The sequence below is a fragment of the Miscanthus floridulus genome, chromosome 13 (assembly GCF_019320115.1).
Source record: "Miscanthus floridulus cultivar M001 chromosome 13, ASM1932011v1, whole genome shotgun sequence".
Lineage (NCBI taxonomy): Eukaryota > Viridiplantae > Streptophyta > Magnoliopsida > Poales > Poaceae > Miscanthus > Miscanthus floridulus.
In genome coordinates this window covers 65829178-65899438 of record NC_089592.1, presented here as the reverse complement: position 1 = coordinate 65899438, position 70261 = coordinate 65829178, and the positions used below count along the sequence as shown (strand labels likewise).

General features: G+C 45.5%; 3 protein-coding genes and 1 long non-coding RNA gene across 4 annotated transcripts; 2 read left to right on the top strand and 2 right to left on the bottom strand.

Moving 5' to 3' along the window:
- Positions 1 to 3354: 3354 nt before the first annotated feature.
- On the bottom strand, positions 3355 to 3807 carry LOC136499939 (uncharacterized). Its single transcript, XM_066495421.1, has one exon. It carries the CDS (start codon positions 3805 to 3807, stop codon positions 3355 to 3357), a length of 453 nt encoding a protein of 150 aa, XP_066351518.1.
- An 18771-nt stretch (positions 3808 to 22578) lies between these two features.
- On the bottom strand, positions 22579 to 23765 carry LOC136501208 (uncharacterized). Its single transcript, XM_066496707.1, has 2 exons — positions 23274 to 23765; positions 22579 to 23200 (listed from the first exon to the last, which is right to left on the bottom strand). Exons 1-2 carry the CDS (start codon positions 23639 to 23641, stop codon positions 23002 to 23004), a joined length of 567 nt encoding a protein of 188 aa, XP_066352804.1. The 5' UTR covers positions 23642 to 23765; the 3' UTR covers positions 22579 to 23001.
- A 348-nt stretch (positions 23766 to 24113) lies between these two features.
- LOC136499245 (F-box/kelch-repeat protein At1g55270-like) lies at positions 24114 to 26908 on the top strand. Its single transcript, XM_066494957.1, has 2 exons — positions 24114 to 24137; positions 26042 to 26908. Exon 2 carries the CDS (start codon positions 26075 to 26077, stop codon positions 26906 to 26908), a length of 834 nt encoding a protein of 277 aa, XP_066351054.1. The 5' UTR covers positions 24114 to 24137; positions 26042 to 26074.
- Positions 26909 to 29082: 2174 nt separating this feature from the next.
- On the top strand, positions 29083 to 30971 carry LOC136502318 (uncharacterized). The gene is made up of 5 exons (XR_010770486.1): positions 29083 to 29819; positions 29929 to 30035; positions 30247 to 30347; positions 30705 to 30762; positions 30845 to 30971. It is a non-coding gene; the product is annotated as an uncharacterized lncRNA (long non-coding RNA).
- The last annotated feature ends 39290 nt before the right edge of the window (positions 30972 to 70261 follow it).

The following is a 70261-nucleotide window of genomic DNA, read 5'->3' as shown; positions in this document are numbered from 1 at the left end:
GGTGGCTCATTGGCCTCTCCTCGACAGAGATTCTGTGGGTTTGGCTCAAGGTTAGAATCGAATGAGAAAGGTCAAGATGTCCCTATCCGCTTCTGAGCTGGGTCAGGCAAGGCCGCTAGGGCTCATCACGGTTTTTCTCCCCTATCTCTGTTTAACACGAGGCGGCCTTGAGCCCTTTGCGGGCCAGCCTTCGAACCTCGGCCATTTGCTGCTCATATCTAATGAGGCGACTATTGTTTTGTGACACGACATGAAGCGTTGAGATGCAGCGATTGCATATGCAATTTTTGGATGATGGGATTAATGTACGATTTAATTGAAACAAAAGTGGGGGTCGGTAATGTTACCTCGGTGGCATGAGCTATGAGAAGCTCTTATCGGACATGTCTGTGTGGGGTTCGAGTCCGACGTTTGGGAGGGGGGCGACGTGACCTGCACGAGCATCGCAATTTTTTGTTTCTGTCTCTCGATGGCGATCCGAGCCGTTCGATCATTTTTAGGCGACCTAACAGCTTCTCCTTAAAGGAGATTCTGCAAGAGGACCCCTTTGAACCCTTCTCGAGAAGGCAGATGCTAAAGATTGGGGCGCAGGGAACTATGAATTTGATAATGTTGGTGAACAAAAACACTATAGCTGTCAGGGCATAGGGTCTAGCGGCTCGTCCAATTTTACTCAAAGTTTTACAATCGCACCCCGTGTCTTTGGTTTTTAAACGTAAGGAGGGGTCAAGCGATGAGGATGTCTAAACAAGTAGACACTCTCGGTAGCCCCCAAACGATGTCTGTGCCCCTACCGTTGCTGGGGTTGGAAGCTCGGTAATGAAATTAACTCGCAAAGTAAGTAAATAGAGGTGCTTATCTTTCAGTGATCGTTCGTTCGTTGACTTACCTAGGCCATCTGATCGACCCAGGAGTCCCGTTGGACCCCTAGACGGGGGTTCCGTCGTCGGGTCATTCCATGGTCCTACTGGGGAAGCGGGGAGTCGCCTACATGCAGTTGCGCCCCGATTCTTGCGCCCGGTGCGCATTAGTGGTGGGCCATGCCTAGGCAAATCCTATTTGACCAGAGCACGTCCTGTCGGTCCAGGCGCGTCCCCTCGGATTCCCGTCAGTACCGATTTCCCATCTGAATTGAATAGGGGAAGGAAGATAGTTTTCCGTCCCAACCTTTTGCCTTTCCTCAGCTGTCACTCCTCTTCCTTAAATAGGGATGGGGAGGGGAGCTCTGGTCCCATTCCTTCACCTGTTCCTGAGCCACTACCTCTCTCCTTTCTCCTTCTCACTGAGCGCATTCATATGTTGTGGCGATTCCTAAGTGAGAGAGGGTAATGTGAGGGAGAGGAGAACTCACAGATCCATTCATGAATCTAGAGTGCGATGTCAAGCTAGAGGTCATCCAATATAGATGAGATGGTGTTGGCCGCCTTCACTGAGAAGGGGCCGCCTCCGCCGAAGGAGGAGGTGCACTGGAGGGTGCTGAGCGTTGTCGATTTTGCCATCGTTTGTGGCGGCCTTTCTTCGGCAGGAAATGCCCCCTAGACGCCCCGACATAGGTGTTGTTGTCAGGGTTACGGCCGATCACGATGGCGTTGCCCCTAGACGCCCTGGTGAGGGCACCACAGTCGCCGACATGGTGCTCAACGTTGTAGATGATGGCGCCATCGAGGATCCTACAGAGCGGTAGGACGTCGCCGATGGAGAGCATGGCATGCGGCCATAGTAGCGCTCATAGTAGAACTGGTCAAAAACTATAATCAAATAAGTTGTGGGGGAGCCCCTGAGTGAACAGTCTTTTGTAGTTATGAATACATTAGTCCTTTTTGTGATGAAATCACTTTGTAAGCGATGAATTTGTGTAAAAAATGAACAAGTTTTCAAGTTTTGTTACGGCAAATAGCTTTTTAGCTTTTCTCTCTCTTTTTGTAAAAGAGGTTTGGTGCCTTCCGACCCTTCCCATAGTTAAGGTCACAAAAAACTCAGATTGCGGGTGAGCCAATTCTGATCACGCTGGTGAGCGAGGAGGCAAAAAAACTTGGATTGCTGGTGAGCATGGGTTTCCCATAATCCTACCAGTTATACTTAGATTTTGTTCCCAAAATCCTAGCCCTCAGGACTTGCCATGAGAAAAGAAGGAAAACTCATAGAATGTTTGCAAAGATAACACAGAGAGTGTTTGCAAGATAAACATACTTATATCAGCCCTCGAGTGAGGTCTGACCCCTCGTAATTTGCAGGGGTCTGATGTCACTAAAGATCGGGGATTTCTGAAGACAACAACTGATAAGAAAAGGTACATGTTTATTTAAGGGTAAAAATGACATAGTTGCTCAATGTTCCAGGCATTGGTGAAGACCTCACCGTCAATGGTTTTCAACTTGTAGGTGCCTGGTCGGAGTACTTCTGCGATGACGTACGGTCCCTCCCAGGGTGGGGAGAGCTTGTGGTGGTCCTTGTTGCTCTGCATGAGGCGGAAAGCCAGGTACCCGACATTGAAGGCTCGGTCCCACACCCGTCGGCTGTGGTACTGTCGCAACACCTGTTGGTACTTGGCCGAACAGAGGAGGGCGATGCCGTGGGCTTCGTCTAGCTAGTCCATGGCATCTTCGTGGGATGCCTTGGCTCCCTGTTTGTCGTATGCTCGGATTCTTGGTGCTCCATAGTCGAGGTCCGTCGGGAGGACAACCTCGGAACCATAGAACATGAAGAAAGGCATGTAGCAGGGAGCTCGGTGGCCCAGTGTGCACTGAACTTATTCAACCGGTTGAAGATCCTAGGCTTGAGGCCCTATAGGAGCATGTCGTTTGCGTGCTCAACCTGCCCGTTCATTCGGGGGTGTGCGACGGCGGCCCAATTGACCCAGATGTGTTGTTCATCATAGAATCAAATGAATTTCTTACCGATGAACTATGTGTCGTTGTTTGTGATGATGGAGTTTGGTACTCCAAAGCGATGGATGATGTCGATGAAGAACAACATAGCTTGCTCAGAATTGATCACAGAGATCGGATGAGCTTTGATCCATTTTGTGAACTTGTCTATGGTGACAAGCAAGTGGGTGTAGCCCCCAGGTGCCTTCTTGAGGGGCCCAACCAGATTGAGCCCCTAGACCACAAAGGGCCATGTGATGGGGATCATCTAGAGTGCCTAGGTCGGGAGGTGAGTTTGACGAGTGTAGTATTGGCACCCTTCGTAGGCACGTACGATTTACTCGGCATCGGCTACTGTAGTGGGCCAGTAGAAGCCCTATTGGAATGTGTTCCCTACTAGGGTTCTAGGTGCAGCGTGGTGACCATAGACCCCACCGTGGATATCGCTCAGTAGAAGCTTCCCCTGTTCGACAGGGATATAGAGCTGTTAGATCCTAGTGTGGCTTTGTTTGTACAGTTCACCTTCTACAAGAATGAAGGACTTGGCGTGACGTGCGAACCATTGAGCTTCTATCTTGTCTGTTGGTAGCATGTCACAGAGGAGGTAGTCGAGGTAGAGTATTCTCCAGTCATCCCAAGGGTCGGGATCTGTCGTTGGATCCTCTTCAAGCTCCATGACCTCAGGGTCGGATAGAGCCATCGGTTGGTCAGCCCCCAGGGCTAGATCAGATGGGCCATCGTTGGTCCATGCTGGCCCTTCGTAGTGCACTGAGGGTTTGTGTTGGTCACTGGAGAAGACACCCGTTGGCACCGGCTCTCGACCAGATGCCGCTTTCGCAAGCATGACGGCCGTCTCATTGAGGCGCATTGGAATGTGATTGAGTTCAAGGCCATTGAACTTGTCTTCCAGCCGTCGAACTTCTTGGCAGTACGCAGCCATCTTGGCATCATGGCAGCTTGACTCCTTCATGACTTGGTTGATGACTAGATGAGAGTTGCCCCAAATGTCGAGGTGTTAGATGCCCAACTCGATGGCGATGTGTAGGTTGTTTATGAGTGCTTCATACTAGGCCACATTATTTGATGAGGGAAAACGGAGACAAACCATGTACCTCATGCAGACCCCGAGGGGTGATACGAAGACCAGCCCTGCACTGGCACCCTTCTTCATCAGTGATCTATCGAAGTACATCATCCAGTACTCTTGATCAATGACCATCGGTGGTGTTTGGACCTTGATCCATTCCGTGATGAAGTCAGCCAACACCTAGGACTTGATCGCCGTTCGGGAGGCATACGTAATGCCTTGATCCATCAACTCGAGTGCCCACTTCATGGTTCTTCCCATGGCATCCTAGCTCTAGACAACCTCGCTGAGGGGGTACGATGTAATGACCATCATGGGGTGTGATTCGAAGTAGTGACGTAGCTTCCTCTTGGTGATGAGGACGGTGTATAGGAGCTTCTGGATTTGGGAGTAGCAGGTCTTAGAGTCAAATAGTACCTTGTTGATGAAGTACATAGTGCGCTGCACCTTGAGGGCATGCCCCTCTTCCTCCCGCTCTACTACCAGGGTGGCGCTGACCACTTGTGTGGTGGCCACTATGTATAGCAGGAGAGATTCTCCATCGCTTGGAGGAACTAGGATCAGGGGCCTTGTCAGAAGTAGTTTTACCATGTCAAGTGCCTCCTAGGCCTCGGACATCCACTCAAAGTGGTCGGCTTTCTTCAAGAGTCGATAAAGGGGGAGACCTCATTCATCAAGGATTGAGATGAATCGGCTGAGGGCGGCAAGGCACCCTATGATTCGCTGAACCCCTTTATGTTCTGAATCGGGCCCATCCTTGTGATGGCTAAAATCTTCTCCGGGTTAGCTTCGATGCCATGCTCGGAGATGATGAAGCCGAGTAGCATGCCCCTCAAGACCCCGAAAACGCACTTCTTGGGATTGAGTTTGATGCCATTCACCAGAGTTTCACAAAGGTTTGCTCAAGATCGACGACGAGGTGGTCAGCCCATTTGGACTTAACTATGATGTCATCGACGTAGGCCTCAACAGTTCGCCCGATGAGGTCCCCGAAGCATTTGAGCATACAACACTGGTACATAGCCCCAGCGTTCTTCAGACCAAATGGCATTGAGACATAGTAGAATGATCTGAACCAGGTGATGAAAGATGTCGCGAGCTGGTCGGACTCTTTCATCGTGATTTGATGGTACCTGGAGTACTCATCAAGGAAGCAGAGGGTTTTGCACCCCGAGGTAGAGTCGACTATTTGGTCTATGCGTGGCAAGGGGAATGGATCCTTTGGGCATGCCTTGTTAAGACTTGTATAGTCAACACACATCCTCCATTTCTCGCTCTTCTTTCATACAAGAACGGGATTAGCTAACCACTCTGGGTGGTATACTTCCCTAATGAATCCGACCGGTGAGAGTTTGGCTATTTCTTCGTCGATGGTCCTGTGTTTCTCCTTGTCGAAGTGATGTAGGCATTGCTTCACTGGCTTGGAGCCTAGATGGATCTTCAAGGTATGCTTGGTGACCTCCCTCAGAATGTAATGGAAATGGGGATCCTGATCTTCCGCCAAGTAGTGGTAACTATCGTTGTGGCAGAGAATGACACATGATACAGCTTCAGATTGAAAGATCAAACCCTACAATCTTAGCACCACAACTCCTCTGGTTATTAACCGAGATACAAATCTGGTTGACCTCGCTAAGAAGGCTAATCCCTGCCTACGCAACGAAGAACACAAGCAAGAACAAGAAAGAAAGCAACCAAATTACTAATAAACAACAAAACTATTCTTCACAGATTAATCTAAGCAAAAACCTAAAACCTAATAATGGCGGTGGTGTATGATTATAAAGGTCTTAGGGTCATCGCCTACCCTAGATGCACCCCGTAATGGGCCCAAACATGATACACGGTCCAACGGACCAGAAGATGGTGTCGCAGCACCCTGACAGATTTTGGACACTAACTTATTTCAATGATTACTGTTGATTCTGAAAGGGTTTTGACATGAGACCACTTGGATTGTCTTTCTTATCAAATTAGCTTTTCAACCATGTGTGGATCATCAAAAACAGAGTTCAGATGCATCCTGAGTGACCAGTTTAAGGCAGACTGGTCCTGAAGGCTGAGGCAGACTCGAAATCATGTTGGACCAGGCCTCTGGTTTCTGTTGAACGTCCTTGCTGGTCATCAATGCCTCCACCTCTTCCTCTAAGTCCCTCATTACCCTCTCCAATGTTCATAAGCAAGATAACATCATTATGTAGTAGTCTATTCTCAAAAGCAATGTTTTCCTAAACGGTAAACGGTAGACAGTCGGCGAGGTCTCGTGTAGCGTTTAGACCGTGTACACGGTGTGTACATGGTTTTACACGGATTACTCATTTTTACTTTATTTGTAAAAATAACTATAATAACCTGTGTATATATTCCTATAACATAGATAATATAGAATTACACAACAATGGTTAGTCCAATAATATAGAATTAAGAACCTAAGTGCTAGACCTAATAGCCTAAGTGCCTAATAAAATACTCCCTCCATCCCAAAATAAGTGCACATCTCGCTTATCGAGGAGTCAAACTCTTTTAAGTTTGACTAAGTATGTAGAAAGTAATATTAATATTTGTATATTCAAATAATTTTATTATGAAAGTATATTCCACAACTAATCTAATGGTACTTATTACACATCATAAACATTGGTAATATTTTGAAAATAATTTATTTTCAAAATATTACCCAGTGTTCGCCTACACGGCCGTGTAGACCGATTACACGGCCGTTTTTTACTGTTTACACGGCGATCCCGTGTAACCTACCATTTATGGCCTAAACTGCACGTTCGGCTACCGAGTAGCGATTACACGCCGAGTAATCGGTCTACACGGCCGTGTAGGCGAATGAGTTCACCTTTAAATTGAGTTGACACATTCGAGCCTGGGTCATTGGACCTTGCATGACGGTTGAGGATCAGCGGGTATATCCGAAGGAGTGATGTCCTCATCATCCTCCCCCTCTTGAAACTAAGTTGTTCTCGACTCAAGCTCATCTTCTTCTCCCAAATAAGGCTTCAAATCTACAATGTTAAAGGTGGAACTAACCCCAAACTCGGGTGGCAACTCAAGTTTGTAGGCATTATCATTTATTTTCTCAATTATCTTATAAGGACCAGCTGCTCTTGGTATTAATTTAGACTTATGCAGCTCAGAAAATCTATCTTTTCTCAAATGTAACCAAACTAAATCACCCGGTTCAAGTTTAATTTCTTTTCTACCTTTACTACCAGCAATTCTATACTTTTCATTCATTCTTTCAATATTTGCTTTAGTTGTTTCATGCAACTTATGAATAAAATTAGCACGCTCTCTAGCATCACTATGTGTTCTCTTAGCGGTAGGTAAAGGCAAAAGATCAATAGGAGCATGAGAGTTAAAACCATATACTACCTGAAAAGGACTTACCTTGGTGGTGGAATGTTCTACCCTGTTATGTGCAAACTCCACATGCGGCAAACACTCTTTCCACATCTTCAAATTGCGCTTCAAAATTGCTCTCAACATGGTGGACAATGTTTGATTCACTACCTCAGTTTGCCCATTAGTTTGGGGATGACATGTTGTAGAAAACAGCAGCTTGGTCCCCAATTTTTTCCATAAAGTGCGCCAAAAATGACTCAAAATTTTTGCATCGCGATCTAAAATAATAGTAGAAGGCATACCATGCAAGCGAACAATTTCTTGAAAGAAAAGGTCAGCAATATGAACAACATGTCGCTCTTATAACAAGAAATAAAATGTGCTATCTTAGAAAAATGATCAACCACCACAAAAATGCTATCCCTCCCCCTCTTAGTCCTTGGCAAACCCAACATAAAATCCATAGATATATCAGCCCAAGGAGTAGAAGGAACATGAAGAGGCATATACAAACCATGTGGGTTCAACCGCGACTTAGCTTTTTGACATGTGGTGCACCGAGCCACATACCGTTCTACATCTCACCTCATCCTAGGCCAAAAGAAATGTGTGGACAACACCTCCTCCGTCTTCTTGGCTCCAAAATGTCCCATCAATCCGCCTCCATATGCCTCCTGCAACAACAAAACATGAACAGAGCCAACTAGAATGCATAGGCGGTTAGCTCTAAACAAAAACCCATCATTGATCATAAACTTATTCCATGTACGTCTTTTTCTACAATTTAGCAACACGTCCTTAAAATCAGGATCAAGCGCATATTGTTCTTTTACTGATTCAAGCCCAAAAATCCGACAATCAAGTTGGGACAACAATGTATATCGTCTAGACAAAGCATCATCAATCATATTATCCTTCCATTTCTTATGTTTGATAATATAAGGAAAAGATTCAATAAATTCAACCCATTTAGCATGCCTATGATTTAGATTATGTTGAGAGCAAAGATACTTAAGTGATTCATGATCAGAATGAATAACAAATTCTTTATGCCACAAATAATGATGCCACGTCTCTAAAGAATGGACAAGTGCATACAATTCCTTATCATATGTGAAATAATTCAGAACATGACCATGCAATTTTTCACTAAAGTAAGCAATGGGCTTACCATCTTGCATCAAAACACCCCCCCAATGCGAACTCCACTAGCATCACATTCTAGCTCAAAAGTCTTACCAAAATTTGGAAGTTGCAGCAATGGTGCGTGTGTGAGCTTGTCCTTCAAAGTGTCAAAGGACTCCTCATGTGCTTTTCCCCAATAAAACACCACCCCTTTCTTCGTCAACTCATGCAAGGGGCAGCAATGGTGCTGGAATCTTTGATGAAGCGGCGGTAGAATCCTATAAGACCAAGAAAACTCCTCACTTGTGTGACGGTTTGGGGAACTGGCCAGCTCTTTATGGCTTTAATTTTCATCTTGTCCACCTCAATTCCCTACAAAATGATCACGCATAGCTATCTTAAGTTCTTCCCACGTACTAGATAAAGCATCCTGTGCAGCTAGCCCATTCCACCAAATAATGGCAAAGTCCTTAAACTCACTAGTAGCTTGTTGAACTGTATGATGCTCAGGCACAAGGTGGGCACTAAACTTTTGTTCTACCATCATCTCCCAATCAAGATATCCCTCAACATCATAATGACCCAAAAAAGATGGTATTGTGAACTTAATCTTAGCATAAGGATCATCAGGCACATGGTGATTATTACCTTGATGGTGGTGGACACCACCCAAACATGTCGTGTTGCGGCGAAGACGTCATTGTAATCTTGCTTGTCAGAAGGCTACTCGATCTATGTTTCTAGTGGCATCATGCACCATGTCTTCTGGTAAGAGACCATCGGTGTTGCTATCGGAGACATCGTTGTTGACCGCCACCAAGGTTTCCAACTCAGTAACCTTGCCAGTTAGCATGGAAATTCATTTGTCCAATCTCTCCATGCTGTTGCCAATGTTGAGTTCAATGAGTGCGTTAGTGACAGCCTTCCTGATGGCCTCATTCATCCTTTTTTGGCCATTATCTATAGCAGCTTGCAGTTGCTCTTGGCTGACACACTCATTGAAATCCTAGGGACTGTTATCTCCAGTCTGATCACCTCCTACCATTGTAAACACAAAAATAGAAATAAACGGTGAAAGTTATCCCTACCAAATGACTACGTGGTTGTAGTGGTGTCACTTTTCACAGCAAGTAAAAGTATCTTACCAAGCTCTTACAAAGTTCTTACCAATGGAAGCAGTGGACGGTACAACCGGCGGCTGGTTCGTGATACCTGTGAGGTAGTGGTACCGAGATTGCAAGGCCCTTTTTCTATACTGATCTAAAGAGTTTGTGGAGCTTGGAAGGCACACAAAGAATAATATGTATATTTGACACATAAGTCAATAACAAAAAGTAATGCTGAATTATAGTCCAAAGTACTTATTCTCGTTGCTGGTCTAAAATGTTCCAAGTACCAGGTGTGTAACAAACAAGTATGGTGGATAGCAAGGTGACAGGGGTGTGAAAAATAAGTATGGTGGATAGCAAGAGCAACACAAACAAGGAACCAGACAACACAAGCTAACATAGCTCACTTTGGCCATCTCTATGTGCTCCTCTAGATATTATTCCACTTTTGCCCCCTCTTTTTTCTCTATTTTTTTGTTGTCGTTGTTTTTTTGGGATTCTTTGATTTTTTTCTTTTTATTTCTTTGATATTTTTTCTTCACTTAGGAGCATAAAATAAGTAACCATAGAAAATATGAGCTTAAACAAGTGAAAGGCATGGCCTGTGAAAATTTCAGAAGATGTGCTCAAAATCGACAAAAAGCTTGTGACCACGAAAAGATGATCTTGTACCTAGTTTTTGGCCAAAATAAAAATTTCTGAACCCAACAAAGCAAGGGACGGACGGATCCAAATTTTTTTTGATTGATTTTGATATATAGAATGTCAAAATCGGAGTTCGTATGCAAAAACTAGACCAGTTTTAAGAACGGACTCCGAATTAGAGGACAAAACGGGAACAATGTGCGTAAAATTGGTCACGACAGCAAGGATTTGATGGAAACAATAAGGGAAAACACACAAACTAGACTCTAACATGACCTAACCAGCAACAAGACCTTGACCAGGACACAAACTCAACACGACGGACTCTGAAACTGAAATATGCAAAGGCTATGGCGCAGAAGGTTCTAGGACAGGAAAAAAATATGGCACTGGACTATGGGACGAATGCGAAACACTCAAAACTAAGGGATAAATGTGAACCTGATGTTATACCTTAGCTCTGATTACCACTTAATGGAAACAGGATCCCGATCTTCCGCCAGGTAGTGGTAACTATCGTTGTGGCGGAGAATGACACACCGATCCGGCTTCAGATCGAAAGATCGAACCCTGCAATCTTAGCACAACAACTCCTCTGGTTATCAATCAAGACACGAATCTAGTTGACCTCTCCAAGAAGGCTAATCCCTACCTATGCAACGAAGAACACAAGCAAGAACAAGAAAGAAAGCAACTAAATTGCAGATGAATGATTAATCTCACAAAGTTGGGGTCTCATAAACCGATAAACGGTGAAATTATTCTTGATAGATTAATCTAAGCAAAAACCCAAAACCTAAAGACGGTGGCAGCGTATGATTATAAAGGTCTTAGGGTCATTGCCTACCCCAGACGTGCCCCCTAATGGGCCCAAACAGGATACATGGTCCAACGGACCAAAAGATGGTGTCACAGCACCCTAGCAGATTCTGGATACTAACTTGTTTCGATGATTTTCGTTGATTCTGAAGGGATTTTGATGTGACACCACTTGGGTTGTCTTCCTTATCAAATTAGCTTTCCAACCATATATGGATCATCGAAAACGGAGTCCGGATACATCTAGGTGACCAGTTTAAGGTAGATTGGTCCTGAAGGCCGAGGCAGACTTGAAATCATGTTGGACCGGGCCTTTGGTTTCTGTTGAACGTCCTTGCTAGTCATCAATGCCTCCACCTCTTCCTCTAAGTCCCTCATAACCCTCTCCAATGTTTCTAAGTAAGATAACATCATTAGGTAGTAGTCTATTCTCAAAAGTATAAAAAGGATCGCTTATGAACGAGCTCACCTCTAAATTGAGTTGACGCATTCGAGCCCAAGTCATTGGACCTTGCATGATAGTTGGAGGATCAATGGGTACATCCAAAGGAGTGATGTCCTCATCAGAATGCCTGGCATATCTGAGGGTTTCCATGCAAAGATGTCTTTGTTACTGCGGAGGAAGTCGACGAGCGCGCTTTCCTATTCGGAGGAAAGCGTGGTACCAATGCGTATCGTTTTACCCTTGGAGCTGCTAGGATCTATGAGGACTTCCTTGAAGCCCTCTGCCGATTCGAATGACACGGTTGATTTCTTCGCGTCGGGCGCTTCTTCGGAGACCTCCTCCTTGAGGGTCATGAGTTCTCCGGAGGCGACGATTGTTGTGGCGTGGCCGCAGCACTCGACCTCGCACTCATAGGCTTGCTGGAAGGAGGTGCCGACAGTTATGACCCCATAGGAGCCCAGCATCTTTAGCTTAAGGTATGTATAGTTGGGGATGGCCATGAACTTCGCGTTGCATGGACATCCCAAGATGGCGTGGAAAGTTCTAGGGAACCCAACCACCTCGAAGGTGAGGGTCTCAGTCCTATATTAAACTAGTCCCCAAAGGTAATGGGCAGATTGATCTGCTCGAGTGGCATGGCCCGCTTCTTAGGCATGATGTCGTGGAAAAGTGCTCGGGTTGGGTGGAGGCATGTCTGGTCGATGCCCATCACATCGAGCGTCTTGGCGTACATGATGTTGAGGTCGCTACCTCTGTCCATCAGTACTTTGGTGAGTCACTTTGGGCCAATAATTGAGTCAACCACAAGCGGATATCTCCCTGGGTGCGGGACGGTATCTGGATGGTCGGTCCGATTGAAGGTTATGGCAGATTCCAACCACCGGAGGAAGGGAGGTGTGGCCGGTTGGGCCGTGTAGACTTCGTGGCATGCGACCTTCTGATGGCGTTTGGAATCACAGGCCGCTGAGCCTCCAAAGATCATAAGGCAGCCGTCTAGCATTGGAAAGTCATCATCCTTCTCCTCAGCATCGCCCGTAGTGGGGGCAGGTTCCTTCCCCTGCTCCCCTTTGTTGGAGGTTCTGGACAAGAACTTCCACATGAGGCTACAGTCCTTGAGCAGATGCTTTACGGGAAAGGCGTGGTTTGGGCATGGCCCCTCGAGTCATTTTTTGAAGTGGTTCAGAGTGTCCTCCATGGGCTTTTGACCACCCTTACGGTTAGCAGCGGCCACGAGTGAGTCCTCACGCCATTGCTTCTTGTTCTTCCTTTTGGCAGAACAAATAGAGGTGCCTTCACCGACACCCTCGTCCCGCCTTGCCTTGCCATCGAGGCGATCGAAGATCGCTCTGACCGCCTCTTCTCTTGAGGCATGGCTAGTGGTGATGTCTAAGAGTTCCTTGGTGGTTTGTGGGCCCTTGAGTCCTAGCTTATGAACCAAGGACTCATAGGTCATCCTAGACAGGAAGTCTCCTATCATGTCGACGTCGGTGACGTTAGGGAGCTCATTGCACTATCAGGAGAAGCACTGAATGTACCCGTGGAGGTTCTCACAGGCCTTCTGATGACAGTTCTTGAGGTCCCATGGGTTCCTAGGGTGCTTGTATGTGCCCTAGAAGTTTTCCACAAAGATCTCCTTCAAATCTGCCCAACTCTAGATTGCGTTGGACGGTAGGTGCTCCAACCATGCTCGTGCCGAATTAGCCAAGAATAGTGGGAGGTTACGGATAATGAAGTCGTCATTATCCGCACCACTGGCTTGACAGGCAAGCCAATAGTCTTTAAGCCAAAGTTCAGGGTTTGTCTCCCTAGAGTACTTAGGGATATTGGTAGGTGGTCGATACCTTGGTAGGAATGCAGCGTTGAGGATGTGCCGACCGAAGGCCTAAGGACCTGGTAGGCCGGGCCTTGGGCTTCGGTCCTCACCGCTGTCGTAGCGTCTGCCGCAACGAGGATGATAGCCACAGTGAGCTCCTTCTCTTAGGTCACTGTAGGTACATCTATGGGCATCGAGGGTGCTGCGTGTGTCGTGGCTATGGCCAAGACGCTGATGTATCTAGGCCGTAGCGCGCTGCCTGGTGCCTTGTGATGCTTGGTGGATTGATGCATCCCTGGCGGGACACACCGAGGGCGTGCGCTGGCTCATGTCGAGCTCGCGTCACTGAGACAACAAGCTCTCCGCCTGCTATGTTGCCGCACGCTCAAACAACGTGCGGATTTTGTGGTGGGCCTAATAATCTTTGGGCGTTGCGGCCTCTAGAAGGCCATGGAGTAAGGCCGTTGTGGTGGTGATGTTCTGGCTTGCCCGAACGAAGTGAGGAAGGGTTTCATCATCGGTGATGATCCTTCGATTCACATCACAGGGCATGATGCATGTGCGCCCACCGTCTCCACGGCGTTCAATCACCTGATCGACCTCCGTGTACTCCTGAACAAGTTGTTGTCCAGCTTCATCTTTCTCCCGCTTTTGGACTCTTAGCTGCTCCACCCTTACATGAGGTGGGGCCACTGTCCCCCCTTTGGTTCCACTACCGAGGTTGCCTACTGGGGTAGTCTCCTCCATAGAGACGCTTTCGACGTGTCCCTCGGAGGTTTCCACCATGAAACATTCCCGGGAGGGGTGATGGTTCCCCCTGCTAGAGTCAAAACTAGAGTCTGACCTCAGCTCCTCCGCGAGGAGGCTGTGGAGGGATTCCGTGATGCTTTCAATCATCCCCATGAACTCGTTGGTCGTGGGGGATGGTATAGTGCGTTGTGCCACAAGGTGGCTAACGGTCGCCGCGGCGTTGCGAAGACCGAACGGAAGCGCCATCGGGGCGCTCCGTGCGGAGTGTTCAGGAGAGAGGGTGAGACGGCGCGGGTCCTCCCTGGACGGCCAGGGTCCAAGTGAGACACCGGGCTGGCGCTCAGGCCTCCCTTAGTTGAAACCGATGGAGGGGAGAGATTGGATGGCGACGTGGGCCAATGCCAACTCTCCTCCACCGTGACGAAGAAGTCTAGGTCACCGAAATGCAAGTGTGCGCCCGGGACCCAGCTGATCACGTGGTTAGCCATCCAAGGCCTGATTTGGAACGCGCAAAGGCCCCTACCTGACGCGCCAAATGTCGGTTTTTCAAACAAACACCGGTTAGTAAATTTATAATTATTGCGCGTTAGGCTCGGATGGTGTACTAAAGGACACAAGGTTTATACTGGTTCTGGCAGAATGTCCCTACGCCCAGTTTGTTGCTGCTCGTGTTATTAGTAACAAAAAAAGTTTGTAGTAGGGGGTACAAACGATCGAGAGAGGGACAGGTCCCAAGTCTCTGATGGAAAGGTCGAAAGGATGCCAAGAGCTCGGTTGCTGCTTGGCTGTGTGTTGTATCTCAAAATGATCGGTCCCCTTAGTGGGGTGCACTGCCCTCCCTTTTATAGACCAAGGGGGAGCAGGGGTTATAGATGGGAGAAAGAGAAAAAAACCAAAGGTAGAGAAGGTCCTTCGAGAGAGCCGAGTCTTCCTTTTCCCCTATATGTCTGCCCTGCTAATCATGGCAGACCGTGTCAGGGATGGTGTGTTCACTGATCCTTATAGGACCGTGCCCTGGCCTCCTTCAGCAAGTGGGTGCGTCCCATCCTACACCAATGGACGGTGTGGCGTGCCAGAGAGCCGAGCTGTGACCCTTCGGGGAGTAGACGGAGAAGTGACCATGCGTCTGTCACTGTAGATAATGTGAGTTTTGTCTTGGATCGTAGTGGTTGTCGTATGCTTGTGTTAGTATCTGCGTCCGAGGGCTGATGGCGGCGCCTACAACACTGTGGGACAAAAGTCAGCGCCTACAACACTGTTCGGACTCTGACAGGTCGGAAAGGGCCTAAAGCACCCGTCCCGTCGTATCCTGACAGTACCTTCCTACAGGCATGCTGGGCATGGCCCTTGGTACCGTGTTTGACGTGAATGTCCTGTCGTACCCTGTGCTCGTCTTTATGAAGGAGCTGGGTGTAGTTGTCGGGCGAGGTGGGGCCTGCCCTCAGCCGTCGGGCGAGGCGGATCCTGCCCTCGGACATCGGGCGAGGCGGAGCTAGCCCTCAGCTGTCGGGCGAGGCGGAATCTTAGCCTTTGGGGGTCGAGCAAGGCGGAACCAATCTTCCGTCGTTCGGGCAAGAAGTGTAGTAGCGTTCTTGTCCGACCGGAAGCGTCAACGTTCGATGGTTATTAATTCCACCTCATTAGATACCCCGGTATTAGGTCTCTGACAGGTAGCATAAGACTTATACAAGTCCTTGAGAACACTAATAAATTCATCAAGTTTAATTTCTAGACAGTGGAAAAAGTATCACATTTCTAGAAAAAGAACTTCAATGCGAAAATTCTTGAGGTGCTGCTATCACCCAGAAAATATTGCCATTAAAAAAAATTGGTGACGCTGAAATGTTTTGGCTGACAAATTATCTGATTGTCATCATCCAGGTGGTATACCGAGGTGGCTTTCATGTAGGCAACGGCATAAATTGGAAAGGTCAAGTGTTTTCAAAGATGCGCAACCATACAGTTACAAACAAAATGACGGTATGCTTGTTTTTGTTTCATATCCTTGCTATCGTACTGAGAAAGTGGGAAGATTTTAAATTTGCTATTTTCTATGCTATTATATTTTTGTAGTTCTGATGTTAACATACATAGATTTGCCATGTTATTTGTTAGCATATAGAAAAATGTATTTTAAAATATGTTTTTGCACTACTTCAGCTATTTGGAGTACACGATGCCAATTGTTTACTCCTCAGTTATTATTATGAACATGTAATCTGGCTGTCTGGTTAATTTGACGTTATACTAAAACTCTAGTCATGCATTCTTTTACATTTAGGCCTCGATCATTTAAGGTCGTTCCTGTCAGGAACGATTCCTGAGGATGGCTGTCCTATACAAATTATGTAAGGGCTCATTCGTTTATGGCCATTCCTGGCCAGAAATAGTTCTTGGTGAGGATTGGCTATACAAATTACACTAGCATTCCTGGTAGGAATGGTTCCTGGTTACCATTCCCTGCCAAACGAACACAGCCTTAGGCCTCGTTCGTTTGGCCGGTTTTGAGGCCGGGAACTATTCTGGCTAATCTATACTAATACAAATAAGCCTATCAATCCAGCTGGAACAATTCCAGTGCAACCGTTCCAGATTAAACGAACGGGCCCTTAGGGTGTTGGGAACACCCTAAAAAGGCATTATGAGACATACTTGCTGGAATATGAACTTGCCCATGACGATATTAAAGGGGACTGTTGCTTGTTTTGCCGCAGGTTTGAGGATTTGATTTCATTCTAGTATATCTGACGTCTCTCTTTTTCATTTCTGTAGATTCTAACATGTTACTTTATGTATATTTACAGTAGTGCTCTGGGTGATTGGGTGAACTGTGGAGTATGTGGGGAATGGGCCCACCTTGGCTGTGATAGACAGCATGGGCTAGGCAATTTCAAGGTAGACGCCTGCTGATCCTGAAGCATCCATTTTGTTTTCCTTTGAGAAATTCTAAAAAATTAGGTTACAAATTGACGTGGCTGCTGTGGCAACAGGACTACTCAAACACAGACGGGCTGGAATACATTTGTCCCCAGTGTAGCGTCTCGAAATACGAGAAGCCACCATTGCCTGTACAAGTAGGCAATGGCTTAGAGAATACTGCATCTGCACCATGAAATATGTTAATTAGCTTATGTCATTTTTCACCTTTTACCCCAATTCTTAGGGATCAATGATGGTGTGGGTAGAGAATAGTAGTTAAGGATGTGCAGACTGTAGTGTTGACCTGTATTGTTGAATACTTGTATGTGTTCCCGCAACAGTTGAGGCCGCCTTTGGAAATTGGAATGCAGGTTTCTTGTTTTTTCTTTAAACGAGCTGATGAGCTGATTCCTGCTCATTCACAAAAAGAATGTAATTCTCGTTTTTCGAGAAATCAAGAGGTTTGCACTTTGATTAAATTTATATAAAAAATACTACAGTCCATGATATAAAATAACTATCATTAGATTAATTATGGAATCAATTTTTATAATAAATGCATTTGGTCACATAAATGGTAATACTCCCTCTGTTCCTTAATATAAGCCATATAGATTTCTAAAGAAAATTTCAAAATATAGGTACGTATCAGCTCCCACACCGATTAGTTTGGAAACCTTTCCACCATACATAGCACATGTCCCAACCAATCCTTTAGATTTAAGAAGCAATCTGATTGGGAGAGAGAAGATGGCCTGATTTTTCTTTTTTTCCTCGGTCTCACGTCCTTCCCTAAGCCGTGCGTTAATATTGGTGCTAAAAACTATATGGCTTATATTAAGGAACGGAGGGAGTACTATTTATTATAAATTTAGTCAAACTTTGAACTAGATTGACCGGCATGGATCTCATAATTACATTCTTTTATGGACGGTGGTAATAATTTCTATAAAATTCCTAATTCCTGTGTTTCAAAGGTACCTAAATGTAGGTGTTCTTTGTAAGGATTACTATAAAATCCCTGCGTTCTAAGGGAACATGAATCTAGGTGCGCTCAAATTCCTGTGTTCCAGGAACAATTTGTCGGCAATAACCTCAAAAGATGTGTTTTGCTATGGTATAATTCTTTTGAGTAAATTTCATTTGTGGTCCTTGAACTTGTCTAATATTTTTATTTAGGTTGTTTTTAAACGATTTTTAGTTAGGTCTCGGGACTTCCAAAATGTATTTTTGGCACCCGAAACTTGCTAATTATATTACATGGAGTCTAAATCATAAAAAATTATACTAAGCCATTCATCAAAATTTATTTTTGGCACCCTAAACTTGCTAATATATTACGTGGAGTACAAACCATCATAAATTATAATAAACCATTCGTGTGCCATCTTGACTGTATGATGACATGGTCTTAGACATGTGAGGGTCGATGAGCAAATGTCATCGGTGGTTTTTAGCACCCATAATCTTTAGAACTTGTGTTAAACAACTACAAGTTGTGCTGACTATTCTACACTTTTAGCACATAGAATCTTCAAAACTTGTGTTAAATGCCTACATGGTTGTTTGGATCTCTAAAATTTAAACTTGTTTTAGCTAAATGAGTTTTGAACAAGATTTTAGGAAAACCAATTTTGAATTGGTTCATTAGCATGAGTTTTACTAAAAATGTGTTTCGGCCGTGGAAACCAATTTAAGTAACACCGTGTTCGGATAAAATAAAATATACGTAGTCTGCTTCCTTGGTCCTTTTTCCCATTTCTTACTACTCCCTCTCGCTCTCCAAACTCCAACCACCATCGTGACCCTGCTCCGCCGCCTCCCCTATGGCTCAGGCTCTGCCTCCCAGTCCCTGCTCTCCTCGAAAGGAGAGGGGGATGGAGGCAGAGCACTTCGTGAGGATTGTAGACGTTGAGCCAACGAAGAGGTGGGATCCTCCCAGTCCTTGCTCTCCTCAGGAGAAGAGGTGGGGTGGAGGCAGAGCACTTCGTGAGGGTTGCAGACGTTGAGCCAACCAAGAGGTGGAATGGAGGAAGTGCACTTCGTGAGGGGAGGAGAGGAGGATGAGGGAGGATGGAGGCAGAGCACTTCATGAGGGGAGGAGAGGAGTTGGGATGTTGAGCTGATAGAGCACTTTGTGACGATTGCAGACGTTGAGCCCACAAAGACACGGCTACTGCAGTCTGCCGGGGCCGTGGCAAGTGCTTCTTCTGTCTCTTTGCTGAAGTGGCCCAAACACATTTTTAAATTGTTTCTTTGCTAAAGCGGTCCAAACACATTTTTTTTTAATAGAACTCGCGTTAAACTAACCAATTCAAAACTGGTTTTCCTAAAATCCTGTTATTAGCTTAAACAGGTTTAAATTTTAGAGATCCAAACAACCACTTAACGTTGATACGTACAGTGCCCCATGGTCTCACCGTTCAGAAATCTGAACATATTAAGACCCCGCAATGCTGACGCTCGGCTCGTCACACAGCCTACACAGATCCATAAGCAATGTTGTTCAATATGTCCAACAGTGCAATCAAATGCCCAATGAACACGGGTAGCGAATCGAAACGTCTTTTGCACGTCAACTCGCGCGAATACAACGAATAGAGGCTGTTGTAAAAAAAACGAATAGAGGCTAGAGAAGAAGATCGGCATTACTGATCGTGCATGCATGGCATCCCGCGGACTCTCTCGTCAACTAAATTAATCTTTCTTGGAGAAGAGCAGCCGCGCCCGGAGGTCGGCGGCGTCGACGTCGTGCAGGTGGTTCTCCGGCATCCAGCAGCCCGTCTTGGGGTCCCTCATCCAGAAGGACTCCTCCTCCTCCATCTTTGCCGCCGCCGCCGCTGCCGCCGGCCTCGCCTTGCCGGCCGCTTCGACAGGCTCCTTCCGCACCGCCGCTGCCGCCGCGCTGAACGCCCGGCGGCCGCAGTTCACCGCCTCCTGCCCGTAAAGGCCGGCCAGATGGGATGACAAAAGAGCGCGCGGTGCCATCGTCGTTGCTCGGGGCTAGGGAAAGCTTATTATTGCAATGGTCAATGGAAGAGGATGATTGCACGAGCTTGCTAGGGTTTTGGAGGTTGCTGTTTGCATGTGAGGCGCGGCGTTTATAGGAGAGCGAGGCGGCGGCGCGTAATACTTCTTGGAGTGGGTTACGGTCTTAGGGAGTTCGTTCGTTTTTTTTTTTTAGCAGAAGAGTTCGTTCGTTGATGGAAACAAACAAACGTGTTGGTGAAGTTCCAGCCCATGGGCCTTTCACAATTCCTCACTCATGGACTTTATGGTCCACCATATAGATCGACGGGGGTTTTCTCAAAAAAAAAAAGTCGACGGGGAAAATCCATTTCACCTCCTTTATTTTTCTTCTTGAACATCAAAACTAGATGTTTTACCCTCTCAACTCTCAAAACCATTTAAATTATCTCCTAGCTTGGGTTAGAAGCGGTTCTCAAGACGGTTTTTATCATGTTTTTATAGTTATTATAAAAAATTGGTAAAATACCAGATAAGGTTTTAAAATCACAAAAATGTCTTCAAGACTATAAAATTACAAGAAAAAACCTAGAGGTATATTGGAACACAAAAAACAAAATAAAAATATTTAGAGCTCATGAAGATATTTTTATAAGTTCCTAGGAATATGGGAAATCATCCAAAATTTTTGGAAAATTCCCAAAAAGTCTGATTAATGTAGAAATGCATTTTAAAATCTTAACACTACAAAAAAACTTGAAACTGGTAAGAATGTAACATACATTTAAGGCTTAATGCATTTTCATGCTGGTCGCATCTCATATTTTCTTGTGGAAAGTTTTTAGAATGTGTTTAGACACAATTATAATGTTTGAGGAATTTTTCAGATTTTCCTGGCATTTTCCCCATCTTCCTTGAGACAAGTATAATTTTTGGAAGCTTGACTTTCACGATCCCTAGATATTATATTTGGCTTTGTTGTGTCCTAGTCTATTTCTAGGAATTGTCCCAAAATTTTTACAAGCTTATAGAGACATTTTTCATGGTTTGAAAAACTTCTTAGGTATTTGTTGGACTTTCTTAATATTAACTAAAAAAGATGGAACTGCGTCTTGACGACCACTTCTAATCGGTGTAAAGAGGTAATTTAAATAGTTATGAGAGTTGAGGGGTTAAGGTATTTGGCTTTAGATAGAGTTTGAAGGAAAAAATTAGACTATGATAATAATTCAGTAGGTAAATGGTCTTGATATTTGACTGGCAACTAAAATAAGGTTACGTGGGCCCACATCCAACGAAAAGGGCCGATTCTAGATTCCGGACCTTTTTATTTGGTTCGTGAAACACGTACTACGTGCAATATGCAAGAGAGATTCCACACGCGTTTGAGCCCCCAGCTGAATTCCCAGGCAAAAAGTTGGAGATGCAATACGGCAATTATTGTCCCGTCCAGTTCCTAAATTCCATTTTCTTGCTATAGGTATCGATGGAATTAAACAGGGCATCCCTCTTTAGCTGCCACTTAGCAAGTGACCGGAATCAATTCCGGCTGGTCACACGCCTCACGCGTTAACGTTGGACACAACTGAAACCTAACGAATCGGACTGACACGCACCAAGGAAACAAGATATACTCTTCTGGATTGTTCCTCACTCCACTTTCTTTTCCATGCTCTGAAATCAATTGGATGTAATTAAGGGGGTGTTTGGTTCTTTAGGCCAGTCTCAATGGAGAGTTTCATTTCGTTGTTTCCAAGGCTGCCATGTCATATAGAATGAAATAAAACTTGGATAAAACATCCACTCTCAATGGAAACTTTCATTCCATAGTTTCATAGACATTTAATTCTACGACTCATAGATAGTTGGTAACTGTGCCAAAAGAGTTTCATCCCCATAAAACCCAATTCTTCTCTATCTTCATTAAAGCGTTGCCATGTCATCAAAAGTGCATATGTGGCAGGCTATTAAATGCAAATGAAACTCTAGTGAAACTCCCACTGAGATTGGCCTTAGTCGCTCCTAAAATTTATGTCACATCGAATATTTAGATACTAATAAAGAGCATTAAATATAGATTAATTACAAAACCAATTACATAGATAGAGGCTAATTTGCGAGACGATTTTTTTAAGCCTAATTAATTTATCATTAGCACATGATTACTGTAGCATCACGTTGTCAAATCATAGACTAATTAGGCTTAAAAGATTCGTCTCGCAAATTAGTCGCTAGTTGTGTAATTAGTTTCGTAATTAGTCTATATTTAATACTCCATGCATGTGTATAAACATTCGATATGACAGAAATTTTAGGAGGGTGTTTGGTTCCTTAGACTGAATTTTAGTCCATGTCCCATCGAATGTTTAGACACATGCATGGAGTATTAAATATAGACTAAAAAAATAACTAATTACACAGATTGCGACTAATTTACGAGACGAATTTTTTAAGCCTAATTAGTCCATGATTTGACAATGTGGCGCTACAGTAAATATGTGCTAATGATGGTTAATTAGGCTTAATAAATTCGTCTCGTAAATTAGTCTCTATCTATGTAATTAGTTTTATAATTAACTCATGTTTAGTCCTCCTAATTAGCATCCAAACGTCCGATGTGACATGGACTAAAAATTTAGTCCGTGGAACCAAACACGCCCTAAGTAACAAGAGCGTGCTACAGTACATCTTTAGCTTCTTCAACATTGCAACATGCAAAAAAAATGTTTAGAAAAAAAAACACCCAATCAACTTCTCTCTGGTAGCTAAGTCCCTTTTATTTCCAACCCCACCTCTCAGCTCATGCATCAGTACATGATAGCCACTACCAGCATGCATCACACATCATATCACTATATGATACAGTTATATATACTTGCAGCTTGATCGATTATTGGTTGATGATGACAACACAAGTCTTCTCTAGTAGTGCTCATCCTCTCGGTGATTAGAAGAGTGGATTTTTAACCACTTCACTCCAGTAGTAGACCGTACTAGCTAGTAGTAGTAGTGCTCTTCTCGTCATCCACCATGATGAGACTTCTTTCGTCCTTCTCAGCGCTATCGGTTTATTAGGCACGTCTGGATCGATGGACCTCTAGCTAGGCTACGGCAAGTGTCTTCCTCGGCGGCGGCCTGCCCCGGATGGGCGTGCGGTGGGGGCTGTGGTGGCGGGCCTGCCCCTGCCCTCGCCGCTGCAGCTCCTGCTTGCTCATCACCGCCGGCGCCTCTCGCTCGCGCGCCTCGTCCACCAGGATCTGCTGCCACCGGCACTCCTCGCTGCAGAACCCCTGATCGCCTCTGCACGCACAGACACATGTCGTCAACATGTCGTCGCATGTATGTGCAGGCTCTTCTTGATCAATATATATACCTATACATGTACACGTCCTTGTCAGGGCTGAGCTCCCGCTTGCAGAGGTAGCAGGCCTTGAGGAAGCTGCACGAGAAGGCGTGGCCGCCGTGGCCGTGGCGCGAGCTAGCGGCGGCGACGGCACGCGGCCTCACCATCTGCTTAAGGACTACGTTCGCCGCGTGCGCGTGCGCGTGCCCGTGCCGGCCGTGGTGGTGGTGCACCAGGATCTGGAGCCCCACGACGAGGCGCTCACGCTCGCGCGCACGCCGGCCGCCGCCCATGGCCATGGACGACGACGCGGCGACGACGCTGACGCGGTGGTGCACGGCAGAGGCGGCGCCACCCTCCTCACCGAGGTGGAAGATGCTCTGCCTTCTTGGCAGCATGGCGGTGAGGAGCTAGGGGAGGAGGGTGAGGGATCCCCTCCTCACCTGAGGTGGTGAGGACTGCAGGAGCTGTCTATAGCTAGGCGTGCAGGGGAGGGAGAGAAGAGAGATGAGGGAGGAGGGGGAGTGGTGAAGGGGAGAGGAGTGATGGATATTTAAAACCGCTTGATAACCACAAAAGGCCTTTTGGCACTGCTTCCACGTGACCAAATAAGAAGATTCTCTTGGCCTGCTGGGACTAGTGTGCATGAAAAGAAATAGGAAGAATTATCTATTTGACGCTGAAATAAATCAGTGTTTTGTATTTGACATTAAAAAATTTGAACTTTTCTATTTGGCATCAAGTTAAAGTTTCTTTTCTTAAATGGCACTATTGTCCATTTTCATTGGTCATCTGTTAGTTAAATGGGTTGACCATGTTAGTTTTTTCTCCCTGTGTCCAATATACCCCTCTGTTACGTACAGGGACGGGCGCGTGTCGTGGGACGTGCTGGACCCGCCTGAAAGGTCCTAATATGGCTAGAGAGGGTGAATAGCATATTTAAAAATCTACAAATCAACTAGAGCAATTTGATTAGTATGACAAATAGCGAAATACAAACTTGCTCTAGCTCTATAAGGGTTGCAAGCCACCTATCCAACAATTCTAGTTGCAATGATTACTAGGCACACAACTTGCAAAGTTACTACTCACTAAGAGCTCTCAATCTTGCTACTCTAAAGAGCTCCATTAGATGAACTTAAAACAACAAAGCAAGCTCTTAATTCTAATTACACTAAAGAGCTTATCACAACTAGTTTGCAAGAATATAAATGAGTGAGTCGGGTGATTATACCGCCGTGTAGAGGAATGAATCAATCACAAGATGAAGATTACGCCAATCACCGGGAGAATGCAAATGACAAGAGACAACCGATTTTCTCCCGAGGTTCACGTGCTTGCCAACACGCTACGTCCCCGTTGTGTCGGCTAACACTTAGTGGTTCGGCGGCTAAGAGGTGTTTCACAAACCTCATCCACACAATTGGACACCGCAAGAACCTACTTATAAGTGAGGTAACTCAATGACACGAGCAATTCACTAGAGTTACCTTTCGGCACTCCGCTGGGGAAGGTACAACTCCCCTCACAATCACCGAAGGCGGCCACGAACAATCACCAACTCATGCCGATCCTCCACCGCTGCACCAAGCTGTCTAGGTGGTGGCAACCACCAAGAGTAACAAGCGAAATTCGCAGCGCAACATGAATACCAAGTGCCTCTAGATGCAATCACTCAAGCAATACACTTGGATTCTTTCCCAATCTCACAAAGATGATGGATCAATGATGGAGATGAGTGGGAGTGCTTTAGCTAAGCTCACAAGGTTGCTATGTCAATGAAAATGTGTAAGAGTGTGAGCTAGAGCCGGCCATGGGGCTTAAATAGAAGCCCCCATAAAATAGAGCCATTGTACCCCTTCACTGGGCATAGATCGGGGTGACCGGACGCTCCGGTCCTACCAATCGAACGCAGGGCTCAGCGTCCGATCGTCCGATGGTGGCCACGTGTCATCCTGTGTTCAATAGGAGTCGTCTGATCTCAACGGTCATGACATAACCGGACGCTCTGCCATAAGTGACCGGACACCGAACACCCAGAGTCTGGTCATTTCTAGTAAGCTCCCAAAGACGGTAAAACTTGACCGGACGCGTCCGGTTGACCTTGACCGGACACATCCAGCGTCCGGTCAATTACCCTGACATCTATGCAGCCACGTCAGCTCTGACCGGACGCATCCTTCCAGCGTTTGGTCAGTCAGAGGCCCAGCGTTCGGTCACATGACCGACTCCAGGTCATCACTGCCACGCCTGACCAGACGCGCCAATCCCCCTAAGACCAGCATCTGGTCAGTTGAAAAACAGCGAGACTAACCCTCTATCATTTCTATCTCCTTCATCCTTGCTCAAATGTGCCAACCACCAAGTGTATCACCTTGTGCACATGTGTTAGCATATTTTCACAAATATTTTCAAGGGAGTTAGCACTCCACTAGATCCTAAATGCATATGCAATGAATTAGAGCATCTAGTGGCACTTTGATAACCACATTTCAATACGAGTTACACTCCTCTTAATAGTACGGCTATCTATCCTAAATGTGATCACACTCACTAAGTGTCTTGATCATAAAAATAGAATGGCTCCTATATTTTATATCTTTACCTTGAGCCTTTTATTTTTCTCTTTCTTCTTTTCCAAGTTCAAGCCTTTGATCATAACCATGCCATCACCATTGTCATGATCTTCGTCATTGCTTCATCACTTGGAATAGTGCTACTTATCTCATGATCACTTTGATGAACTAGGTTAGCACTTAGGGTTTTATCAATTAACCAAAACCAAACTAGAGCTTTCACCGCCGCGCGAAGCGTGGCGCGCGCTGCCGCCCATGCCGCGCGAGTACGCGGAGGCCGACGGGTTCGGCTGCGCCGTGCTCGGCGGCTGCCACCTGTACCTGCTCGGTGGCAGCGACCCGCACAGGGGCGGTGGTGCCATGCAACGGGTGGTGTTCTATAGCACTCGGAGCAACCGGTGGCACCGCGCGCCGGACATGCTGCGTCGCCGCCAGTGCTTCGACGTGTGCGTCATGGGCAACCGCCTGTATTTCGCGGGCGGCGAGAGCTACAGCCGCGGCGGTGGGGGCGGGCTCAGGTCCGCCGAGGTGTTCGACCCGGCCAAGAACCGGTGGTCCTTCGTCGCCGAGATGGCCGCGTCGATGGCGCCGTTCGTCAGCGCGGTGCACGGCAGGCGGTGGTACGTGAAGGGCATCGGCGCGCAGCAGCAGGTGCTGAGCCAGGCGTACTGCCCGGACGCCGACGCGTGGTCCGTCGTCCTCGACGGCATGGTCACCGGCTGGCGGAGCCCCAGCACGTGCCTCGACGGCCGGCTCCACGCTGCTGACTACAAGGACGGATGCCGGTTGAGGGCCTACGACGAGGCCGCGGACGCGTGGACCACCTACGTTGACAGCAAGCAGCACCGAGGGAGCTCCCAGGCGGCGGAGGCGGCCGCCATTGTCGCCCTCCACGGAAGGCTCTGCATCGTCCGCAATGACATGAGCGTCTCGGCTGTCGTCGTCGCGGCCAGGGCAGGAAACCAGCGGTGGCAGACCCTCGCCGACAAAGCGCATGCCAAGAGTTTCGTCACGGGACTGTTGTCCAACCTCACTGGCCGCAGCCGTGCCAAGAACAACATCCTCCATTGCCAAGTTCTTGAGGCCTAGCTGACTTGATGCCTGACGAATTATGCTTAGAAGTTACTTGAATCACACACTGAAAAAGTACGTGAGAAATCATGGGTTTCTGCTGCAAGGGTATTCATGTTATTTTGCGAGTCACTTGACACCGTTACTGTCCTAAATGGACGGCAGTGCCATTAAAAAAAAAATTCAACTAGGTGCTAAATATGAAAGTTCAAATTTTCGAGTGCCTGATTTGTTTCAGTGCCAAATAAATAATTCTCCCAAAGAAATATGACAATGCAAAAAGAGGAGGGTAAACTTTGGATAATATTCCAGATGATCGACCTTTCTGAACTCAAATTTGAGTTTTGACCAAGAAAAAAACAAAAGAGATAGCAAAGAAACTGAGGATCTGTTTGGCCCCTCCAAAATATGCCAAGCCAAAGATCTGACAAGCCATGATTTCGACTGCTATTTGGTCTACTACCAAAACTTGCCAACCTCTTACATTTGGCTTGTCAAACCTATGGCAATTTTTTTTGCCTAATGTTTGCTCGCCAAATCTTTGACATGGCAATTTTGGTCGCAAACCATACAAGCCATAATTAAAGTTTGCACAAGTTTCTTAAAGCTGGGCTACACGAACTTTTCATCACCCGTGTGATTATTTGTAGCTAATACTCTTTTCTAAAATGAGCCTATCAGATTCTTATATGTAGGATGCTGCTATTGTTTTGTGTTCTTTTGAGTCTAAAATATAACAAGCGGATTAATATGTTTTAAAATTTTTTCCATGCATCCAACGCGAATTGCAAAACAGGCTGGAGCTCTGTTCTCTCTTGCTACCTATATATCTCTAAATTCTCTTTCTTTATTTTACTCTCTCCACTCTCTTTTATAAGACACACCTTGACATGACACCGTCTTCCGGATTGAACTTTGACCATCTATTTATTTTATTTTATATTATTTATACTTATAAATTTATGCTAATTAGATAGTAGATTTAGTTACAAATCTAACATATCAAATATGTGTTATATATAATAATTAAAAATTGTTAGTCAAATTTCTGCCCAAAGTTTTTGAAGTTTGAAAGATATGCGTGTGCACCTTATAAAAAAGAATGGAGGTAATATTTACTAAGTACGCCCTCCTGGCTCCCTGCCCTGCCGCCAAAGTTTCAAAAAAAATTCTTTAGCAAGTCACAACTGAAACCCTTTTTGAAATTAAGATAGATGGAGCACTAGCTGACATGGAAATTTCTAAGACAAGCAAAGTAAAAAAGTACTAATGATAAAGGCCGGGTTATGTATGAGCTGGAATCTCTATATAGGAATCATGCTTCCAAAAGACGGGTAGCGGATCGGGCCATGTCGCCCGTTGGACCATGAACCGTTGGATCTGGCCAAGACGCAATATGGAACGTCCGATCGTGGATCGGGCGGGTCCCCGTCCGTCGCACCCGGTAACAATCCTGTCGCATCCTCTCGCTTCGTCTCGAATTCTCGATTCGGCCTCGCCCACCTCGCCTGCATTCTCGCTGCACCTCCCTCCTCCTCCCGGCACGGGCCAGGTGCGGGCGCGGCGTTCCCGGCACAGATGGCAGTCCAAGTGGCCCGACGCGGGCAGGGGTGCGGGCGCGGCGGCCCCGACGAGCCCGGCGTGAGCGGGGGTTCGGGTGTGGCGGCTCCGGCCACCTCGGAGCAGGTGGGGGGCGCGGGCACGGCAGCTGCAGCCACCCCGGCGCGGGCGTGGGGCTCAAGCGCGCCAGCCCCGGCGGCCCCCTCCCACGGCGACCCTGGCGCGGCGTCCCCAGGCGGCGCTCCAGGCAGCGAAAGGCGCTAGCGACGGGTCGGGCGGATGCCGTAGGCAGGCTAGTAGCGCGACGCTGCGAGCCGGACGCACCCCTTCGAATGCTTCTTGATGTGAATCTAAGGCAGGTTTGTTCCTTCGTCCTCTCCAGAAGATGGACAGTACAAGCTAATAAGAACTTGCACATTTGTACTAATCCATGCAGAAAATTGTGAAAATTGTAGGAAAAATAATTATAGATCCAAAGAACGTGAAATTGATTTTTTTAGATTCATACTTTATACTCTACCCATGGAAAATATGTTTGCATATGTTACTAAGCCAATTTTTCTTTATTTATTACAATGTGCAGAATTTGATAAATGCAAAATAAATTTCCTAGGGCTCTAAAAATTGCAACACCAATTTTATTGGATCTGTTGTGATGTGGCCCTGCCTGGAGAAATGCATATGCACAACCATCTTTGCATTATAATGATTTATATGCTTTAGTTGCCTTATGTTGCGAAAAATATTAAATTTTTGTAGACATTAAATATTATCTTTGCATTATGTCCTATTGAATAGTTTGACAAAGAACTACACTCATACTTTATCAAAGTGGTTTGGTTTAGCAAGTGTAGAGCCTAGGTAACAGGATTAACTTCTAGCTTAGCTCCTGGAAGCTTGCTTTTCATGAGCACACCGAGCCGCATGCGTAGCTCCCGACAAGGTAGGCGCGGCCCACCGATGAGGCGGTGCCAGTGAATTCGGCGGCTGGAATTGCTACTGCTCTGCCTCCCGTTGCCTCTGCATCTCCAACCACGGGTCACCCCAACTGAGTGTTCGTCGTATTGCCGCACATGCCATAACGCTCGTAGCTGCATTCGTGGGGTTGGGTTGGGCGCAGCCCTACCGTGCTACCACACATCTTGCAGGTAATGTCTTCAGGCTCTGATGATGGACACTCGTCACTCTCTGATGTGGCAAGATTTTCTTTTTGTTGAGTTACAAAGATGGAATTTCATGGAACATCAGGACTAGGAAACAGAAGTGGGGTCAAGAAATCTAACGAGATGTAATCTTACATTATGAGTCACAATCTCCTGACAGCCCTCGAGATTAGGATTGTGGCAGCAATGACCTTGAACGAAAACTGGTGAAATTCTATTATATCTTAACAGCCTCCTTTTTCTTTTCTTTTTTGAGAAGTTATTTAGAAACATACTTTCTGTAGACCCACTCTTAAATGTGTATTGTTTTGTCAGATAATAAGCACACAACCTCTTCAAACGACATTGAAAAGAGAGCCAAATGTAATGGATGACCATAACAGAGAATTGAAGAGGCAAACGGTCAAATGATTAGTCACAATGTAAGAGTCATTTCCTGTCTACACTCCTTTATGAATATTTTGAAATGCAAGATGCTAATATGATCCTGAACACAAATACAGAATAAACAACCATGGGTCCATGGTCAGCACCTGAAAATGTGAATTTTGTCATCCTTTTCAAGTCACTGAGATTGGTCTTGCAGAACTTTAATGTATACTTGAAAAATCTAATCCAAACTATAACTTATAGTGTACTGGCTCTTTGTCACATTATCTGAATGGGGAGCCGGTAGAAGCTGACCAAGTATGGAAATCAAATGTTCAGCATGTCCACGAAAAATGCATTGAACAGTATGTTCCTGTTAACTGTCATGATATTTCTGAACGAACATGTACTTTCTATTTTCATAGCTGCATTTTTGCTATACCTGATTGTGCCTTCTGATGGCACATTTTCTCCTAATTCCCTAGACCATCTTCCGATACATAGCTCTGTATTTTACCTTTTGACTGAAATCTCTTATTATCTGTATTTATGATAAATCACATGACATATTCATTTCTTCTCTTCCTTCCACAAGCTCGTTTAGATCAATATATATATATATATATATATATATATATATATATATATATATATATATATATATATATATATATATATATATATAAGGATATTACATTTTGACATATACACATATATGTCAGGTGAGTCATCCTGCTTTATACTTCTAGCCACTGCATTGTGACATTATATACACGTCAGGTGAGTCATGTCATATACTTCTAGCCACTAATCTTTCAATCTCAATTGTTATTGTGTTTATGAATTCAAATTTCGCTCTCAGCTTCTAGGGGATTAACTCCGAGGAGGGTGTGGTGGGTGTAGCAAAGCCGCACCGGTGTTTTAAAGAAAGGAATTGTTTCCAAATATTCAATTGTGGCAACTCTTTCTATGGTTAACTATTGTACAAGAGATGGCTCAATGGGAGAGAATTTGAAATGAAGATGCGCTGTAAATTTTCTAAAACAATGGCTCAAGGGGAGAAAATTCCCATGTTCCAAAACAATGCTTATTTTTTATCTTCCATTGTTTCTTTAGGTTATTTATCTGCACATAAAAGCTTTTGCACCCTTCAGGATTTTAGACGCGGAACATAAAACTTAGGACGTTGTACTTCTACCGACATCATATGTCTATTCTTACATGCCGGTTTGTATAGCCATTTATTATATGGTCAATGGTAGGATACAAAAGGCAACCTTTTACACCCCACGTCATCACTGGCCATGGCGCGGCAACGCTGCGCCCTGCTTTCTAATATATATAATGATTACTCATGACGAAATTGTACAGATGATATTATGAGTGGTCCTAGTTAGAAGCAAAGGTGACGTTTTTGTCTTCGTGTAAGCTGTTCTCCACTCATGCGGGAGTATGCAGAAAGGCAGTCTGATTAATTATTTCGAGGTCTTTTCATGAAAATTAATGGAATATCACAAAGTTTCTCGCGCTATTTTTCTTTAAACAAAAAACAGAAAGGTCGTTTTCTGTGAGAGAAAACTGTCAAGGAATCCTTGATGTTGCTGAACATGCAAAGCAATATATATAGTGGGCAACAAGGTCACGGAAGCTAAAAAAAACTCAAGAAAGAAAAGAAAACTTAAGTAGGCACTATTGGGAATGTATCCGAGTCCGGACAGTTTTTTTTTTTCTGCGAAGACCGGATTTTGTTTGTCTTGATCATTTACGTGAATCAGCAACTTATACAGTGATAAAAGAAAATATATATAATATTAATTATAGTGACCTTGTATATCCATTTCTCACACAATTAGCATACTGTATGCCTTCTATTTAGCTATAATAATAATACCCCTGTTTTTCCGACACACTTCTGGAAAAATGCCGCACCAAAAAAAGAAATTTTGGCCACTATACATGTACATGGGCGAATCTTGACCACTAAATATGAATCATTATACATATAATCTATATAGATGCGCTGTTGGATCAGTATACTGTTCTAACCACAGGTTGTGGTGGTTGCATATGCCAATTCAAGCACTAGTACTCTAGTGTACGATGGTGACAAAAAAAATCAGTTGGCTCCACTAAGGGCTGAATTAAGCGCGTATATCTGGAAAGAAATACTCCCTTCACCCCCCAATTGGAAAAAAAATGGCTGGGGACTATCCCCACCCTGCATCCATGGGCACCCACGGTGGATTCATGCCACTTGTTAATGATGCATGGTGGGGACACTATATCCCTAGTCCCCACCCAATCCCTCCTCCTCCCCCGTGCTCGCGCTGTGAGTCGTTTTACCTTTCTAGGTACATAGTTTATTTTATATGCATGTATAATCGTATATCGATCATGTTTAAATACGTGGTAAAAGATATGTACCTAATTAATAAAGTCAGAACGACTTAATTACAATTTGGAACAGAGGAAGTATTAATCATTCTTGTCATTAACGAAAAAAAATCTGAAATCATATCACGACGGTTCCTTTAGGGGACCTGTCCATATGATGTGCCACTATCACCACACAAGTCTTCTCGGACGGTTGTCTGTAGACGATTCGCCAAGGACCAGTCAATGATGTGATTATCACACGATTTTCATAAACTTTTTATCCTGCTCCCTTTGTAACCTTCTGTAGCAATTAGTGACTGTTAGACCTTAGAAGAAACTTCAATGTAACCATGCTTCATGGAGATCATGGTCATAACCCTAGGTTACTAGAGTGTGCAACTGTGCATACGTTTATATTGATGAGCGTGTATGAACATGAGCGTCAACGTCTATACCGTGTCTCATAGGTCATTAATTTGTTTCAACTTTTAATTTGGGCAATCTAGGTGCCGGAAGCTTTTAGCTTTTGGACATCCAGAAGCTAGTTGTACTAAATTGGCCAAAGCGTCGAAATAATGCTCTAACCAACAATAATGCAGCAACGAACTTTTAGAAATTAATTTCATCAGTAATCTATGTGTTGATGCAAAAGTGGATCTACAAACACAAAGGGCTAATACCCGAATCGATATCCAAAGCGTGCCAGTCGATTTGACCTGTTAATCGACAAGGATGAAGATACGAGCACTTTGGTCCTGACAACAACGATATGCCCGGAAGTCACGGCCAAGAGGTACTCACACGGAACTCGAGAATCGCCGAAGGTCGCACTGAAGCTATGCAACTCGCCGAATCAATGAGAACTCGTAAAAAGGAAAAATATGCAAATTGACGAAGTCGCCGAAAAGTAAGTAGATGCAAATAGGAGTAAAAATTGGTTTTGATATTGATTGCTTTTTTATTACATTGCCCCTCAATCTATATTTATACCCTGATCTAAAGAGACATAACCAAATACAACTAGGACACCAAGTCCATATCTAAGAAAACACGTGACTCTTACATGAATCGTACTCTAACAAATATAGAAAAGGAAATCAACTCCTATCTATTTCCCTGTCCGCCTCAATTACGATGGAAATCTCACCGACCTCCTTTCCATCGGCATACTTACTGTTTCATCGGCAGTAGTCTTCAAGCCTTCCTTCATCGGCATCGACAATAACATCTCCAACCTTATCGGCAACGCTCGAGTTTAAATCAACCTTTCCATCGATCACCACCATTCATCGGCAACCATCTTTACAAGCTGATTTTCATCGGCTGTCAGCGTATACAGTAACTTTCCTCCTGCCGATTAGCCCACTCTGATCATTTTGACACGTGCAAAAAACGGTGTCAACACATGCCCCCTAATTTCGGAGTATAAAACCATTAATGCTCCGAAATTTACTCCAGATAACGTTTGCCTTCGCCCAATTACCATAACTCATCATTCAAGCCAAAACTTGATCTGTTATCAAATCTAATCAAATCTAATCCTGATTCACGCACCTCAGTAAATATCGCACAATTGCCAACCACTCTTGCCCTGATTATGGTTAAGATACCGAAATAATAATCCATCGGCAAGATCCTAACATAATAATGCCGCCATTTTCAGAATTAAAATATCTTGTACCGAGATCTCTTCCAAGTCATGATTACTTGCCATCAAATCATCTGTACAATCCCTTGATTATCGTGTGAACAGTTACCATATCCATCTGAACCACCTCGACCTACATACGCGCGGCATAGAGATAAGTCCAGAATACCCCTACTCCAAGCGGCTTATAAATAGATTTCTCCGGAACGCTCGTCTTCTACCCTCAGACTCCAATCTTTAACATTCTCTCTTTCCGGCGGCGACTCCGACGAACAACTGCGCGACCTCAACCAACAAGAACTTTTCTCCAGCGTCAACCTCGAGTCTCCGGCTCATGCCCCCATCTACCTCAAGATAATAGCAATCAACTTCGACGTCCCTGCAGTTCGTTCTACTTCCGTTACCTTTTACCTCGATTCCTCTAGTCTTTGCGAGTTCATACAATTGGTAATTTTTCTCTTTTCTTTTGTTCTTCGGATCCTCTAAACTTAGGAACTGCGTAACAAATTAGTTATTCCAACCGATCAGCCGCATGTCCAACGCCTAGGACCAATGGGCAACCCAGATCCAACTGATCTGATTAATGCAGAGGTTAACAGAATCCCTTTTAGAGCCCAAAATTTCTCTCTGAATTTATGGAAAGATACATTCCGATCTTGGCCCAAAACCACCAAAGGGTGGAAAGATTGGTACTTGAGGGTCAATAGGTCGATGCAAGTACACTGGGCAGAACGGAAGCTAGACCAATGCATTAGGCTATCCATTGCCGATATGCAAAAGAACGAGTCAATGATGATTGCAGCTGCTTACTTCTGGTCAGACACAACAAACACTTTTATGTTTGGACATGGCCCAGCTACTCCCACACTTGCCGATGTCTACATGCTCACTGGCTTGGATATTTCAACTGCCGATGAAGGCTCCATCTATGGCAGAAAATCTGAATATAGAGTGAATACCCGCAACATCGGCGGTTGGACGGGATACATTCAAGAATGCCAGAGAACCGGGACAGTTAACCAGAGGGAACATGCCACATTCTTGAATATGTGGCTAGAAAAATTTATCTTTTGTGGTCGATCAGTAGGACCAACCAACGCCTTCCTCCCTGCGGCTGAACTCTTGGCTAATGGTGTAAGGTTCCCTCTTGGCCGATACCTTCTGAGCTCCACTTATCATCTTCTTCATCAAGTGTCTCAGAAACTTTTGCTTGGTGAATCCATCGGCAACTTAGGAGGCCCGTGGTGGTTTATCAACATGTGGCTGAATGCCCATATGCACAAACGTTTGCAATGGGACTTCTTTGCCCAATAATTCCCACGAGAAATTGCTGAAGACCACGTGCTTGGGGACGAGGAATCGGCAACACGCTCACCCCTCAATTTTGGTGAAGCCATAATTGTCCTCCCTGGAACAGAGGCCAATGAAGACCAGATCGGTAGATTCTTCCAAAGCTTCTACAATGGTCTTTCTCGTGATCATAGGGCCTGGGTACCTTATATTGACGAAGAAAACAGATTCCCCCTTCTTTTCAACTTTGCCGATGACACTCTGAATCAGGATAATGAACTTATGATGGCCATCATTACTCCCAGGGCAATCCCAGTAAACACATTCGGTAGCGGGAAAAACACCAATATCACATATGAATTTTACAACCCATCGACAGTATCCCGTCAATTGGCTTTTGGGCAACTGCCAATCAAACTTTGTTTTACCGATGTGATCAAACCCAGAGAAACAATCACCTACGGAATAGATTAGAGCAGGGTAGTACGACTCTCCCCCGATGCCGATACTACAGATGTCGATATATCCGTTTGGACGCCAGTATCTTTCATCACCGAATCATATAAGCAATGGTGGCGAGAGTGGAGGGAACAACTGTTTGCAACATCTGCTCACACATATCGGCACATGATCGACCCTGAATACGCCATTCCCGATGACGCAGTAAGTTTCTTTTTAACTCCCTTCTGCTTTTTCCTTTCATATATCGGTAACTAACTTTCTCGTGACAGGTTAACAACCCAGCACCATCTATGAGCAAAAGTGGAAAACCCTTCGATCTTCGGCCTGTTTCCCCGATATCATCGATCGGCTACAACGCCCCCACCTTAGCTGCTTTGACTCACTAGAAGACCCGTGCCAAGACCATCACCTCCAAGTCCAAATTGGCTACAGCTAGGGCCACTCCATTGGCTGCTGCTACAACCCTGATCAAGGCATTCAAGGTAACAACCCTGTTTATTTCTACTCATGCCGATCACAAACTATATTAACATTAATCATCAGGGTGTAAGAGCCGCTGCTGGATCGTCATCGGCAATTCCTCCGACATCAAGCACCACTACTTCTGACAAACCTTCAGAGGTATTCCTTTGATTTTACATTTTATCTGTTAAATATCATACCTTACACTTGTTTTGCAGCAACAAATGGGTACATCGGCAAGCGTACCAGATGTCCAAGCTCCACAACCAACAAGTGTCGATGCCCCCCAGCCAACCGTTGCTGAGGCCCAAGCAAAGCGCAAAGCCTTAACAGATGCCGAGGCACAGCCAAAACGACAGAAGTCCATGCCGATCCCCACATCTACCCCAATGTCTGCAATCCGGCCAGAATCAGTCGATGCAACTGAGCAAGCAGTTAATCCTCTTGTACAGGACATACCATCGGTCATCATACCCCAAGAGCCAATCACCGATGAGGCCACAGAGGATATCCCATCGGCAAGCTCAGCCGATCCTCCACACGGCATACTCCAGGCTGCTTCCTCCAGTCAAGTACAAGAAATTGCCTTGAAATAGGTAAGCCGATTGACCTAGTCGATTTATAATATTCATACTTATCCTTAACTGACCTCTTTTTTTCTTTTTCTCAGGAACAAGACTCCCCAAACAGCCTATTTTCCTTTGCCATTGACGTTTCTGACGATGATGGAGAGGAAACAAGTTCTTCCCTTGCACTAGGAACAATATTGGCAGAAATTAAGTCCAAGTTGGAAGCTCTCCTGAACTTGTTACAGCAGGATACTGCCCAACTGGTAGATGACTCGGACCCCGCAAAGGCAATTTTCAAAACAATCCGTGGCCAGGTCCCTGCCGATGTTGAAGAAGTACTCTTCCCAGCAGCCTATTTAGAAAGCCATCAACTGCAATATCAATGGGCTGCTCAACGCATTGCCGATAGAGCAGCTCAGGCTCAACTCAAAGAAGAGATGCTACAATTGAAACAGATTGCCGATGAGAAGCACAAGGGCATCGGCAACTTGCAAACTTCGGGCACTGAACTTAAGCAGAAAATCTTAGACTTATCAGCAAAGAAGATGGCTCTATTGGCTGAATTGAAAGAAGTCGAGGCAGCCTTAACTCATGCCCAACAAGAAGAAAGCCGGCTACCCAATGCCATCAAGGCCCTTCAGCAAAAAAGAGACATTCAGGCTCGCAAAGCCTTGGCCATGAAGAAAAAACTCAAGCCTGTGGAGGGCGCTGCCGATGAAGACATCAAAGAAATGAAGGAAGCCGACCAGATTCGCCTGCGTGTGATATTGGCTATCCAATCCTTGTTAAACTTGTAAATCTTGTCTATTGCATCGGCACTTTATGAGACATTGACATCCTTGTATAATTCTAGCCGATAGGACTGTTATCGGCACTTATACTTTTATGCATCCATCCAGATACTAGGGTAATATTTCTTTCAATATTTTCCATTTAATGCTCTGGGAAACACAACCCCTTTGAGGGTTTCTAGAATATATGCGTTACCAGGAACAGACTGATTTATCCAATATGGACCTTCCCAATTAGGAGACCACTTTCCAAACTTTGAACTTTTAGTTCCAATCGGTAAAATCAATTTCCAGACCAGATCTCCATCGGCAAACTCCTTTACCTTCACCTTCTTGTCATACCATCTGGCTACTCTTTTCTTATTTTCTTCGATGCTAACTAAAGCCCTTAACCGATGACCCGCCACATCTTCCAACTCATCCTTCATAAGAGTATCATAATCATCGGCTGTCAGCTGATTTTGAGAACGTATTCGCCTAGAGCCAATTTTAATTTCCCAAGGTAATACTGCATCGTGTCCATATACTAACTAATAAGGCGTTACTTTGGTTGCACCATGACATGACATCCGATATGACCACAAGGCTTCATTTAATACTGTATGCCACCTCTTAGGATTTTCTTTAATTTTGCGCTTAATGAGTTTGATGATCCCTTTGTTAGAAGCCTCAGCCTGACCATTAGCTTGAGCATAATATGGAGAAGAATTTAAAACTTTAATTCCCATACCTACAACAAACTCATCAAATTCTCCCGATGTAAACATAGTACCCTGATCGGTAGTGATAGTTTGAGGAATACCAAATCGGTAAACAATATGCTCTTTCACAAAATCGATCATATTAGCCGATGTCACCTTTTTTAAAGGAATTGCCTCAACCCATTTTGTGAAATAATCGGTAGCAACCAGAATAAATTTATGTCCTTTGCTCAATGGCAGATAAATCTGACCGATGAGATCGATAGCCCATCCCCGGAACGGCCAAGGTTTAATTATAGGGTTCATAGCCGATGCAGGCGCTCTTTGAACATTACCAAACTTTTGACATTCCTGACATCCGTTAAAATACTTAAAACAATCTTCAAGAATAGTCGGCCAATAGTATCCATTCCTTCTGATCATCTACTTCATCTTGAAAGCCGATTGATGCGCTCCACACACTCCTTCATGAATTTCACCCATCAAGCTTTTCGATTCATCACTGCTAACACATCTGAGTAAAACTCCATCTATAGTTCGATAATATAATTCATCATCGAGGAGCACATACTTGGTAGCTTGGAACCTTATACGTCTTTCAACCTTTTTATATGGATCCTTTAAATAATCGACAATCCCCTTTCTCCAGTCATCGGTATCGACCACCAATGTTAGCACTTCCTGAATAGGCTGGTACCCTGAAGCATGCTGAGCTAGTCGATTAGCCTCTTCATTATGCAGTCGAGAAATATGTTCAAGACGAAAATCTCTAAACCCTTTCAACAATTGCAAACATCTTTCATAATACGAAATTAAAACTTCACTTCGGCATTAATAAATCTCAGCCAATTGATTTATAACTAGCATAGAATCACCAAAGATTTCAACAGCATCGGCACGTATCTCCTTCAGCAATTCTAACCCTTTTATCAAGGCTTGGTATTCAGCCTGATTGTTTGTCGATGTAGCAACAATCGGCAATGAAAACTCATACTTCCTTCCTTGAGGTGAAGTCAACACAATGCCGATACCTGCTCCTTCACCACATGTGGACCCATCAAAGAAAAGTGTCCAAGGAGCAACCTCCAGAGAGTCCACTGTATTACAATGCTGAGTGACAAAATCAACCATAACCTGCCCTTAAACTGCCTTAGTCGATTCGTAACGTAGTTCAAATTCTGATAATGCTAAAATCCACTTGCCGATTCTACCACTTAATATCGGCATCGACAGCATATACTTGACTACGTCGTCTTTGCATATGACCGTACATTCGGCAGATAACAAATAATGTCTTAATTTGACACAAGAAAAGTATAAACACAGACATAATTTTTCGATGGCCAAATACCTTGTCTCAGCATCCACTAATCTTCTGCTCAAATAATAAATAACACGTTCTTTCCCTTCAAATTCTTGAATAAGAGTTGAACCGATAATGGTATCATCAGTTGACAAATACAACCTGAAAGGTTTCCCGTGTTGAGGTGGAACTAGCACTGGAGGATTTGTTAAATATTTCTTAATTTCATCTAGGGCTAACTGCTGCTCAGCTCTCCATACAAATTCCTGATCGGCTTTCAATTTAAGTAATGGACTGAAAGCCTTGATCTTACCCGACAGATTAGATATGAATCTTCTAATGAAATTAATCTTACCGATCAAAGATTGCAATTCGGTTTTATTGGCAGGAGCAACCACCTTGTTAATTGCATCAATAGACTTCCTACTGATTTCGATGCCCTGCTGATGCACCATAAAACCCAAGAATTGACCTGCTGATACACCAAATGCACATTTATTAGGATTCATCTTCAATCCATGCTTCCTTGTACACTCCAATATCTTTCGTAGATCGGCTAGATGTTTTGTGATATCTCCAGACTTAATCACTACATCATCAATGTAGATCTCCACTAATGTGCCGATGTATTCATGAAAAATAAAGTTCATAGCTCTTTGATAAGTAGCGCTGGCATTTTTCAAACCAAACGTCATGACTATCCACTCAAACAACCCTACATGACCTGGACATCTGAAAGCAGTCTTGGGAATATCTTCTTCAGCCATGAATATTTGATTGTAACCTACATTACCTTCCATGAAGCTGATAATTTTATGTCCGGCTGCAGCATCAATCAACAAATTAGCAATCGGCATTGGATAGCCATCCATCGGTGTGGCTTTGTTAAGATTCCTGAAATCAATACAAACACGAAGTTTTCTATTTTTCTTATAAACAGGAACCACATTAGAGATCCACTCTGCATATCGACACTGTCGAATAAACTTCGTCTCAATTAATTTAGTTATTTCGGCCTTAATGTCGGGAAGTATATTAGGGTTGCATCGGCGCGCTGGCTGCTGATGTGGCCAAAATCCAGATTTGATAGGTAACCGATGTTCAACTATCGATCGGTCTAATTCAGGCATCTCAGTATAATCCCAAGCAAAATAATTTTTATACTCTTTTAACAAATTAGTTATTTGCTACTTACACTTGGAATCTAACTTAGCACTAATAAAAGTAGGTCTTGGCCTATCGCCATCACCAATATCTACTTCTACTAAATCATCTGCCGATGTGAACCCTTGACCTAATTTTCCATCATCGGCAAACCTATCCATTAAAACTCTTCTTCGGAATCGACTGCTTGGATCGGTGGAATTTCATAATCAGCCACTCTAAGGAATTCTTTTTCCCAAACTTCTCCTGATATGCATTTAGTTCGCTCATAAGTATCTGATTCTGCCGATGCGATAATATAAGAAGAATCACCAGGGACAAACTCAATCTTATCCCCAATCCACTGTACGAGGCATTGATGCATTGTAGAAGGAACACAACAATTAGCATGAATCCAATCCCTCCCTAGAAGCAGATTATATGCACCCTTGCCATTAATAACAAAGAACATCGTCGGCAAGGTTTTGCTGCCGATAGTCAATTCAACGCATACTGCCCCTTTAGCCGGTGATACATTGCCTTCAAAATCCTTCAGCATCATATCGGTTTTGGCCAAGTCTTGATCTCCCTTACCAAGTTTCCGATACATCACATAAGGCATAATATTAATCGCAGCCCCTCCGTCGATAATTATCTTAGATACAGGCTGCCCATCAACTCTGCCTTTCACAAACAAAGCCTTAAGATGTTGTCTCTCATCATCAGTAGGTTTCTCAAAAACAGCCATCATTGGATCTAGTGTCAACTGAGCTACTTGATTAGAGAGAACAACTTCTTCCTCATTATCAGATAGTGCCAAAAACTCCATCGGCAACATGAATACCATATTAACATCTGCCGATGGACCCTTATTTTTGTGTTTTACCTGCCACTGCTGATGACCAGACCTCTCATTGGAGGAATTTTCCTCTCGGTATAAATCCTCCTGATGCTCACGTTGCATCCTTCTTTTATGTGTCTTTGTCAGACCCTCCGGGCACCATCGAGGAAACTTGGTCTTCCAAACCGGCTGATAACAGGTCCCAGTTGATTCTACACGGCGTATATTAGGGTCCTTGTAGAATATTTCTTCATCGGGAACTCTTGCATTTGCCATCTCCTCAAGCTCCTCTTGATTCCTTGGAAAATATCCAGCGCGTTTACCAAGCCTTTCATGTACACTAAGTCTGCCCCCAGCCGATCATATACTGATGCTCTGCCTCTGATCGGCTCATTGATAAATAAACCCTGATTGCCAGGTTGAAACCTCCTTTCTGACTGATTGACCCCATAATAACCATTGCACTCAGGGCAATTTTCAACAGTTGGCAATTTAATACCTTCTTCCCAGCAATGGATGAAAAATGGGCACCTCCAATGATTTTTATGCCGATACCATTTTTCCCGACATCTCTCTTCTTGCTGTTGTCGATATTGGTCCTTACGCTGACGCCAACCCTCCTGCTGCCTTCGATGGGTAATCATAATGCCAGGTCGAGGAGGGTTTTTGGAACTACTGCTTTCTCCCAGCAAACCCTTACTTTTTGCATCATCGGTAGTTATCCGATGTTGGGGACCCACTGATGCATTTTTCTCAGCAGCCTCTGACGTTAATACCTTGGTCTTCCCTTTGGCCTCCAACATATTTGCTGGAAAAGGGTGTTGATCAATTTTCATCGGCTTCTGGCCTTGGAAGTACCAAACTTAATTCTCCCAGATTCAATAGCCGATTGTAACTGTTGCCTGAACACCTTGCACTCATTTGTACTGTGTGAAGTTGCATTGTGCCATTTGCAGTACAAGATCTTCTTCAACTCTTCTACCGATGGGATCACATGATTAGGTGACAGCTTAATTTGGCCCTCTTGAAGCAGAAGATCGAATATCTTGTCGGCCTTGGTGATATCAAAGGTAAACTTTTCTGGTTCTTTCTGACCAAAGGGACAAGATATTGGCTTTTTATTCTTAACCCACTTAGCTAAGCCGATAACTGGTTCTTCATCAGAATCAGAATCTCCTACTTCTTCAACAAATGATACTTTTTTACTCCAATTCTTTTTAGGTTCAAAAACCCTAGTATCTTGATCAGAGATCCTTTGCACAAGATAACTGAGGCTTTTAAACTCCTGAGAAGCATATCTGTCTTTAAGATGTGGCAATAACCCTTGGAAAGCCAGATCGGCAAGCTACCGATCATCCAGCACCAGACTATAGCACTTATTTTTACATCTCGTAGCCTTTGCACAAAGCTTTCTACCGATTCATCATTACGCTGTCTCAATTTTACTAAATCGGTAAGCTTCTTTTCATGGATTCCAGTAAAGAAATACTTATGAAATTGTTTTTCTAGATCAACCCAAGTAATAATAGAATTTGGTGGTAATGAAATGAACCATGTAAATGCCGATCCAGACAAAGATGATGAAAATAATCGAACTCTTAATTCATCTCTACTAGTTGCCTCTTCACATTGAATAATGAAGCGATTGACGTGTTCCATTATTGATGTATCATCTTGCCCAGAGAATTTAGTGAAATCTGGTACCTTGTACCGATTTGGGAGAGGAATTGAATCATATGCAGGAGGGTATGGAGTCCGATAAGAATAAGTATTGACCTTGGGTTTTATCCCAAACTGATCCTTCATAATTTCTGCTATCTTATCGGTCCAAAAAGCATCAGTCTCCTGCTGATGAACTGGCTGAATTTCTACGGGAGGTGCCTGCTGATATCCCTCCACATATCTTTGTGGCCCAAGATCTCTAGCAATCGGCATATTTGCCGTTACTTGTAGTCCATTAACCTGTTGGAAAGAATTCATCGGCTGAGCTGCCGATGCTTGATTCTGGAAACCAGCTTGCATATGACCTTGTTGAATCCCTGCAACCTGCTGATTCTGCTGAACTGTATGTTGAACAGGTAACTATCCTGACCAACCATTATTAGAACTCATCGGTACAAAACTTACCGATGGCTAGTAATTTGCTGACATTGTTGGATAATTATAACCAGCTTGAGGCATGAACTGAACCCCAGTTTGACTCATAGCAGGGGCTTTCTGCTGCATTGGTAGTAAGCTTGCCGATGGACTTGAATTGGGTGTTTGAACCAAAGGCATCTGGAAACCTCCTGGAGTTGGTTGTACAGTAGTTGCTGTGGCATATTGAGGCACTTGAGCCATCGGCGAAACAGCCGATGGTATAGGAGCTTTTCCTACTGCATCAAACACTTGAGGTAACCCAGGATTAAAAGCAGATGACTCCGGAGGCATACCATATCTCCACCAATTAGCAGGAATCTGGCTATTCTGAGACACAGGGCCTGACATAGCTGATGTCGATAGATCTGTATTAAGCTGAACTCGTCCTCCTGGTAGTACTGGATTTGACCGTATCGGTGTAGATTGAATATTAGGTAAGCCTGCCGATACTGGAGGAGAAGTAGCTTCTGTACCCACAACGGCCGAGGGAGCCGATGGAGTTTTGACAGATGCCGGCTCTGGTTGGTGATAGGTAGGCCCAACGTAATACGGTGACGCTTGTCCTTCTTTGAGAGTTCAAACCACAGCATTATGAACAGTATTGGACAGCACATTGGAATGATTAATCAAAGCATAATTTACTGCAGAATTAACCATCTCTTGAAGTTTACCAGGATTGGAATCAAAAGTAACCTGCCGAGGCAACGGTAAATCTTGCTTCTAGATGACTTGTCCACTCTTGTTCAGGCTAAACGATTTCAGACAAAGCTGCCTGTATTATTCTATAGCCTTTTCCATAGCCTGCCTCTGCTCTTCCTTAAGATCTTCTTCTGATACCGCGATAATGTTCCCTGAATCAATCTCGGAATTGAACATATTGATCGGATTGATTGGTCCCACCGAGCGTGCCAAAAGATGTGTTGATGTAAAAGTGGATCTGCAAACACAAAGGGCTAATACCCGAATCGATATCCAAAGCGTGCCAGTCGATTTGACCTGTTAATCGACAAGGATGAAGATACGAGCACTTTGGTCCTGACAACAGCGATACGCCCGGAAGTCACGGCCAAGAGGTACTCACACGGAACTCGAGAATCGCCGAAGGTCGCACTAAAGCTATGCAACTCGCCGAATCAATGAGAACTCGTAAAAAGGAAAAATATGCAAATTGACGAAGTCGCCGAAAAGTAAGTAGATGCAAATAGGAGTAAAAATTGGTTTTGATATTGATTGCTTTTTTATTACATTGCCCCTCAATCTATATTTATACCCTGATCTAAAGAGACATAACCAAATACAACTAGGACACCAAGTCCATATCTAAGGAAACACGTGACTCTTACATGAATCATACTCTAACAAATATAGAAAAGGAAATCAACTCCTATCTATTTCCCTGTCCGCCTCAATTACGATGGAAATCTCACCGACCTCCTTTCCATCGGCATACTTCCTGTTTCATCGGCAGTAGTCTTCAAGCCTTCCTTCATCGGCATCGACAATAACATCTTCAACCTTATCAGCAACGCCCGAGTTTAAATCAACCTTTCCATCGATCACCACCATTCATCGGCAACCATCTTTACAAGCTGATTTTCATCGGCTGTCAGCGTATACAGTAACTTTCCTCCTGCCGATTAGCCCACTCTGATCATTTTGACACGTGCAAAAAACGGTGTCAACACTATCCAACACGCAAAAAACAAGATCTCCCTTGGAGGCAAATATGGATAGACAATTCTCTACGATAATCTCTTTATTTTTTGCTTTTTGGGGGTTCATGCATGCTTGTGCATACTCCGTCTGTCCCTAAATAACTGTCGTTCTCGCTTCTTGAGAAATAACTTTGACGAATTTTATATAAAAAAATATTTATATAATAATAATTATTAGATAGATCATTGAATCTATTTTCATAATATGTTTATTTGAAAATACAAATGTTGCACGTATTTTCTATAAAATCTAGTCAAACTCATGGCAGAAAAAAAAAACACCAGTTATTTAAGGAGGGATGGTACCGCAGATGAACAACGAGAACAGACAAAGAAACGAAATGGCGAGCAAACATAGCATGCCTGATGGCAGACGCAGCATGCATGATATCCATATAGAATTTAGATGTCCGACAAGCTTTGGCTATCAGTACTGTTGGGCATCAGGCAATAATGGACTGTACGTCGTGCATGTCCATGGTCTTACCATGCCATCCAGGCTGCAGGTACAATGACGAGAAAACAAATCTCATCTGTTTTTTTTTTTTTTTTTTTGCAGATCTTATTAGGGACATTTGGCTTCTCATCTGAGGTCACTTGCAGCGCAGTGATGCTTCTAAGGGTTTGTTTGGTAGAGCTCCATCTAATTCTGATTCTCTATAAAAGCTGATTCTCTCATAGAAGTGATTCTTTTTTATTCTTTAGTATAAACTCTCAAAATCATGATGAAGAATCACTTCATAGAATCAGGAGAACTATTTTTTTCCAGCTCCGAGCCTCTTAGTTCATTTCAAAGAATCACTATATAAGAAATCAACAAAGAATCACTTTTCTAAAAAAAAAACTATTTGACATAACTCCTGCTAGATTCAGCATAGGATCAGCTCTGGGAGCTCTGCCAAACAGGGCCTAAGGCACTTAGATCATCACCCTTGCATGCACTACCCTAGAGTCACCTAGCAGCAATATTTTTGTCTTTCATGGAGATGGCCTTTTTTCGTTTTCAGAATTGCCATGTCAATTGTCAAGAGTTTGATTGAGTGCAGCTTTATTGTTATAAGTGTTGCCTGATTTCTATGTTTTGAGTATGAAAAAAATGGCATGACTAGCGCCCGGACGTCCGGACGAATGCCGGTGCCTACGGCTCCATTTCATGTGCATTCGCATGCATGCAGGAACCTTCGTGCCTCCTCGTTAGAACGCCCGCGCCCCCTCTACTTCCCGTGCCCGCATGCACACGGGGACACGCGCCACTACCTCTATCCCCATCCGCATCTCGCACCTGGGACCCTCGCGCCCTTGCCTCCATCCCCCTCCGCTTCTCACGTTCAAGCACGACACCCCAGCAACTGCAGCAGGTGGATGCAGCACACGGGTCCCGTTGCAACTGTGCAACATCATATCTACTTTGCAACATCTAGAGAAAATACTTGCAACATACGTTCGAAACAGCTGAAACACATTCAACGTGCGTCTGAAACACTTGCATAAACACATGATAGCCATTGCAAAATACATGCAACATTAAGATTAAACACTTGCAATATACATATGAAAGAAACACTTAAAACATACTCTTGCAACATGCATGTATATGCAACACCCAGGTCTACTTTTGCAACATATAAATAAAACACTTGAAACATACGTTTGAAACACCTGAAACACTGAAAATATACGCTTGCAACATGCGTATATTGTCATTGCAACACATACAACATCTCAGATACACTTTTGCAATGTCCAAATCAAACACTTGAAACATAAGTCTAGAACACCTAAAACGCTTGAAACATGACATCGTCGCCGGTCACGGCCTACCTGGTGGGGAATTGTTGTAGCCAGCAAGCTCAGGTCAAGGGGATGTTGGCGTAGCGTACACCTCCGTTGCAGGATGTCGGCCCGTCACTCTTCCTACTATTCTCCCACGCCTGCTCACTGCCCAGGCTCGCGCCCTGTTGGCGCAGCTTCTCTAGCGCCACTGCTGCTCGCCACAGTTGTCCAGCGCCGTCCGCTCGTGGGAGATAGGGCGCGGCGCCGCGGCGATAGGGTGCGGCTCTGTGGGGGAAGAGCATGGCGCAGTGGGGGACGGGCGCGCGGTGAGGCGGAGTGCGGTGGGGCGTATGCGCAGTTACGCTGCCATCAATGCGAGTGCGAGTGCGATTGGGGAAATTTTCAGACATAAGAGATGTAGAGGTGTTGTTGGGCCTGTCCGCTGCGCATGTCTAAGAAGACACGCGTCCGGACATGATGGATGACCGTGTGCAAGTATTTGTGAAAACAAAAACAACATGGTCGTTGTACAGTTGTACCCATGCACACGCCGTGGTCATGTTAATTGTTGAGCAACTTTGGTATGGTGATGAATGACAATATAGCCCTGTTCGTTTGGCTTATGATCCGTACTTTTTAGCTTGTTTTTTTCAGCCGGAACAATATTTTTCTCTCATAATAAATCAGCCAGAACAGTATTTCGGCTTGTTTTTTCAGCGAAGCGAACGGGGCTACGTGGCTCTGTCCTTGATTGATCTAGAAGAGCAGTGTATGATCAGTCATGGGAGTGAATGGATCGCATGCAATGCAATCATCTCTGTACCTTCAAGTCATTATACTGTTGTGAGTTCAGCGCAGCGATTAACAGTAACGTGTGCGGGGTAGCAAGGATTCCAATAGCATTTGCAGGTGAAGAATCTTACTCTTTTTTTTTCTAAACACAGGACGTGTGCAAACTCTTGCTTTGTATGTTTTTTTAGTTAGAAAAAAATGGTGATATTAAGCTAATCAAGGTAAAAAAAAAGTTGCGCCACAAGCATCAAGATTACCTTATTGTATATGTTTCTTTCTGGATATGTAGGAAAATGTAGTGGTATCAAAGGAAAACCAAGGTCAAAAAACTAAAGGGATGTTGCGCCACTAGCATCTTTGTCATCTTTTCCCTTTTTCTTTGGTTTTTGCGTTCTTTTTCTTTTGTCACGGCCTCGCGGGCACTGTGCTTAGCAGTAAGCAGAAAAGGCAGCTCGTCAAGACCCTCGTGCTACGAAGTGGATGCTGCCCTCAGCTGTCCAGTCAATGGTTACAAATAGAGTGTCTATGACTTTTTTTTAAACGAAACAGAAGAGCCGCCGACTATATTAAAAAGAAGAAGAGCCCAGACTAGGCAATACAATAGAGCTACAACAACAATGACCGAAAACAACAAAACCTAAAAAAAAACAACAGTAAGCAACTAGCTCAACTATCGACAATGGCCGGTTCGATTGAGACCTCAACACACGCCGAGCAACACCACTAAAAACCACAACTGGCCACCACGATACACCATCAACAAAGGGCGACAAAGCGACAAGATGATACACCATCATCACTGCTTGCGCCGTCGTTAACCGATGATGTACCACATCGAACCAAACACTGCCATACAGGGCTAACCGCCATGATCCGCTGCAAGCCATGTAGTCATCCTGCCATTGGCTCCGCTTGCGCCGCCTGTCGACGCTGTCTCGCACCAAACTAACTCTTGTCGTGCAAGGCTAGCCACTTTAGTCCGCTGCAAGCTGCCAAGCCGAAAGCACAAACAACTACCTCTGGTCATCGCCAAACCGCCCGCCTAGCAACCATGCCGCTTCATCAAGATAGCAGAAAAGTCAAGCAGAGCCTCTAGCTGCCATCAGACACCACACAAATCATCATACATTACACTTCTACTGGCCCAACTTCCCACGCCGGCCTCATCGCCAACTTCGTGAGGCAGACACTAAGCACCCCGAAAGCTGGCTACATCAGACGGTTTCGTCGAACACACCCCAAGAGAGAACTCAAACCATCCACATTTTTCCTCTAGGATCCAATAATGAGAACGAGTTTATAATACTTAGTCCATTTCATACAACAAGAGTTCTTAGAAATACATTATTACAATACCAAGTTCAGAGTGCGAAATTTAAACAGCGAAATTATAATAAACATCTAACGGTAAGATACAAGGATCTGTCTGTGCCCACTAGAAGAATCCTCCACACAACAGTCATTCCTCAAGCTGCACCTGCAACGGGGGTAAATAAACCCTGAGTACACAATTTACTCGCAAGACTTACCCGACTAGTGAGAATAATTTCCCGACTCCAAAGAATATGATAAGCTTTATGGTTTACGGGGTTTCCTTTTTGCAAAAAGCATTACTAGTAGTGAATCCTTATGCATGTATTTTATTAGCAGTCATGATTAATTCATTAGCTAACCATTCTAGGTAAGCACCTGTTCTACTTTTAAGCAAGAGTTGAGCAATCAAATCTATTCATTTTCTTTCATCTTTCAGTTCTTACTACGGTACTAGATTGTAGACAAGTCATATCGTATTACACGGTGATTCACGAACCAATATAGCCCAGCTAGGTACCTCGAAGCACACGCCCTGCTTGTACCCTAGGCACAAACAGGATCAACCAACCACTCTCCTGTCAAGGGGTCTAGGTCCCCGTTCAAACTTGGACTCCAAGCCCCCACACCTGAGTCCCGGACTCAGTGTGGTGCTTAGACGTCCACCATCCCTGCCTCCAATCAGTCGGTCCAGAAAAAGCTAGAACCCACAACAAGAGAGCAACGAGCCTTCCCGCTCTCATAAGCAATGTGCTCAAGATAATAAGTCTGTGACCTAACTAGAATTCAATACAACGGTCGGTCCTTAACCGACATGGATAGGGAAAATAGTGTAACCAAGTTATGCCGCGTTGGCCGTGGTACCCGTACCATATCCCTACCCAGTCTCCATTTCCTTTCACCATTTTATCATGAGAGTGATAATAATAATCACCTATTGTGAGTAATGATAGGTTACTCACGCTATCGAAAAATCTAAGCATAGCAGCTACTCGACCTAAGCCAGTAGGACTCATAGGTAGGTATATCTATGCATGTAGTTTCAACAATAAGCCTATAACATAAATGCACATTATTTTTATATATATATATATATATATATATATATATATATATATATATATATATATATATATATATATATATATATATATATATATCCAGTGATTATTCAAAATAAGGGTTATGCACCAGGGCTTGCCTTGGCAAGCGGGGTGTCAGCTCAGTCAGTCAGTGTCGGCTCCATGACCTCCTCCTGTACGAGAACCTCCTCCTCGTACTCCTCGATCACCTCCTCGTACTCCTGCTCGCCCGTGGTCATGAACTCCACCAACGCGTTCTCTACATGCATGCAATAATGATGCAACACTTAGTATTACGACAACAACAACTCTTAAAATAATAATACATCTACCAAGTTACTAAGCTAACTCAAATCATTAAGATGCTAAGCTACCCATCCTTTCCACTAAAGAGGTACGAAACATTCGAGTATTATCTTACCAACTAAAATGCATTTCTTTTTTATTAATGATTTAATGTATATTAAAACAAGGAGCACCTAACTACCTTATTTCTTGGTCTATTCTAGGGCCACAAAAATTATAGTGAGCACATAATAATACAATGAACCTACTGTAAAAATTTTATGGTCAAAGCTATTACCAATTTGGCACAAAAATTCCCACAAATACTAATCTAAATAATACTAAACACTCGCAATTGATTTAATAGCCCTCAGTATCAACTCAGTCATGCATAAGCTAACTATGCCATCAAATAGGCAATATTTTTAGGAACTCAACCAAATTTATTTCACAATTTTTGGACACCTATGCGAATTGATATTAATTTTCAAAATTTAGCTTAGAAATTAAAATATAAAGCTATTTCTAATTCCTTAAGAAGAAAAACTAATTCCACCCGCGTGGCCCACCACCACGCAGACGTGGCCCACAGGCACGCGGCCCATGCACACAGGCTGGCCCGCGGCGGAAGGGAGCCTTCGCGCGTGGCACTTTTGCAAAAGCATCCTTGCTCTTCCTAGTATTAACACCGCTCTTATGCACACTGTTCCTACTGTTGGGTCCTTTGCCAAAAGGCCCTCGACCGTTCTTGCGCACGCCGGTGCGGCGATCGGTGGCACTATCGCTTACGCCGACCACACAAGACCCACTCTGACCTATCTATGAGGCCGACGCTCACCTAGGGTTCAACACGAGACAATGGGCGATGGTTGCACGAGTCGGGATGTCATAGAAGGACTTCTCCACGACAGCGGGCACCCTACGGCAATGGCAACGGTGTTCTAGTGAGCTGCAGCAACAACAAGGTGGTCGGGGTAGCAGGTGAGCAACGACAACTCACCAGTGGCCTTACCAAGAAGTTGGCTCGGCCAGAGATGACCTGAGCGAGGCTAGCCACGTGTGCCGCTACGAGGTGAACGGTGGACCACAAAGGCATGGCCACGTCAGCGGCAGCGGGGAGGCAGTAGCGCTTCCACTGGCGTGCGCATGGTGGAGAGGGAGGCAAGCTAGTGGTGTAGAGGAATTAGCGTGGGGTGAAGTGGTGGAGGCTGGCCACGGCACGAGCGGTGATGGGCCTTAACGGCACGATAGCGGGAAAAGCTCCAAAATTGGAGCTCGATGTGATGTCAGTCAAGGCAGGGTGGGGCTGGCTAGAGAGGGGACGTGAAGGCGGAGATGTGAGCACGAGGAATTGATGAGAGGTGCTCACTCTCTGGCTTCACCGTGACGCGACACGACGGCGACGGAAAATAGAGGGAGAAGAGGGAAAGAGAGAGATGGTGCGGCAGGTGGGCTCGGCTTGTCCTTGCCTTGGCAGAACACGAGCGGTGAGAACGGGAGGCCCACATGCTTGCTCTATGGACCACGTGTGCGCGTGTCCGACCGACATGGCCCGCACGCCACAGTGCCATAAATGGCTTGGCGACGGTAGCTCGCCCATGTGCGCACGGCAGAGGCAACACACACAGGACCGGTAACAGCATAGAGGTGTAGTGGATCAGCGCGGACACAATGACGATGCGATGATAGCGACAGCGTCGCGATGTGAGTAGTGACAGCAGTGCGGAGGCGACAGCAGCGCAGCGCGGCCATGGTGGCACCGAAGACGGCAGTGTGAGGCCGACCAGCAGGGCACGGGGCCAGTGGCTCGCTACATCCGGCCTTGGCCAAGCCTAGGCGACTCGACCGACCAAGCGTGGTGGCACGGCTAACCGCGCAGGATGCAGCCATGTGCGCGGTGTGAGAAGACCACGCGGTGACCGCAGCACCTATAACACCCCGGTGTTACATTGTAATGTTTTGCTTAAACATTTCTGTAAGCATCTGAATTATGTGCATATGTGTATGACATAAAGTATAACTCGATGTTCGGCACTTGAAACATTCATACGAAACATGAGTCCGTGGTTACGTTTCATATAATACTGTGTAATCGCATTGTTCTAGAAACTAAAAGGGCTAAAGAACGTTTGGCTAACGGCGATAAAATAGGTGTGGTCAGACAAGGATAGCTGGTTAGTACCTCGCGTAGGCTGGGTTGGATTCCGACGTGGAATCGTTCGTTTCAACGTCGTTCGCGTAAGTTTCGGAAGTGGCCGACGATGCCACTTTTGGCAAGCTCTGTGGAACGATCGGCTTAAGCAGTAGGACGATATCCTTGGCTCCGTTAGATAGCTTAATGTACGCTATTGTGCATCGAATAGTTAGTTCAGGCTTTTGGAGCATCGTGTACAAGTTTTCCGCTTGCTTTAAAAAGCGTGCGTGTCACTGGAATTGACACTGGGCACGGTCACCGTTGGCCTGGCACGTTGCTGGCATTGCCAGCGCTCTACCGTGCCGGCCGCATTCGCGCGCGCACCGCGTCCTCCGTCCCGCCGGCCACGCGCACGGCTTTGGCATCACGCGCCAAGGCCGCCTGCCACCGCGCTGTCCGTGACCCTAGCCACTGTCGGCCTCAGCCACGCTACTGCCCGCCAACCAAACTGCCACGCCATGCCTTGCTCTGCACTGTCTTGGCCAGGAGAGCGCCGGGTCATGCACTGCACGTCGCCAGTGACTAGGCCAGCTCTGCTCCATTGACTCTTTGGTTGTGCGCTCGAAGGACGTCCACCTGCCCCACCATCCCCTCCGCGTCACATCGGTCTGCGTCAGTTGTCTGGCGCTGCCCGCAGCGATGGCGCCACACCGCGCCCGTTGCCTTGCTGCTGTGGCCATGTAGGCAGCCGTCTGGGGGTATGTCCCGCCTATCTTGTTGTTTCATAGTGGTGATGTTGGCCCGTGCGTTGACGCCACAGACGAGCCAAGCCATGACCTCCCCTGTCTCCACTGTCTCCTTGGCCGCCGAGGTGATTCTCCTCAATTCACCTTAACCGTAGCAGTAGACTCCAATTCGTCTTAGGCTCGGCTTCGTTAGGCATCTGGCTGCCTCCCGTCCCCACCTTACTGTGTATGCCTTTGCACAAGGATGAGATTTCATAATCCCGCACCACTGGCTCCATAAGGCCGGGCGAACGCCCTCCAACGGCCAGCTAGTCACTCCGTGCCCCTCCTAGCGATTCAGTGCACCCACAGCTTCGCCGTACCCTCCTGAGCACCCCACGCACAGCAGCCGTAGCTTCGCAGCAGGCTAGCCACCACCGCCATGGTCGTGCCATCGTCGGGCGTTATCACCTTGTCGGTGCACACACGGCCAGCACTACTCGGGCTTCCTCCGGCCAGACCATCATCGCAAGGGTCTTCGTGGGTGATTAATTGAGCTCATTAGCTGTTTGGTTTGTCTCGTTGTCGCTGTGGCTTATGGGAATGCCTCTACCATTGCAGGTCTAGGCTCACCGCTGGGGAGGGATTCTGGGATGACGCCCCTGCTCGCTGAACCACTTCTAGACCACGTGTGCTACCTTAGAGGTACTCATCGGCCCCTTAGTTAGGTTTTGGGGACTCGAGTGTCGTCGGCGTGGCCATCCTGTGCCGCGCCATCACGCTGGTGTGCGCCCTGGGGGCCAGGGACTTAGCCATGGTGAAGAAGTAGAAATGAGAGGGTGCAACTGTAAAATGGTAGACTGAGCAAATAGTGTCTTGGAGCTCACTGTGATTTCATAGTACTTCGGGGGTGCCCGTGCATATTTGCCGACGTGCGTAGGCCTTTCCCCATCATGGGTCATTGGCCGGCTGGGCCACGCCTCTACGTGGGCTGAGCGGCAGCCTGCTATCGTGCGTGGGCGGGATGGCGCGCTGGGCCGAGCCGCGCGTTGTGGGCCGACGTAAGAGAATTCAGTTTTCTTATTTTTCTGAGAATAGAAATGTTTATTTATTTTCTGTTATGAATCCAACTTCGATAAATCATAGTAAATTGCATGGTTGTCCTAAAAATAGTGAAACTAAGTTTGTTAGGTTCGCAAAAATGCCATCTACCTGTTAGTATAGTTAGTTCACCGTTAAGCTGTTAGGATGGTAGGCTCATAAGATTTAAGTAGAAAGCTTAGCTTTATATCGATCAATAATTGCAGGAATTGTTGTGGCAAACCGATGATAGCTTTAGCTTTGAAATTGTTACAGTAGGTTCCTTAGGCCTTTTTATATACTTGCTGTAAAATTGGTAGCCATAAAATGAGTTGCTTAATAGCAGTAGTTATTATCCTCGCTTTATTGTATGTATCATAAATTGGCATTAAGGGTAGGAATATCCGTAGTCGTCCGTAAGAATGTATGTCATGTTCATACTTGTCAGTGGTGCTGGTACGTAGCTTAGCCTTTAGTGGGTAGATCTCACTTAGTAGTTAATAGATGTACTTTTGCATTTAGAGTTGCTGTTGCCGTAGTGTTAATCAGTGCATCATCATTTCATGTAGATCACGAACAGGTAGACTTTGTACCCGTCTGCGAGCCAGGAGTACGACGAGGTGATCGAGGAGTACGAGGAGGAGCTCTTCGCACAGGAGGGAGCCCAGGAGACTGTTGGTACTGACCTTGCTGACCCGGCACCTGCCCAAGGCAAGCCCCGGTGCATAACCCCTATTTTTAAAATGATCACTGAATATATTTATATGATATGCATTTACGTTACAGGCATTTTATGGAAACTACATGCATAAATATATCCACCATGAGTCCTACTAGTACAGGTCGAGTAGCTGCTATGCTCAGGATGTCGGTAGCGTGAGTAACCTACCGTTACTCGCAAATAGGTGATTAAACTATGATATCATGATGAAATAATGGAAAGGAAAATGGTGATCAGGGCAGGGATGTGGATTTGGTACTGGTGGGTGTGAGGGGTTGTGTCCTGCGGCCAACAGGGCATAGCCCGGATTACACTTTTTCCCTATCTGTGTCGATTAAGGACCGGTCGTTGCATATGACTCTAGGCAAGTCATAGATTATTGTCCCGAGCACATACTTGGGTATGGGCGCAGGGAAGACTTGCTGCTCTCTTAGTCGCGGATTCGGCTCTTTCCGGACTGACTGGTAGGAAGAGGAGGTGGTGGAGGTCCTTGCACCGCACTGAGTCTAGGGACTCAGGGGCGGGGGCTTAGGAGTCCAAGTTTGGACAGGGGACCTAGACACCCGGGACAGGAGAGTGGTGGGTTAGTCCTGCTTGTGCCTTGGGGTACAAGCGGGGCAGTGTGTCTTTAGGGCACCTAGCTAGGCACATTGATTCGCGAATCGCCGAGCTATCTAGTATGGCTTGTCTGTGGTTTAGCACCGTAGTAAGAACTAGAAGTGGAAAAGGAAAAGGAACAGTATCGATTGCTCAAATCTTGCTTGCAAGTAGAACAGGTGCTTATATAGATTGACTAGATGAAAACTTAATACGGCTGATGATAATAATGTATCAATAAGGACTCACTATTAGTATTGCTTTTTGCTAAAAGAGAACCAGCAACCATAAAGCCTAGCATATCCCTTGGAGTCGGAAAAGTATTCCCACTAGTCGGATAAGTCTTGCGAGTACATTGTGTACTTAGGGTTTATTTACCCCTATTGCAGGTGATGCTTGAGGAGTACCTTGTGTGGAGGATCCTTCTGGTGGGCTCAGACGGAATCCTCATTATCTTATCGCTAGATGTTATCTTTTAATATTCCGTTGTTTATCATTCCGCACTCTGTATTTGGTATTGTAATAATGTACTTTTTAAGAAACTCTAATGTATGAAATGGACTTGTGTTGTAACTCGTTCTCATTATTGGATCCTTGGGAAAAATGTGGATCTTTGGGTTCTCCCTCGGGGTGTGCCTGACAGGACACCGCTCGCTGTAGTTACTTTCAGGGTGCTTAGTGTCTGGTGGAAGACTGAGCGCCTCCGTAAGTACGCTATTTTAGGCGGTTCTGCCACAGTTGGTACCTAGAGCCAATAATGGTCACGAGTTTCCTCACTCTTTTACAAAAATTAAAAATTTGACCAACAAAAGTTTTGCGAAAAGTAGGATGCGATTAAGTTAAGTTATATAAGTATAAGCCCTAGCTATATGGTATATCTAGGATAGCGGCACTGGTTTTATCTAATCAGTTTTCTGTAGGTACACTGACTTACGTTGCGTAAGAAATCATTTAGAACACGGAAAGTGAGCGTACGGTGTGCCGAAAATTTTACTGAATGCCGCTATATTCTGGCTTGATTGAACGCATAGGTCGAAGCATGCATCATATAATAGCATCTTACTTGAACTATAAATCCCCATCACGTATAATGAAAGTAGTAAATTGGTAGGACTAACTAAATGAATGCTTTAATAAATGTGCTATCATCTCTTTAATCCATGGATTCTGATTGAGAAGGTGTCCTAATGGATGGTTCGTCTCTCTTACAGATGAATCTGAGGTCTGGACTGTGGGAGCACTAGTTCGGGAGCGGCCAACGAGGGCCATGGTGACAGTGCTCGGGCCTTTGAGCGTGGCAACGAGGGAGCTCAGGAGGTTCCACCTTTGGTTCCTCATCCTTTCCCGCCGCCGCCATCGCCTCCACCGATGTCCCCCGTGGAGATCATGGTGGAGTTGTTGGCTGCTCGTTGGGAGTTGGCCATTGCTCGTTAGGAGACAGCTCGTGCCATGGAGATTATGGCATAGGCCATCATGGGCCTTGCCCGTGGAGGCCCTGAGGGCAATGGTGGGAATGGGGGTGGTGCTCGCTGTCCTGAGGGACAGTCCTCTTACTAGGACTTCCTCAAGACCCACCCGCCCACGTTCACGCCGTCAAACGAGCCTTTGGAGGCGGAGCACTGGCTTCGCACGCTGGAGCAGAAGTTTCGGCTGCTCGGAGTGGCCAACAAGCAGAAGGTGTACTTTACGTCCCAGTAGCTTTTGGGGTCCACGGGTGCCTGGTGGGAGACTTTCTAGGCCACAGAGCTGCCGGATCATCCGACAACATGGCAGGAGTTCTCCACCGCCTTTCGTGAGCTATTCATCCCTGCTGGTGTTATCAACCAGAAGGTGATCGAGTTCCTGGAGCTGCGCTAGGGAAGCAGGACGGTAATGGAGTATGTGACCCAGTTTAACCACTTGGCTCAGTATGCTGGTAGTCAGGTGGATACGGACGACAAGAAGAGGGACCGCTTCTTTCGTGGTCTCACTCCTTCACTTCAGGAGAAGCTGTATCTGGGGAACTATCAGAACTTTGGGGCTCTCATGAACGCCGCTATTGCTCTTGAGGGTTTTCAGCGAGCATTGCAGGTAGATTGGAAGCGGAAGCGGGTGGCAGCTAGATCCTCTAGCCATCCTCATATGTAGAAGGTACAAATTGTTAGGCAGGGGCCCTATCAACCATTCGGCGGGCCTCCGTTCTGGTCACCCCAGCAGACGTCACAAACTTCCTCTACTAAGTACAAAGCACCTCCGCAACAGGTGCAGCCTCAACAGACTCAGGGACAGTAGGTCCCACCTCGTCAGGGATTCGGGAACAAGCCTGGTGCTTGTTTCAAGTGTGGCAAGGATGGCCACTATGCCAGGGAGTGTCCTCAGCAGCAGGCAACTCAGTCGTCTCAGCCGTCTGCAAATTCTAGGCTTATTAAGAGGACTATCATCAAGAGGAAGGTGCCCAGCAGATCTAGTCAGGTGCACTTCACGGATGCTCAGTAGGTTGTGCAGCAGGAGATAGTTATGGCTGGTATGTTTACCATCGAATCCCATCCTAGCTTTGGTGTTGTTTGATTCTGGTGCATCGCATTCCTTTATGAGCATGGGGTTTGTAGAGCGGCACAACTTATCACTATTGGCTATACCGTATGCCTATAAGATCCATACTACGGGTTCTTAGATGTTCATCAATACCCGCACGGATATAGTAAGTTTGGTATTAGCCACCCACACTTACCGTCTATAGTTCATGATAATGCCTGGGCAAGGCATTGATGCTATTCTTGGAATGAACTGGTTGTGGGTGTATAGGGTAGTATTGGATATGAAGAGAAGGAGTGTGGAGTTATGGCTTCCTTCTTCTAAGGATAGAATGTCTCTTATCATACCCTCAGAACTAGTCTTACCTGTTGCTGCCCATGCTGAAGTCGTTCCTGATCTTACCTCCATTCTAGTAGTATGCGAGTTCCTAGATGTTTTCTCTGAAGATCTTCCTGGATTACCACCAGACCATGAGGTAGAATTCTCCATTAAGCTTGAGCCTAGTACTGCTACTATCTCCAAATGTCCGTACCGCATGGCCCTGAGAGAACTAGCAGAAATGAAGAAGCAACTGGAGGAGTTGATGGACAAGGGTTTCATCCGCCCAAGTTCTTCACCATGGGGTTGCCCAGCTATTTTCATGAAGAAGAAGGATGATACTCTGCGGATGTATATGGATTACCACCCCCTCAATGCGGTAATAGTTAAGAACAAGTATCATTTGCCCCGCATAGATACTTTGTTTGATCAGTTAGCTGGTGCCAAGGTGTTCTCGAAGATAGATCTCCGATCGGGCTACCATCAGATCAAGATCGGGCCACAGGATATACCAAAGACAACTTTCTCTACTAGGTATGGGTTGTATGAGTACCTAGTGATGTCCTTCAGTCTCACCAATGCCCCGGCCTTCTTCATGTACCTGATGAACTCAGTCTTCATGCCGGAGTTGGATAAGTTTGTGGTGGTTTTCATTGATGACATCTTGATCTATTCCAAGAATGATGAAGAGCATGCCTGTCATCTCCGGATAGTCCTGACTCAACTAAGGGAGCACTAGCTATATGCTAAATTCAGCAAGTGCGAGTTTTGATTAGATCGAGTGTAGTTTTTGGGACATGTGTTGACACCTGAGGGCATTTCTGTAGATCCCAGCAAGGTGCAAGATGTATTAGATTGGAAGTCTCCTAGGTCTGTGCACCAGATCCGTCAGTTCCTTGGGCTAGCTGGATACTATTGGCGTTTCATCCCTGATTTCTCCAAGATAGCCCAGCCCATGACCAAGCTACTCTAGAAAGAAGCTAAGTTTGTTTGGAGTCTAGCTTGTGAAGAAGCTTTTCAGTCCCTGAAGACTTTTCTGACCACTGCTCCTGTGTTGGACCCAACCAGATATTGAGAGGCCCTTTGATGTTTACTGTGATGCCTCGAAAGACGGGATTGGGATGTGTGCTTATGTAAGATGGGCGTGTGATAGCTTATGCTTCACGCCAACTGAAGAAGCACTGAGGTGAACTACCCCACCCATGATTTAGAGCTAGCTGCAGTAGTTCACTCTCTAAGATTTGGAGGCATTATCTGTTGGGCAACAAAGTGCATATCTTCACTGACCACAAGAGCCTTAAGGTATATTTTCACTCAGTCTGAGTTGAACATGAGGCAAAGGAGATGGTTAGAGTTGATCAAGGATTATAATTTGGAAGTCCATTATCACCCTAGGAAAAGCCAATGTGGTAGCTGATGCCTTGAGTCGTAAGTCGCATCAGGTTGAGGAAATACCCTTGTCACTCCACCACACAGAGGTGCTAGCTCAGATTGCATTGACCTCAGAGTTGCTGGAGCAAATTATTCGGGAACAGAAGGAAGACCCCGAAGAGATTCCTCACATCAGGAAGTTGCTAGCTGAAGGGCATGGACCTCATTTTAGCATTGATGAGCAGGGGATCATGAGATACAAGGATAGACTAGGTGGTCCCATCCAATGAAGAGCTGAAAAGAAAGATTTTGCAAGAGGCTCATCATTCCAAGCTATCTATCCACCCTGGTAGCAACAAGATGTACCATGATCTACGCCAACTGTACTGGTGGTCCTACATGAAGCAAGATATCACCCTAGTTCGTTGTGCGAAGTGTGACACTTGCGGTAGAGTCAAGGCAGATCATATGCGTGCTCCTGGATATCTGCAGCCTTTGCCCATTCCTGTTTGGAAATGGGAGGATATTTCCCTGGATTTCATTGTGGGTTTACCCCGCACCTCCACAGGCTTTGATTCTATTTGGGTCATTGTGGACCGTCTCACCAAGTCTGCCCACTTCCTTCTGGTGGATACTAGATACACTGCCAAGAAGTATGTGGAGTTATACTTTGATCGGATTGTGACCCTGCATGGAGTTCCTCTCACCATCATTCTGATAGAGGGTCAGTTTTTGTCTCTCGTTTCTGGGAGAAACTCCAGGAATGTCTGGGTACTTGTCTTCTTAGAAGCTCAGGCATACCACCCACAAACTGATGGTCAAACTAAAGGGTGAACCAGGTGCTCGAGGATATGCTACGGGCTTGCACCATCTCTTTTCCTGAGAAGTGGGATCAGTGTTTGAAGCTAGCAGAATTTTCATACAATAACAGCTACTAAGAGAGTATCTGCATGACACCATTTGAAGCTTTATATGGGCAGAAGTGTAGGACGCCACTAAACTAGGTTGAAGTAGGAGACCATGGGTACTTCAGGCCTGATTTCATAAAGGAGGCTCGAGTGAAAGTAAATATAATTCATGAACACTTGAAGGCAGCTCAGAGCCAGCAGAAGGCTTACACAGATAAGCGGAGAAGGCCTTTGGAATTTGTAGCTGGGGATTTTGTGTATCTCAAGGTATCTCCTATGAGAGGGGTACATCGGTTTGGTGTCCATGGCAAGTTAGCCCCTCGATATGTGGGTCCATATAAGGTATTGCAACAGTGTGGCCCCGTTGCTTATCGTCTCCAACTCCCTGAAATTCTCTCAGCAGGTTCACAATGTATTTCACATCTCACAATTGAAGAAATGCCTACGAGTTCCTGAAGAATCTATGGAAATAGAAGGACTTCCGCTCCAACCTGATCTGTCTTATGTAGAGCATCCTATAAAAATCTTGGATGAGAAGGAGAGAGTGACCAGGAACAGAGTGATAAAATTTTACAAGGTGCAATGGCAAAATCATTCAGAAGACGAAGCAACCTAGGAAGCAAGAGAGCTACATATTAAAGCATCACCCCCATCTCCTCTCTAGGTCGAATAGTTAGTTATTGCGCCAAATGTACTCCCTACCTCTTTCTCACACTAGGCACATGAAATCTCGGGTCGAGATTTTGTTTTAGGGGGATAGATTTGTAACACCCCGGTGTTACATTGTAATGTTTTGCTTAAACATTTCAGTAAGCATCTGAATTATGTGCATATGTGTATGACATAAAGTATAACTCGATGTTCGGCACTTGAAACATTCATACGAAACATGAGTCCATGGTTATGTTTCATATAATACTGTGTAATCGCATTGTTCTGGAAACTAAAAGGGCTAAAGAACGTTTGGCTAACTGGCAATAAAATAGGTGTGGTCGGACAAGGATAGCTGGTTAGTACCTCGCATAGGCTGGGTTGGATTCCGACGCGGAATCGTTCAGTTTCAACGTCGTTCGCGTAAGTTTCAGGAAGTGGCCGACGATGCCACTTTTGGCAAGCTCTGTGGAACGATCGGCTTAAGCAGTAGGACGATATCTTGGCTCCGTTAGATAGCTTAATGTACCCTATTGTGCATCGAATAGTTAGTTCGGCTTTTAGAGCATCGTGTACAAGTTTTCTGCTTGCTTTAAAAAGCGTGCGCGTCACTGGAATTGACACTGGGCGCGGTCACCGTTGGCCTGGCACGCTGCTGGCATTGCCAACGCTCTGCCGTGCCGGCTGTGTTCGCGCGTGCACCGCGTCCACCGTCCCGCCGACCACGCGCGTGGCTCTGGCATCGTGCGCCAAGACCGCCTGCCACCATGCTATCCACGACCCCAGCCACTGCCGGCCTCGGCCACGCTGCTGCTCGCCGACCAAACTGCCGCGCCATGCCTTGCTCTGCACTGTCTTGGCTGAGAGCACGCTGGGTCATGCACTATATGTCGCCAACGGCTAGGCCAGCTCTGCTCCATTGACTCCTTGGCTGTGCGCTCGAAGGACGTCCGCCTGCCCCACCATCCCCTCCGCGTCGCATCACTCTGCGTCGGTTGTCTAGCGCTGCCCGCAGCGATGGCGCCATATCGCGCCCGTCGCCTTGCTACTGTGGTCGTGTAGGCAGCCGTCTGGGGGTACATCCCGCCTATCCTGTTGTTCCATAGTGGTGATGTTGGCCCGTGCGTTGACGCCGCAGACGAGCCAAGCCATGACCTCCCCTGTCTCTGCTGTCTCCTTGGCCACTAAGGCGATTCTCCTCAATTCGCCTTAACCGTAGTAGTAGACTCCAATTCATCTTAGGCTCGGCTTCGTTAGGCATCTAGCTACGTCCTGTCCCCACCTTACTGTGTATGCCTTTGCACAGGGCTGAGATTTCGTAATCCCATGCCACCGGCTCCATAAGGCCAGGCAGACGCCCTCTAATAGCCAGCCAGTCACTCTGTGCCCCTCCTAGCGATTCAGTGCACCCACAGCTTCGTCGTACCCTCCTGAGCACCCCGCGCACTGTAGCCGTTGCTTCACAGCAGGCCAGCCACCACCACCGTGGTCGTGCCATCGCCGTGCGCTGTCACCTCGTTGGTACGCACATGGCCAGCACTACTTGGGCTTCCTCTGGCCAGACCATCACCGCAAGGGTCTTCGTGGGTGATTAATCGAGCTCATTAGTTGTTTGGTTTGTCTCGTTGTCGTTGTGGCTTATGGGAATGCCTCTGCCATTGCAGGTCTAGGCTCATCGCCGGGGAGGGATTTTGGGACGATGCTCCTGCTCGCTCAACCGCTTCCAAACCACATGTGCTACCTTGGAGGTACTCATCGGCCCCTTAGTTAGGTTTTGGGGACTCGGGTGTTGCCTGCGTGGCCGTCCTGTGCCGTGCCATCGCGCCAGTGCGTGCCCTGGGGCCCAGGGACTTAGCTGCGGTGAAGAAGTAGAAATGAGAGGGTGCAGCTGTAAAATGGTAGACTGAGGAAATAGTGTCTTGGAGCTCGCTGTGATTTCATAGTACTTTGGGGGTGCCCGTGCATATTTGCCGACGCGCGCAGGCCTTTCCTCGTCGCGGGCCGTTGGCCGGCTGGGCCACGCCTCCATGTGGGCCATGCGGCGGCCTACTGTCGCACAGGAGGGAGCCCAGGAGCCTGTTGGTACTGACCTTGCTGACCCGGCACCTGCCCAAGGCAAGCCCCGGTGCATAACCCCTATTTTTAAAATGATCACTGAATATATTTATATGATATGCATTTACGTTACAGGCATTTTATGAAAACTACATGCATAAATATATCCACCATGAGTCCTACTAGTACAGGTCGAGTAGCTGCTATGCTCAGGATGTCGGTAGCATGAGTAACCTACCGTTACTCGCAAATAGGTGATTAAACTATGATATCATGATGAAATAATGGAAAGGAAAATGGTGACCGGGCAGGGATGTGGATTTGGTACTGGTGGGTGTCAGGGGTTGTGTCCTGCGACCAACAGGGTATAGCCCGGTTACACTTTTTCCCTGTCTGTGTCGATTAAGGACCGGTCGTTGCATATGACTCTAGGCAAGTCATAAATTATTGTCCCGAGCACATACTTGGGTATGGGCGCAGGGAAGACTTGCTGCTCTCTTGTCGCGGATCCGGCTCTTTTTGGACTGACTGATGGGAAGAGGAGGTGGTGGAGGTCCTTGCACAGCACTGAGTCCGGAACTCAGGGGTGGGGGCTTGGAGTCCAAGTTTGGACGGGGACCTAGACACCCAGGACAGGAGAGTGGTGGGTTAGTCCTGCTTGTGCATGGGGTACAAGTGGGGCGTGTGTCTTCGGGGCACCTAGCTGGGCACATTGATTCGTGAATCGCCGGGCTATCCGGTATGGCTTATCTACGGTTTAGCACCGTAGTAAGAACTAGAAGTGGAAAAGGAAAAGGAACAGTATCGATTGCTCAAATCTTGCTTGCAAGTAGAACAGGTGCTTATATAGATTGACTAGATAAAACTTAATACGGCTGATGATAATAATGTATCAATAAGGACTCACTATTAGTATTGTTTTTTGCTAAAAGAGAACCAGCAACCATAAAGCCTAGCATGTCCCTTAGAGTCGGGAAAGTATTCCCACTAGTCGGATAAGTCTTGCGAGTACATTGTGTACTCAGGGTTTATTTACCCCTGTTGCAGGTGATGCTTGAGGAGTACCTTATATGGAGGATCCTTCTGGTAGGCTCAGACGGAATCCTCGTTATCCTATCGCTAGATGTTATCTTTTAATATTCCGCTGTTTATCATTCCGCACTCTGTATTTGGTATTGTAATAATGTACTTTTTAAAAAACTCTAATGTTTGAAATAGACTTGTGTTGTAACTCGTTCTCATTATTGGATCCTTGGGAAAAATATGGATTTTTTGGATTCTCCCTCGGGGTGTGCCCGACGGACACCGCTCGCTGTAGTTACTTTCGGAGTGCTTAGTGTCTGGTGGAAGACGAGCGCCTCTGTAAGTATGCTATTTCAGGCGGTTCTGCCATAGCACCTGACGCCAACCAACCCGAGACAGTGACACACACGGATTTTAAAGCGTTCAACACGACCATACGATTGCTTTAGGACCTAAACCATCTTCACCATGTTCAACCTGGCACATGAGACTACCAAATCGAGCTATAATACTACACCACCCTTTAACCAAATCTCTCACAATGAATTGCTAAACATAGCAGTGTCTAACTGTTAACATACTTAAAAATTTCCTAAGTTTTTAGCTGAGTGTTATTTCAAATTGCATTTCTAGGCTAGTAGAAATATTACATAGCAATATTATTTTTGAACAGCAAGTATTTCATTGTCATCTACAAAGTTTGTACTTCAAACTTTATTTAAGTATCATATACATGTTCTATAGCATTTTTGCTTAATAAAAATTGGTTTGAAACCCTAAGTGATATAACATGACTATCGAATCAACTTTTGTTTCGCATTTCTGTCGATCGTTTTGAGTTGCAGAAATTGATCTACACACTCTATTACATGCATTAACACATAAATATGATGCTCATGACATGTTTTAGTAAATTATTTACTGGTGTAACACCGAGGGTGTTACAGCTTCTCGGGCACTCACGGCACACGGTCAAAAATGTCGCCCAACAACAGCCACATAGAAGTCAAGTCTAGAATCATCATGCAAATTCCCTCGGCCGCCTTCCACCACAGTTGACTCTTGCACCTCGAATCCATGACTTGGCCACCACCCACTCGCATCACTATGCTACTTCCGCCTCCTCGCCGTTCTCGCCGCCTCCATGCGGCACTCGCTGTCCGCAAGCCTCCACGCTTGCGAAACACAGCCCCTAGCCACTCGCACCGTCGACGAGCCGCACCAGAGCTGATTTGGCCCAAGGACCGCCAGATCCAGCATCAGAGGTGGCGGATCTATGGCCCCCACCCCGACCTAGCACCGCACGTGTGTGCCATCGCCAGGCCGCCGCCAGCCAACACCACCATGGCACCGCTGGAGCATACCCAGCCAAGCCTAGGCCAGCCACGCCACCACGGCGTAGCCAACAAACTGCCACATCACCGTCGTCTCCACACACACTGCACCGACAGCTCGCAGTGCTGTAGATCTAGACTGGCCCGTCTTCCACCACCACAGCCACCGCTGCGCCACCGCAACCACCAGGCTGCCGCAGCCACCGCCGCTGCACCACTGCATCACCACGCCGCCATCATACCACCACGCCAGGCCCTTCCTCGTCCGCCCCCTTCATTCGCCGAAGCCGCACCCGAAGTCCACAATGGCGAGTCGCCGGAGTCGCCTCTTAGCACGGCACCGGCTGGCACTGCCCGCAGTCCCCCTAGTGCCCTCCATCGACCCTAGGCCACTCCCGAGCCATCGTCGTGGCCAGGGCGCATTGTCGTCGCCCCCTACAGGTCTGGAGCTATTTCTGGCACCCATTGACGGAGTCGCCGCCACCGTCCGATGTAGCCTACCGCTAGCACCGATAGATCTAGCCCGAGGCCGTATCCTAGACGTAGATCTGGTCGAGGAGTGTTAGATCCATGCACGCCGGATCTGGGAACTCGTACCACTTGCACGGGAGCTTAGAGAAAGAGAGGAAGGGAGGGAGGGAGGGAGGGAGGAGACCCAGCCGCCGCCAGTCCTTGCTCTCTGTCCGGACTCCGACGTTGAGCTCCGGCGGTGGTTGGGAGGGGCTAGCAGCGTGGAGGAGCTGGCTACGGAGGAAGAAGTCGTCGGCCGAGTCGCCCTCTCTATGACTTTGTATGTAGGTATAAACATGCACGAGTTATAAACATTCACCGGTTATAGGTAAATTTGAAGTTAGATTATTAGGTTCAACTGCAGGGGCTTTATTAAGAGTCGTTTACACCATTAAAAATAACTATCACCAACTAGCACCAGTAGAGAAACGACTTCTGGCTCGCACCTTTAGTCTCGGTTGTGGGGTTCGGGACTAACATGAGCATTAGGTGGGTCTAAATTTCACAGGCACTGAAGGCCCTTTATTCCGGTTGGTAACACCAACTGGGACTAAAGGCCATCCTTCAGTCCCAGTTGTTAACACCAACCGCGACTAAAGGTCTTCCACTCGGGACTAAAGGTCTACCACAGTTGAATTCAAAAGGAGAGCGCCCAAAACTTTGTCACTTGTGGTGTGTAGTTGAGTTGATAAACAAGCTACTATTTTTTAGTTCGAGGATGGGCTTTAGTCCCAGTTATGTGACCCGAGACTAAAGGTCCCGACCTTTACTTCCGGATATCCACAGTCCGGGTTTGAAAACTGGAAGTAAAGCCATTTGCCCAACTGGTATTAAGCCCACCTGTGTACTAGTGTTGACTTCACAAAGGAAAAGCTATGCAAATTTTCAGTTTGATTTTGCTACGTTCGAGAGACACAAGAATTTTGGCCATCACACGCAACAAAAATGCAGTCGATGTAGGTAGTAGATATCGTTTCACTTGGCAAAATACTTGGCCACATATATAAACATAGTAGTTTGTTAAACACCGATTGCTTCTCTGAAGGTTGTCATGAATAAAAATACAGTCGCTATGAGGTAACCGTCGGGCGGGGAACGGTCTCTCTTGTATTTTAAACTTCTATCTTCTTAATGCAATAATACACAATGCTTTTGCGTATTCGAGAAAACAAATTGCTTCTCTACTCCCACCAACTCGTTCTTCACTGCCAGCCGTTAGCCCGGTAGCAATTAGCAAGATGCATGTAATCATACGGCCAAGTTCGTTATCAAAACAGGGAGGCTAGGTCATTTTCTCATGTCCCTTTTCAACTTTACAATTACAGATAATATATACTACGTAGTATATTTGCTTCTTCTAGTTCATATATATATATATATATATATATATATATATATATATATATATATGTATATATATATATATATGTATATATATATATATATATATATATATATGTATATATATATATATATATATGTATATATATATATATATATATATATATATATATGTGTGTGTGTGTGTGTGTGTGTGTGTGTGTGTGTGTGAACCCCGCAGCAAAGGTCGTCGGATAAATGAGGTATCTGAAAATATCTGCATGCATCTCTTCGGATACCAATACAACAGCACACACACACGGAGCGAATTCTGAATATATACCAAAGAATAAATTTGCAACTTATCATCTCATCACATCTGGATGACTGGATCGTCTCATGTTGCATTGCACGAGTATAGTAGGTGGGTCCAGTGGATGCCCCCACAATTTGTCCCTCTCTGCCCCAACCTGACCAGAAAAAAAAAAATATCTCCCACGCCAGCCAAGTACGAATGAACACCGCAAAAGTCACAACTCACAAAGAGCCACGTCCAATCCAATCATAATCCCAATCCAAGCTACGTTGGCCCTGCCTCCTGTCTACCCATGCTTTTGCCTCTATACTGCGCTAACTAATTGCGATCCGCGGACTGATCATATGTTAGCTGGTTAGATTATTTGTGGTGAATGGAGCCTGTACAAGCTGAGTTCAAGTCCTCGACTTGCTATAGATGCTCGTATTTTTGTGAAATTACTTTAGGATTTAAGTGTGTTATGCATTCAGTGGTAAGCGACGTCCCCAGTGTAATTCGCTTACCGTAAGTTAGTTTTTTTAGCTAGCGTCTACTAAAACAATTGAATATCTTAAACAAAGAGAGTTAAATATCATGAAAACGATTTTATAACTGGAATAGTCATTGCCAATCATGTGATGTCAAGAATTTTCTATATAAGAATTCAGAATAAAATAAAACTTTTTAACTTATGGCAAATAAGCTTGAGATGGGAATATAGGACGAACTAAGGCCACTCTCAGTGAGGAGTTTCATGGTACTGTTCCCAAGACTATCATGTCATATAGATGAAATAAAACATTCACTCTCAATGAAAAGTTTCATTCCATGGTTCCATAGAGATTTACTTTCACGACTCTTTGGTAATCGTACCAAGAGAGTTTTATTTGAATTTTATTTCCATTTAATACCGATGACTTGTCAGATTAATTATAAAGAGAGAGCTAAAGAGAGTTTCATAGAGTTTCATCAAAATGAAACCCGCCAGCACAGTTACCAACACAAAAACTGACGGGGCAGTCCTAGTAACTGTTCTATGAAACTCGTCACTCAGACTGGTCTAAAACTCACTTTTTCTCTCTTCTTTAAAATGTTACCACATCACTAAAAATGCTTAAGTGGCAGGCCAATGTAAATGAAACTACGATGAAACTCGAAACTCGGACTGTCTAGACCTTACTGCAAAAATCCGCGTACGTATAGCAGTTAGCACTCCCGAGGTCCATGCTGAGACCGATAGAACGAGGCGTGCAATGCGTCTGATCACTCCGGCCAGCTCGCTTGACAACCGCGGGCACTCAACCCGACGAGCCTTGCTCTAAAAAGGAGCTCCAAAAGCGACATGGAGGGCCTACCGGTGCCGGTGGAATCACTTTTCATCGGCAGGAGCACCACCTCTCTCCTGCTCCGTTTCCACGCCGAGGGAACGAAACAAGCGCATCGCATGCATGATCGCCATCGACGACGACAGATGCTAATCGCCGAGCAGAGCACCAGGCTGCTCGCAGCGTGGATATGCCGGCAGCTATGGGCTGTGTTCGGTTGCGTTTCTCCAGCAAACCTGGCTAGAAAAATAACTCAGGGCGCGTTTAGTTCGGCCAAGTGTAAACTTTGCACAGTGAAAGATTTCTCACTGTAGCATTTTATTTGTATTTATAAATTATTATCCAAATATTGACTAATTAGGTTCAAAAGATTCGTCTCGCAAAGTTAAAGCAAACTGTACAATTAGTTTTTGATTTCGTCTATATTTAGTACTCCATACATGTATCACAAGTTTGATATGACAAAAAATCTTCTTTTTACATAGTGCCAAAGTTAGGAATTTGAGGAACTAAACAAGGGCTCAAGTTTTAGCTCCGCCTGTCTAAGTCAATGTAACCTAGCAGTGTTTTGTTGTCCTGTGCTAGGGCTAAGTCTGGATAAGTTAGGGACTGTTTGGTTCGTCTAGTAACTACTAAATTTAGTAGTTTTTAGTCACTTTAGTAACTTTTTAATCAAACGCTATGACTAAAAGCTACTAAAAGAGCTTTAGTCCTC

Bases quoted from the DNA above. Each gene is read 5' to 3' on its own strand.
- LOC136499939 (XM_066495421.1), bottom strand. From the start codon at position 3,807: ATGGCTGCGTACTGCCAAGAAGTTCGACGGCTGGAAGACAAGTTCAAT.
- LOC136501208 (XM_066496707.1), bottom strand. From the start codon at position 23,641: ATGCTGCCAAGAAGGCAGAGCATCTTCCACCTCGGTGAGGAGGGTGGC. The intron at 23,201-23,273 runs GTATATATATTG...CTGTGCGTGCAG, and splicing joins AAGGACGTGTACATGTATAG to AGGCGATCAGGGGTTCTGCA.
- LOC136499245 (XM_066494957.1), top strand. From the start codon at position 26,075: ATGCCGCGCGAGTACGCGGAGGCCGACGGGTTCGGCTGCGCCGTGCTC.